Source organism: Oryx dammah, unplaced genomic scaffold (genome assembly GCF_014754425.2).
Source record: "Oryx dammah isolate SB20612 unplaced genomic scaffold, SCBI_Odam_1.1 HiC_scaffold_21, whole genome shotgun sequence".
NCBI classification, from domain to species: Eukaryota; Metazoa; Chordata; class Mammalia; order Artiodactyla; family Bovidae; genus Oryx; species Oryx dammah.
Window position 1 is genome coordinate 36,265,857 of NW_024070205.1, and position 60,948 is coordinate 36,326,804.

The 60,948-nt window shown below is 50.2% G+C and overlaps 1 protein-coding gene across 2 annotated transcripts; it reads left to right on the forward strand.

The window, feature by feature from the left end:
* Positions 1–24,383: 24,383 nt before the first annotated feature.
* Positions 24,384–59,168, forward strand: H6PD (hexose-6-phosphate dehydrogenase/glucose 1-dehydrogenase). 2 transcript variants are annotated; one of them, XM_040263361.1, is made up of 5 exons: positions 24,384–24,802; positions 38,745–39,381; positions 40,873–40,990; positions 54,669–54,938; positions 56,149–59,168. In XM_040263361.1, the coding sequence occupies exons 1-5, from the start codon at positions 24,798–24,800 to the stop codon at positions 57,510–57,512; spliced, it is 2,394 nt and encodes a 797-aa protein (XP_040119295.1). In that variant the 5' UTR covers positions 24,384–24,797; the 3' UTR covers positions 57,513–59,168. The 2 variants fall into 2 exon arrangements, with proteins under 2 accessions (XP_040119295.1, XP_040119294.1); XM_040263360.1 differs by lacking the exon at positions 24,384–24,802 and adding an exon at positions 33,008–33,181.
* The last annotated feature ends 1,780 nt before the right edge of the window (positions 59,169–60,948 follow it).

The window sequence follows — 60,948 nt, forward strand, 5'->3', positions numbered from 1 at the left end:
TTCTATGGTCAGTCTCCCCTCCCTAGATGGTATGCAGACTTAGGCCAAGGAGTTTCAACTCTTTGGAAGTGGGAAAATTACCAAGTCATTTTCTCACTTTCAGAGGCAAGACCATACTTAAGGCCTAGGAACCAAAGCAAGGGTTTTTTCAGTCTTCTCTGATTTTGAGACCTACAGGGCCATCTGTGTTGTTCTAGGGCTACTGAAACAAAGTGCCACACATTTGGTGGCTTAAAACAACAGACACTGATCGTGTCATAGTTCTGGAGGCCAGAAGTCTAAAATCAAGATGTCAGCAGGGCAGTTCCCTCTGGAGAATTCATTCCATGCATCTCTCCTGGCTTCTGCTGGTTACTGGTGATGCTGGCTCTTCCTTGTTCAGTTCAGTTCAGTTCAGTCGCTCAGTTGTGTCCAGCTCTTTGCAACCCCATGTACTGCAGCACACTGGGCTTCCCTGTCCATCACCAACTCCTAGAGCTTCCTCAAACTAATGTCCATCCAGTTGGTGATGCCATCCAACCATCTCATCCTCTGTCATCCCCTTCTCCTGCCTTCAATCTTTCCCAGCATCCAGATCTTTTCCTTGTAGATGCATCCCTCCAACCCCTGCCTCTGTCTTTGAGTGGCATCTCCTCCATGTAACTTCTTCCCTTCTTGTTTGTCTCTTCTCTTATAGGGACACATGTTATTGGAATTAGGCCCCATTCTAATCCAGCATCATCTTGTCTTGAGATCCTTAATTACATCTTCAAACTCACTTTTCCCCTGTAAGGTCAACTTCAGAGGTTCTACATCTTTCAAGGGGGGAAGGGCCATGCTCCACTGCTCTGCACTGTCTGCTGAAAGTTTTCATGTGAGACCCAACAACAATGGAATATCACAGCGCTGATCCCACCGCAATTGCTGGAGGTGCCATAACACAGAGCCTTTCGGTTATAAGGCATCAATAAGAAGTTATGTGAAGTTAATCAACTTGGATGGACCTAGAGATTATCCTACTAAGTCAAGTAAGTTAGAGAAAGACAAATATCATTTGCTATCTCTTGTGTGTGAAATCTGAAAAATAGGATACAAATGAACTTATTTACAAAACAGACTTTGAAAACAAACTTATGGTTACCAAAGAGGAAGGGAGGGATGGATAAATTAGGAATCTGAGGTTAACATATGCACACTATCATTTATAAAATAGATAACCAGCCAAGGACCTATTGTATAGCACAGGGAACTATATTCAGTATGCTGTTATAACCTAATGGGAAAAGAATATGAAAAAGATTGGACAGATGTATATGTATAACTGAATCACTGTGCTATACACTTGAAACTGACCATAATATTTTAAATCAAGTATGCTGCAATATACATAAAAATTAAATTAAGAGACTTCCCTGACAGTCCAGTGGTTAAGAATCCGCCTTCGGATGCAAGAGGTATGGGTTCAATCCCTGGTGAGGGAGCTAAGATCCCACGTGATTTGCCAAAAAACCAAAACATAAAACAGAAACAGTATTGTAACAAGTTCAATAAAGACTTTAAAAATGGCCCGCATCGCATCAAAAAAATTTTTAATTAAATTTTTGATAAAAGAAGCTAAAAGCTATGTGTACAGAATGTTTGGCCTCTAAGTGTCAATTTGGTTAATTCTTTCAACAACCCTCTGCAGCAGATACTGTCATTATCACCCCATTTTGTGTGCTGTGCTAAGTCGCTTAGTTGTGTCTGACTCTTTGTGACCATATGGACCATAGTCCACCAGGCTCCTCTGTGCATGGGATTCTCCAGGCAAGAATACTGGAGTGGGTTGCCATTCCCTTCTCCAGGGCATTTTCCCAACTCAGGGATCGATCACCCCATTTCACTGTAAGGCAAACTAAGGCACAAAGAGGTTCGGGTCACACAAGCTACTGAGCAGCAGGATGGAGACCATCTGGCTTAGAACCCTTGCTCTTAATCATACTTCTGCTCCCTTGTGCTGGGGTTGCGCATACTCTTCTCTCTCTCAGCTTGACATCATTGATTTTCTGTCTAGGCCACATCTCCAATTGGTTTCTTTTACAGATATTTTCTGAGCATGTTTGGATGTGTGCTCTGTGCTGCTCCATCTTCTGGTCAATGTCTTTTGTCATCCCTACATCCCTATAGTCAAAGCTATGTTTTTTCCAAAAGTCATGTATGGATGTGAGAGTTGGACTGTGAAGAAGGCTGAGCAGCACCAAAGAAACGCTTTCAAACTGTGGTGTTGGAGAAGACTCTTGAGAATCCCTTGGACAACAAGCAGATGAAACCAGTCAATCCTAAAGGAAATCAACTCTGAATATTTGCTGGAAGGACTGATGCTGAAGCTGAAGCTCTAATACTTTGGCCACCTGATGTGGAGAGCTGACTCACTGGAAAAGACTTTAGTGGTGGGAAAGATTGAGGGCAGAAGAAGAGGGTGACAGAGGATGAGACTGGTTGGATGGCATCACCAGTTGGATGGTTCAATGAACATGAGTTTGAGCAAACTCCAGGAGATGGTGAAGGACAGGGAAACCTGGCGTGCTGCAGTCCGTGAGGTGGCAAAGAGGCAGATATGACTGAGCAATAACAACAACCAGGAACACCTCTGCAGCCTTTAGACACACTGGAGGGACTCAGGAACATTAACTATGTGGATAACCCCAAGGGGTCATCCTAAGAATGGAATGCACATCTCAAATTGTCACTCCTGATTAACAAAACAGCTCAGTAATTAACTGAGTCAGGTTAACTCACCTGACCTCAGTCAGGTCAGTAATTAACACAGAAACAAGCATCCACTTTCAAATCAACAAGAAAGAAGAAACTTGGTAAGAACAGTGGTCTTTGGGAGCTGCCACACTGTGGGTCCTTCCGTTGGGTCTTCTTTCTCAGGCTGTTTTAGTGAATTTAGTGAGCCTTTCCCTTTCTTCTAGAGTTCTAACCCCTGTTAGATTTCTTCTCAGACCTTAAGTCCTCATAGCTTTGACTATGACTTAGACCTTGAGAAATAACTGGGGCTGTCTAGTTCCTCTTTGGGTTTCCTACACTGGCATGGAGTGGTTTGCATGCACAGGGGTAGAAAGCAAATACAGTTCCAGTTTTATTCACTGGCTGCCTTACGTGGGGCTAATATGCAACAGTCCCACTGTCTCTTATGTGTTCAGTAGCAGTAATAGAAGTCTAGGTTCCAAATACTACTAAATACATTAGGTTCTAAATTAATACCCTAGATCATATCTTTCCCTTTTTTTATATAAATACGATTTTATTTGTATTTAATTTATTTATTTTGTCTGCACTAAGACAGTTCCCCAACTAGGGATCAAACCCATGCCCGCTGCAGTGGAAGCACAGAGTCTTAACCACTGGACTGCCAGGGAGGTCCCAGATCTTTCCCTTTTAAGGAGAAGGCAGAAACCTTGAAGGCCCAGAGCTGCCTGGAGATAAACTCTAGATGGCCATCTGACTCAGGAGATTCTCTGCCTCTTACATCATAAAAAGTCCCTTGACCTTTACATAGCAGAGCATCTGGGTTGGAACTAGAGAACGCTGTAGAGTGCATCACAGTGGCTTTTCTTTCCGGATGAGTAAAGCTTTCTGTGATGACTTCCATGTGCTTGGCCTTTTCTCTGTCAACACAAAACCACCATCACCAGGGAGGGGTCCAAGAGGGTGGCTTTTGTGTTCAGCGGAAGACAAAGTCTTTGCCTGCCTTGAATTTCTTACAGGTTTGGTAGCTGCGCTGAGCGCAGCTTGTTCTGCTCTGAGCAACGCCATGTGAGGGCACAGGGAGGGCACAGTCAAGTGCATTTTACGATTAGGAAGAACACTTCCACCCTACACGGTCACACTGTTCCTTCCTCCTGCTTCTTCACGGTCAGCTGGGGAACAGCAGTCTCCCACCCTCTTGATCTGCCTCTGAGTCTATTTAAATAAAACCATAAATGCTCAAATATCAGATCTGCCAGCTCACATACGCGTTTTGTGGGTTTTCTCAATTGTTCCTTTAAAAACTCTTGGTTGAGGGACTTCCTTGGTGGTCCAGTGGTTAAGACTCTGTGCTCCCACTGCAAGGAGTGAGAGTTCCATTCCTGGTTGGGGAATTAAGATCCCTCATGGCAGGAAAAAAAAAAAAGTGTTGATTGAGCACCTACTATGTGCAGAGTGATGGAGAGACACACATTTTGTCAACACTGGGCTGAAAGCGAGCTTGCGCTCCATAGATCATTAATGTATCTTTGCTGAGGCATCAGAGGTTCACAGCTTGAGCTGAGATTCTTCCCCAAGATGTCTGTGTTAACTGCCAAGTGATGATGGGGGCATCTTCAGGCCCCAGCTGCCTGATGACACATATTTCCAGTGCAAGGAAGCCTACCTGGGATCCTTGAAATGGCCACCTCAGCCATGAACATCTTTCACTGTGTCCATGGGATCTGCCTCTTTTGGCCTATGCCCAAATGCCCCCTTATCAGACTCACTCTCTTCTTCAAAACAGTACACCAGCACCACCTCCTCACTCTATTCCCTGCCTTGTGAGCAGGTATTTCAGCACTTGACATTGTCCACTTGTTTGTTAGTATCTGTCTCCCCACACTGGGAAGCCACCTCCCCCAAAGCAGAGAGGTTGGCTCTTTGGCTCATGGCTGTGTCCCCAGCACTAGGACAGAGCCTGGCAGGCAGGAGAGACTCCCTGTATTTTTGTAAATGAATGAATGGATGAGCAAACATACCCCCTTTCTTTTCTCTTTGCACCCAGTGGAATTCTTCAGTTTCGGGCAAACCTATAATCACCACCACATTGTTGTTGTTTGGTCGCTAAGTTGACTCTTTGCAACCCAATCGACTGCAGCACGCCAGGCTTCCCTGACCTTCATTATCTCCCGGTGCTTGCTCAAACTCATGTTCATTGAGTTGGTGATACCATCCAACCATCTCATCCTCTGCTGCCCCCTTTTCCTCCTTTTATTTAGTTTTTCCCAGCATCAGGGTCTTTTCCAATGAGTCGGCTTTGGAGCTTCAGCTTCAGCATCAGTCCTTCCAATGAATATTCAGGACTAATTTCCTTTAGGATTGACTGGTTTGATCTCCTTGCAGTCCAAGGGACTCTCAAGAGTCTTCTCCAGCATCACAGTTTGAAAGCATCTATTCTTCAGCACTCAGCCTTCTTTATGGTCCAATATTCAACATCTATACATGACCACTGGAAAAACTATAACTTTGACTCTATGGACCTTTGTCGGCACCCGGGGACTTCTAATTTTCCCCCATCAGTGAAACCTGGTTTTCCCCAAGCCCATAGGATGGCTCTGCACATCATGGCCCACGGAAGTACGGCTGTCCTTCCTGGAGACGCAGGCCAGGAGGAAGGGCTGGCAGAGCTGGCCATCTCTCTGTGATTGTACACCTCCTTGGATCTGCCTTCTCATCTTAAAATAAATTGCAAACACCCTACCAAGGCCCAGGAGATTGTGAAGTCCAGCCTTGACCCTTGCCTCCAGCCTCCTACCTCCTCTTGGCCTACCTCTCTCTCCTGCTCAACCCCAGCAGCCCCTGGCCTCCTTGTGGTCTTTCTGGAAAGCCCCCTGATGGCTCTTTCTTCTTCAGGTGTCAGCCCAGCTCCCCTCTTTGAACAGCCTCTTCTGATGGGCTTGCTGGAGCGGCTCTCAGCTCCATGCTTCCTCCCAGTCAGTCGCCTCAGCCTGGGGTCTGGCACCATCTGTGATTCTCTGGTTCTTCTGTTCTCTGAGAATGACAGCGTTCATCCCTGATTCTCCGTGCAGGAAAAATTCCTGGGTCAATACCACCACTGATGTCAACATCAACAAGAACATCCACTGAATCAAGGGCTGCATGACTGCTCCAGGCGCTTGCTGCCGTGTTCCTACAGACTTCTGTTTCCACACCTGTCTGAATTGGCCAAGGCCACCTTAACAGAACACCACAGACTGAGTGGCTTGCACAACAGCAATGTATTCCCTCAGTTCTGGAGGCTGGAAATCCAAGATCCACGTGTAGGCAGTTGATTTCTCCCGAGGCCTTTCTCCTTGGTGCTGGGTCCTCACTTGGTCTTCCCTCTGTGTGTGTCTGTGCCTTTTTTTTTTTTTTTAATTCGGACAACTTTTTAAGTCTTTACAATACTGCTTTTGCTGTTTATTTCTGTTTTTTTGGCTGAGAGGTACGTGGGATGTTAGCTCCTCATCCAGGGATCAAACCCACACCCCCTGCACTGGAAGGTGAAGTTTTAACAAGTCGACCACAGGGAAGTCCCCTGTGCCTGTGCCCCTAATCTTTTAAGGACACCAGTCAGATCAGGTCAGGGGCCCCTAAAGACTTCATGTTAATGTAGTTGCCTCTTTAAAGACCCCGTCTCTAAGTGCAGTCACACGCTGAGGTTCTGTGGGTTGGGATATCAGCACACAAATCTTGGGGGGGCGCCTATCAGCACACAGGCTATGCACCCCCTGCCCTGGCCCCCATCATCAGCTGCCCTGTGCGAGCTCTCCCACTCTCCTCTGACTTTGACCTTCGGCCTCCAGTCTCGCTCCCACCCCTCCTCTCGGTGACCTTAGCATCCCTGTTGCTCATGTTTTACTCATAGAAGGTTTCTCCTCAGATCCTGTTTCTCGGGCTTGGTTATCCGGTTGCTCAGCCCACCACACAGCAATTACTCCATTTGCTGAGTGCTTACTCAGGGCTGGGTGCTGCCCCAGCACTGCCCACGTTTAAGCCTCACATAATGCAGGAGGTGGCTCTGGCTACCCCCCATATTATAGGCAGGAACCAAGCTCACGCAGGTCAGTGAGCTGCCCCAGGTCATAGAATTGAAAGTAGGGGACCTGGAGTAGGATCCAGACTTCTGGCTCCATGTTCCAAATGCCGTGTTTGCCCACAGATTTCCAGAGCACGTCAGCCACGGGGAGAGGGGCTGAGACAGGCAGAGTCACTTAAGAGAGCAAATGACAGGGTGATCGCTAAGAAATGGGAACATTAGAAAGAGCAGAATGAGAATAAAATGCATGGGACTTCCATGGTGGCTCAGTGGTTAAGACTCTGCTCCCAAAGCAGGGGACCCGGGGTTCAGTCCCTGGTCAGGGAACTAGATGTCACACGCCTCAACTAAGAGTTCAAATGCCACAGCTTAAAAAAAACCCATCAGAACAAAAACAAAAAAAGATTCTTCATGCCACAATGAAGACCTGGTGCAGCCAAATAACTAACTAAATAAAAATATTTTAAAAAGGAATAAAAAGTGTGGCAATCTGGGTCTATTTCCACAATGCCTAAGAGCCTTCCACACCTCAGTAGGTCCCCAATGCATCACCACACACCTCATCATAGGTTAGGTAACAGCAAGAAAAGAGCCTGTTCAATTAGGACTGGCAGAGTCAGCAAATAAAAATACAGAACTCTCAATTAAATTTGAATTTCAGATGAACAGCTAACTATTTTTTAGTATAAGTATGTCCCATGTAATATTTGGGGCATGCTTTTAAGGGGGCAACAGAGGATGAGATGGCTGGATGGCATCACCGACTCGATGGATGTGAGTCTGAGTGAACTCCGGGGGTTGGTGATGGATAGGGAGGTCTGGCGTGCTGTGATTCATGGGGTCGCAAAGAATCGGACACAACTGAGCAACTGGACTGAACTGACTCAAAATCTATCTCTTGCTTGTCTGGAAGTCAAGTTGATTGGGTGTTCTGTATTTTATCTCTCAACTTTGTTCACTACATACACTACATGCTTGATTTTAAAAAGGAAGGGGGTATACAATATATCCTAGAGGAATTCCCTTCCAAAATGGATAAAATAAAATGATGGGTACTTAAGTGATTCTTTATAACAGATGCCACAGATAAGAACTATGTAAATGATGGAAGCCATAAATAAAGACTTAAAATAGAGTTTTATTTCCCTTTCATATAAGAAATTCCAGGTGTCAAAGGTCTACAGTGTCAGCTAGAATCTGGATTTTTCTTACCTTTCTCTTCTGCCATTTTTAGCATGTGACTTTCAGTCTTACTGTCACCTCATGAGCCAAGAGAGTTGCTGGAGCCCTAGCTATTACATCAGCATTCCAGGCAAGAAGCAAGGAGCAGGTGGAGGAAGAATATGAAAAAAGCATATGCCAACTGTCTATCCCCCTTTTCATAAATTCTACTTGGCAACTTCTACTTATATCTCGTTGGCCAGAACTTAATCACATGACCATATTTAGCAGCAAGAGAAGCTTGTAAATGTGTTAATAATTATATACATTGCCACATGATGAAAAATTAAGGATTTGTTAGTAGAAGAAGTGGAGAATGGATATTAGGTAGGCAAGTAGACCATAAAACACTATATCCTCTTTCCTTACATATCAGGGCAACTGGCCGTTCTGTAGGAGGACTTTAAGGGCCTACTTTTGAAAAATATAGGCAATTTTAACATGCTTGATATCTTGCTTTATAGACTTTACTCGTTATAATTCTAAAAGCCACCAAGGGTTACAATTTAATATAATAGAACAGTAATAAAATAAAGCAGCAGATTGATCTTTTTATATCTCAAATCTAATTAAAAAGAATTTTTAAAGGAGAAGAGTAAATTCCTTGAAGAATAAATTCCAGGTCTCTCTGGATCTCCCCACTTTATCCTTAGATTATGATTCAGTTCAGGCTTTGCCCAGATAGATCCTACTGTGCCCGGCATGGTGTAGGCCCAAGGGATAAAAGGAGACGGGAACGTTGCCCATCAATGGGTTACTTGCTCATGGAGGTTACATATGTGAATGAAATGGTCTGAGATGGTGCTTGGATTCCTTCCTGGTTGGATTATATGGGGAAATCACTCACATTCCTGACAAAACTCATCCAGTGTGTGAATTCTGGTCCACTCATGCTCCAGGTAGGCTGTAAAGATCTTCATTATCTACTGGAGTTCTTCCTAGTGACTCACATTTGGGGGCAATTTTCTTTTCCTTTTTTAAAATAATAATTTTATTTAATTATTTATTTTATTTAAATAATAATAATTTTATTTAATTATTATTTTTTGGCTGTGTTGGGTCTCTGTGGCTGCTGAAGCTTTTCTCTAGTTGCGGCGGGCGGGGGCTACGTCTCATCACTGTGCTGTCTTCTCACTGCGGCAGCTCTCTCATTGCAGAGCACAGGCTCTAGCTAGGGCATTCGGGCTTCAGTAGTTGTGGCTCCCGGGCTCTAGAGTACAGGTTCAGTGGTTGTTGCTCTTCAGCCTGTCGAATACTCCGGAATCAGGGGTCAAATCTGCGTCTCCTGCATTGGCACGTGGATTCTTCACCAGTGAGCTACCCGGGAAGCCCCTGGGGCAATTTTCTGTCTCCTGAAATCACTCGGATTTCTGTGAGTCTCTTGAATTCTGCTGAGAATATGTCCCCTTTAAGCTTTAGTAAGAAGTAAATCTCTTAAACGATGGGTGAGAGGTGGGGGAAGAAATCTCTGCTTTGCCCTCAGTCATTAAAAGAGTGTGTATTGAGATGTTCAAAAGGGACTCACGGGCTTGATTTCAGCCACGGGTCCAGCCCTGAGAGGCCAGAATTCCCAGCTCCGGGAGAGGTCACGCGACTGCTTTGCATCCATCAGCTCAACAACTACTTGGAGGAGACAAAAGATTGCAGAGAAGAAAGCTTTTCAGTGGTCGCTGTCCTGCGAGTATCGCCCCCACGTGGAGGATCGGGGAATTGCTTCCTCTTATCTCCAGGTAGCTGAAGGAATCTTTATGGAGACAACTCAGAGGACAACAAAGTACCCTAGTTGGTTTTTTTTTTTTTTTTTTCCAGTTGCTCAGTCGTGTCCGACTCTTTGCGACCCCATGGACGGCTTCCCTGTCCTTCACCGTATCGCGGTGCTTGCTCAAACTCATGTCTATCAAGTCGGTGATGCCATCCAATCATCTCCTCTGTCGTCCCCTTCTCCCGCCTTCAATCTTTCCCAGCATCAGAGTCTTTTCCAATGAGTCAGCTCTTCGAATCAGGTAGCCAAAGTACTGGAGCTTCAGCTTCTGCATCAGTCCTTCCAATGAATATTCAGGGTTGATTTTCTTTAGGATTGATAGGCTTGATCTCCTAGATGTCCCAGGGACTCTCAAGAATCTTCTCCACCACCATAGTACAAAAGCCTCAGTTCTTCGGCGTTCAGTCTTCTTTATGGTCCAACTCTCACATCCATACATGACTACTGGAAAAACCATAGCTTTGACTAGATGGACCTTTGTTGGCAAAGGTCCCCCACCTGACTCCCAAGGCCAGATGCAACTCCCATCTGAGAAATCTAAAGGTGGGGAGGGGGGCACCTGACTACAGCACCCCCTGGTGGTGACATTCTTTCCTCGCGAGCCAGTGCAAGGTGGGAGCTTCCGGGGACCACTGTGCATCTGGGAGAGTCTTAGATCCTCCCAAGGGATTGCCTGGAGCAGAAAGGAGCCCTCAGAGGGAGAGGTCTGATCTCTGGGGACTGAGGATGGAATTACAAATAACAGAACACCAGCCAGAGAAGGTGTTTTCACAGTAGTCAAAAAGAATAGCAGGTGTCAGAGAAGCTTTGAATATTCACTGAGCCCAGCAAGCAGCAAAGCCAGCGCCTGACCTCCCAGTCCAGGTAAACCTTGTCTGCCACCTTCTCCTGTCTTCTTCCTGCAGTTTTGGATCAGGGAGAGATCCTAGCTAGCAATTGCAGGGCTGCCCAAGTGGGAAAACAGGAGCTGGGGGTGGGAAGATGCTGTACCTTGGAAGGACTGATGCTGAACCTGAAGCTCCCATACGTTGGACACCTGGTGTGAAGAGCTGACTCATTGGAAAAGACCCTGATGCTGGGAAAGAGTGAAGGCAGGAGGAGAAGGGGATGACAGAGGATGAGATGGTTGGATGGTATTACCAAATTGATGGACATAAGTTTGAGCAAGCTCCAGGAGATAGTGAAGGACAGGGAAGCCTGGCATGCTGCAGTCCATGGGGTCGAAAAGAGTCAGACATGACTTAGCAACTGAACAGGACATTTAAAATCCTGGCTGGAGAGAGAGGCTGGGCAAGTCAGATTTCCATTTCAGATTTCATCCAAAGGTGGAGGAAACATTCCAGCAGATTTGAATCAACAGAGGGCAAGATGAAGTTTTGTCTTTTGCATCCAATGAGCCCCACTTGTTCAATGCAACTTTTGCTACACACAAAAGCTTTAAAAATATCCCAGGGTTAATCTCCTAGTTGCCAGAAAGCACAATAAGCAGTGCATTAACTAGGGCTCCATTTAACACTTCCTGTCTCACCTCTAAATACTTGTTTATGTGGCATTGGCTCTTCTAACAGCTGCCTCATTCGTGCTGTATTTGTAATTCGGATTTTCTTTAAGTACCTGGGAGCCATGCTCTAACATTTCCCAACTTTCTGGAACTTAATACAGAAAAACTCATTTGGGGTCTCATTCATCTGGCACTTAATTCTAGAGGAATTAGGAGGATGTTATTAGCGTGTTACTCAATTGTATGGGGGCTTCCCACATGGCTCAGTGGTAAAGAATCCTCCTGTCAACGCAGGAGAGGCAGGTTCAATGGATCTCTGGGTCAGGAAGATCCCATAGAGGAGGAAATGGCAACCTATTCCACTACTCTTGCCTGAAAATTTCCAAGGACAGAGGAGCCTGACTGGCTACAGTCCATGGGGTCGCAAAGAGTTGGACTGGACTGAGGGACTGGGCACACACACACCCCAATGCATGGGCTCTGAGAACAAAGTATTTCAGATACCTTGGCATATATATGAGTTTCATTTGCCTTTTATCTGGTAATAGGGACTCACATACTCAACATTCTCCCAAATTGGACTAGCCGTCAAAATGAAGTGTCTGATTTTAGCTAACACATAATTAACCTTTACAATAAGATTGCAGCCGGACAGTTGAGGAGGCATTGAAAGGGATACAGAAGTAAGAGAGAAGATCTGTGCCCTTGGAGAGGTTTTTGCTGTGTGAACATCAGCTACGGTCCCAGCTCTGACAAGTGTCAGCCTTGGGGATAAACTTCTGTGTATCCAGCACTCTCCATACAAGATCAAAAAGGATGACCGGGACTTCTCTGGTGGTAGAGTGAAGAATTCACTTTCACTTTCATGCATTGGAGAAGGAAATGGCAACCCACTCCAGTGTTCTTGCCTGGAGAATCCCAGGGATGGGGGAGCCTGGTGGGCTGCCGTCTATGGGGTCACACAGAGTCCGACACGACTGAAGTGACTTAGCAGCAGCAGCAGCAGAGTGAAGAATCCACCTGCCAATGCTGGGGACACAGGTTCCATCCTTGGTCTAGAAGGATCCATGTGCCTCAGAGTAGCTGAGCCTGAATGCCAAAACCACTGAAGCTTGCAAAAAGAGAGGCCACTGCAATGAGAAGCCCAGGCACTGGAACAAAGAGTAGCCCCCACTCGCAACTAGAAAAATCCCATGCACAGCAACAAAGACCCAACGCCACCAAAAATAAATTTAAAAAAGGATGACCAGCTTGTCCTAATCCTAGGACACAGGGGAGCCAGGCAGGCAGGGTATCTTGGCCTAACTGATACCATGCAAGTTAGACACTTCTCAGATCTTCATCCCCAGGAGGCTGCCCAATGTGATCTTTTTCGTGTGTGTGTGTGATTTTTAAAGTTGTGAAAAGTATACACAGCATAGGACTTCCCAGGTGGCACTAGTGGTAAAGAACCAGCCTGCCAATGCAAGAGACATAAGAGATGCAGGTTTGGTCCTTGGGTGGAGAAGATCCCCTGGAGGAGGGCATGGCAACCCCTTCCAGTATATTGGCTTGGAGAATCCCACGGACAGAGGAGCCTGGCAGATCCCTAGGGTCCCACAAGAGTCAGAAAGGACTGAGCGACTTTCACTTTCACTCAGTGGGTGTGAAGTGGTGGCTCATTGTGGTTCGACTTGAATTTCTCTAGTGACTAATGATGTTGAGCATCTTTTTATGTGCTTTTTGGTCATTTGTATATCTCCTTTAGAAAAATGTCTATTTAAATCCTTTGCCCATTTTTCAGCTGGGTTGTTTGGCTTTATTGTTGTTGAGTTGTGAGAGTTCTTTATATATTCTAAATACTATAAATATTTTCTCCTATTGTGTGGATTGTCTTTTCACTCACTAGCATCTTTTGATGCACAATCAGGTGGGACTTTTCACATACATTAAAAAAATGTTTGACCAGACAGAGATCTGCCAGCTGGCAGCTATGTTGCTGTGGTTGTTTAGTCATTAAGTCATGTCTGACTCTTTGTGACCCCATGGACTGGAGCCCACCAGGCATCTATGTAATATTAATTAATTCATTTATTTAACTAACAAGTATGTATTCAGGAGGACTTCCTCAGTGGCTCAGCAGTAATGAATCTGCCTGCAGTGCAGGAGCCAAAGGAAATTCTAGTTCAATCCCTGGGTCCAGAAGATTCCCTGGAGGAGGGGATAGCAACCCATACCAGTATTCTTGCCTGGAGAAACCCATGGACAGAACAGCCTGGAGGGCTACAGTCCACAAGGTTGCAAAGAGTCAGACATGACTGAAGTGACTTCACACGTATGCATGTGAAAAAGAGGTCCTTGTTCTGGGGTTTATATTTACAAGATATAGTAGCCACTGGGCAGCTCCTCATCAAAGTGTTTATAGCCTAGTTGACAAGACACTTCCCAGAGGCTGGAAAACAACAATGGATGTTTGCAGGTGACATATGATCGTTTCAAACGTGTGAATTCCACTCGGATGTGATGGGAGTGCTCCTGCAGCAAGGGAGGGTGGTCAGGGAAAGCCACGCGACTTCACATCACTTGCCTGGAAGCACACAATCACATTTCTCACCAGCAATCAATATTTCCATGCTCACAGTGGGTGATGGGTGACATCTAAACTAGCAAGAACTTGGGAACATTAACCTTAGGTGTTACAGCATCCCCAGCTTAGTCCCTAGCCAGGTCATGATGATTATATTCTGGGGCTAGAGCTTCTTTGTAGCTTTGCAATAGATATAAATACACCACCAGTCCCTCCTTTCATGGAGGCTACACCATCAAAATTGCAGAAACATGTTTTATTGAGTGCCTATTTTTATGTCATTTTGTTGTTGTTTAGTCGCTAAGTTGTGTCCAATTCTTTGCCACCCCATGGACATAGCCCTCCAGGCTCCTCTGACCATGGGATTTCCTAGGAAAGAACACTGGAATGGGTTGCCATTTCCTTCTCTAGGGGATCTTTCCAACCCAGGGACTGAACCCAAGTCTCCTGCATTGGCAGGCAGATTCTTTACCACTGAGTCATCAAGGAAGCCTGTTTTTATGTCACAAGCGCTCTCCTTTCTTTTTTTGGTTAGATCATTAAAAAAATTATTTATTTTTAATTGAAGGATGATTACAATATAGTGTTGATTTCTGCCACAGCGCAGCATGAATCAGCCATAGGTATACATATGTCCCCCCCATCTTGAACCTCCTGCCCACCTCCCACCCCATCCTACCCCTCTAAGTTGTCACAGAGCCCCTACTCATGCAGTAAATTCCCACTGGTTATCTATTTTATATTTGTTAGTGTATATGTTTCCATGCATGCTCTCTTTTCTTAGTCTTAATTTTAAAATAATCATAAAAGTTATTTATGGTTATATACCACTGAATTTAACAGAAGTAGATCTTACAAAACAAAAAAGTTAAAAGGCTGTTATTTATACAATCAAAAGAGCGTATATTTTTAAAAGCCTTCATCTTAAATTTTTATGAAGAGATTTTCTAAGGCAGATAAGTATACCTTGCCTTGAGTGACAAAAATGTTGCTGAAAAACAACATATAATTCAGGTACAGTATTCCCCTCATGTACTATATCTGAGTCATATGTTGTTTCTCAGTAACATTTGTTACTTAAGGCAAGGCATATTCTTACTTCAGGGAGCCGAATGCCACTGATTTGAAACCGTCCCTACTTGTAGCCTGGCTCCCCTATGAGAGTTTAAGCTTCTTGAAGGTAGCCGTGTCTCCTGAGCCTTCAGAGACTTTTTTGAGAGTGAGGGGACCCAATTGCCTAAGCCAAGGGGTCCCCAACTCCCAGGCCATGAACTGGGCCGCACAGCAGGAGGAGGTGAGCCCAGCCAAGCTTCATCTGTCTTTACAGCCACTCCCATTGCTTATGTTGCCGCCTGAGCTCCTGTCAGATCAGTGGTGGCATTAGAGTCTCATAGGAGCTTGAACCCTACTGCATGTGAATCATCCTGAAACCATCCCCTCTCCCAGCTCCCAGTCCGTGGGAAAATTGTCCCTGGTTCTAAAAAGGTTGGGGACCAGTGGCTTTAATCCAAACAGCCAGACAACATCCTTGATTCTTCCTCCTTCATCACCTACATCTAAAAACATCAGCAAATCCCATCAATTTCCTCTCCTCTCCAGAGCCTCTCTCCACAGAATACAGGTGTCCCTTGTGTGTCAACCATGTGTTTCTGATCCCTTGATGTCTGGGGCCTTGCTGACTGTGGAGGGATTGCCCCTCCCAAGGCTGGCCAGTTCCTAGATATAGTGACAGATTCTGGAGTGTGCCTTTCATATTTGAACAAATTGATCCAATCCCTAAGCCACAACCTCCTTCTCTATCAGGCTGTCACACCCTGGGCCACTATCTACCTGCCCCCATTACCCTGGACCAAAGACAGACAAGTAGGGGGCAGCCCCTATGCCCCAGAGCCTACTGATACTCTTCAAACTGGCCAATCCTAAGCCTGCTGACCCTGTCTCACCCATGCCTTCCCATGGAAACCACTACTGAGGCTCTTGGACACATTTTCCCTCACTCCCTCTGTCCCCTGGCTGACCCTGGTGCATCCTCATGACCCTGCATGGGTGGCAGGGCATGCCCACTCTTCTTGGGTACTGCAACCGACTGCCTTCTCAGCAGCAGTCCTCTTTTGATCTGTTTGCCTTGCCGTATCTGAACAGTAATTGCATCTACATTTTAATCCATCCTGGATTTGTGGCCCTGGGCTGTCTGGACTCTATAGTAACCCCCACCTACTCAATATGCTTCTCCTCCAGGCCTGCAGCCGTGAACCCAGGGACTTTTCAAAATGAAAACTGATTTTGTCAGTTCTCTTATTTAAAATTCCCCAGGGGCCTCCACTGAAAATTAGAATAAAATCCATGTTCCTTCCCCTGGCCTAGAAGGCCTCACGAGTCCCAGCTTCTACAACCTGTTCTCAGGGCCTCCCGCTGCTTGGTGCTCCAGCCACACTGGCCTCCTTTCAGACACGCCAAGCTATTTCCTGCCCCGGGGCCTTTGTACATGCTGTTCTCTCTGCCTGGAACACTCTTCTCCGTTTTGTGCAACTGGCCCTTTTCCCTCTAGTCTCAGTCCAATGGCACCCCTGGAGAGGCCTTTCTTGACCATACAGTCGGACATCCTATTCCATTATTCTGTTTTATTTTCTTCATCACAATTGTGATTCTGTAATTATTCTTTTGGGCTTCCCAGGTGGAGCTAGTGAAGAGCCTGCCTGCTGATGCAGGAGATGTAAGAGATGCAGGTTCAATCCCTGGGTCGGGAAGATCCCCTGGAGAAGGGTATGGTAATTCACTCCAGTGTTCTTGCTTGGAGAATCCCATGGACAGAGGAGCCTGGCGGGCTACAGTCCATGGAGTCGCACAGAGTCGGACATAACTGAGAGACTAAGCTCAACACAGCACAATTATTCTTTTGGGCTTCCTAGGCAGCGCTAGTGGTAGAGAGCCTGCCTGCCAACGCAGGAGACACAGAGACGCAGGTTCTATCCCAGGATTGGGAAGATCCTTTGGAGAAGTGTATGGCAACCCACGCCAGTATTCTTGCCTGGAGAATCCCATGGACAGAGGAGCCTGGCAGGCTACAGTCCCAGGGGTCACACAGAGTCAGACATGACTGAAGTGACTGAGAATGCACACAGTTATTCTTTTACTGGTTGATCTTCTGTCTCTCCACAACACACCCCGACTTGGAGTAGAATATAAGCTCCTTGAGAACAGGAGCCTTGTTCATGGCTACGTTCCCCGAGCCTAGACAGCCTGGCATGTTGTATTGGATGTGTGAATGAACAAGGGGTACCTTACCTGTGTGTCCAGGACTGGAGAGGGGATTGGAAGAGGCTGAGGAGTGAGTGATTGTCCCCTGATATGACCCTGCAGCCACTTGGGAGCTGCTGGTTCATCAGAGGCTCCCAGGCTCCTGGCTCCAGACCAGGCCACTGCAGAGTCAGGACTGGGAAAGGCAGACAGCATCTGCTTCCTGGAGAAGCCAACCGGAAGCTGGCCTCTGTCTCGTGAGGTTCTGCTGACCATCACATTTTCCCGGCAAGGGTGCCTTGTCCTTCCGCAGACCCCAGGTTCATCGGTCGCCCACTCCAGAGGCTTGGCTGTCCCCAGGCTGCGGCTCCACTTGGCCCAAAGGATCTCATGCGGCTTTTGCTGCTGCAGAGATGTCTGGGGTGGCTGCCAACACTTTTATCTTTTCATTTCATCTGCCAGCCAAGAGCTTTTTCCTGCTTTTGCCTCTTGAAGCTTAAGGCAAGGAATGCTGACCTTGAGTACAGGTGCTTCTTGATTCGTTACTCAAGGTTCCCTGCCCTGGTTCACATTCAAGCCAGCTGCTTCCCAATCTTCTCTTTCCCTTTCCCTTGGCCTCCCTGTTCCCTAGCAGCCTTGAAACGAACTTTGGGATGTTTTTTCCCCCGAGGTCTGTGTTTAGGCAGTAAGAGCCCTGCTAGTATGGCCCCTTGAGTTCCCTGGTGGCCTAATGGTTAGGATTTGGTGCTGTTACTGCATGGCCTGGTTGGGTAACTGGGATGCTGCAAGCTGTGCCACATGGTATGACTAAAGTTAACAAACAAAAAGACTCAGCTTAGTTTGCGTCCTTCACTCAAGGGTACCAAGGCACCTCTTTAGACTCTGGCCATGTGGCCACTGGGAGAAAATATTGCCAGAGTCACAGCTAAGTGCAGAGTGAAGGGGACTCCAACCCCTGAACATGGGGCTCTGATTCCCCACCTTCACCACATTCATCTGACAAACATGTTTTGAGGATCTCCTGCTGGCCAGGCATTGGTCCGCTGGAGTCTCGCTTACTGGACTGGGGAGGGACTTGGATCATGTCCATACCGTAGAGCGATCCAAGAAGATGTGTTTGGAACCCATCATGTGACAGTTCAGCAAAGCATTCTGGGACAGCTGGATAGCCACATGCCAAGGGATAAAATTGGACCTCCTTCCTCTCACATCATCTACAAAAATTGACCAAAAATGAATCAAAAGCCTAAACGTACAAGCTAAAACAAACTTTTAGAAGAACATGCAAGCATACATTTTCATGGTATTGGACTAGGCAAAGCCTTCTTAGACATGATTCCAGAAGCACAAGCAACAAACCAAAAAAAAAAAAAAATAGATAAGCTGGACATCAGAATAAAAAAAATCCTTATGCTGCAAAAGACATCATCAGCAAAGTGAAAATATAACCCACAGAATTGGAGAAAATTTTTGCAAATCTGGTAAGGGGCCTGTGTTGAGCATATATAAAGAATTCTAACAACCCAATGGTAAAAAAAAAAAAAAAAAAAAACACTTGAAAATGGGTGAAGAATATGACCAGATAGTTCTCTAATAAGAAATAGCCAATAGGCACACGGAAAGATGCTCAATGTCACGTGAAAGTGAAAGTCGCTCAGTTGTGTCTGACTCTTTGTGGACCCCATGGACTGTAGAGTCCATGGAATTCTCCAGGCCAGAATACTGGAGTCTGTTCCCTTCTCCAGGGGATCTTCCCAACCCAGGGATTGAACCCAGGTAGCCCACATTGCAGGCAGATTCTTTACCAGCTGAGCCACCAGGGAAGCCCCAAAGGCTGCATATTATATGATCCCATTTATATGAAATATACAGTGTAGGAGAATCCACAGGTACAGAAAGCAGATTTTGGCTCCCTAGGGCTGAGAGAATTGAGGGGAAGTAGGGAGTCAGTGCCAACAAGTACATCATTTCTTGTTGGGATGATTAAAATGTTCTTAATTGATGTGGTGATGGGTGCACAACTCTGTGGCTATATTAAAAAACAACGAATTGTACACTTTAAATGGATGAATTGTGTAGAATGCAAATTATATCACAGTAAAACTGTTACCAAAAAAATCATGTGATGAAAACCCTGGAAAATCAAAAGGGTTTGAGAATCTGTGAATTCATAACTTGTGGTAGGCAGAATTGTGACTCTCTAAAGCTGTCCAGGCCCCAATGTGTGGAGTCTGTGAATATGTCAACTTATATGGCAAAAAAGACTTTGCAGGTATGATTAGAGGTATGGACTCTGAGGTAGATAATCCTGGTTTACACAAATGGGCCGTCTAATCATATGAATTCTTAAAAGCAGAAGTCCAGTCCCAGATCCATCAGAGAAATGAACCTGACGGGAAGGATGAGAGATGCTAAGCACTTGACCTGCCGTTGCTGGCTGTGAAGACTAAGGAAAGGGGTCACAAGCTAGGGAATGTGCTAGTCTTCAGAAGCTAGGAATGGTCCTCAGCTGACAGTCACCAAGGCAACAGGAATCTCAGTCCTAAAACCACAAGGATCTGATTTCTGCACCCAAATGAACAAGGAAAGGGCTCCTCATAAAAGGAACACAGCACTGCAACTCTTTGGTTTTAGCCCAGTGAGATCCACGTCAGACTTCTGGCCTACAGACTGTAAGATAACATATTTGTTTTGTTTAAGCCACTAAATGGTAGTCAATTGTTATGGCCGCAATAGAAAACCAACATGTAGCTGTTACTTTATGTAGACTTTAATAAGCCAATATTTAAAACAAGGAGTGCTAGTCTTTCTCATGGCTGGGCAGGAAAAGGTATACTCGTGGCTAAAAATCCACAACACCTGTTCTTTCCTTCCTACCCCGTGCAAAGACTGAAGGAATAGAGCTCACTTAGTGACTGCTGCCCCAAAATAGCTTGCCTGGAAAATCCCATGGACGGAGGAGCCTGGTAGGCTGCAGTCCATGGGGTCCTCAAAGAGTTGAACATGACTGAGCGACTTCACTTTCACTTTTCACTTTCATGCGTTGGAGAAGGAAATGGCAACCCACTCCAGTGTTCTTGCCTGGAGAATCCCAGGGATGGGGGAGCCTGGTGGACTGCCGACTCTGGGTCGCAGAGTCGGACACGACTGAAGCAACTTAGCAGCAACAGCAGCCCCAATATAGAAACTGTAACATGATTTTATTTCTAACTCCTCTGCCCTCTCTGGTGAGTCATTCATCTCTCCAGGTCTCACTTTCCACATCTGGGAAGCAGGCCGAATTAACCCTGACTTCTGCCTACCCCACAGTTTAGAAAGAAAAAAAAAAAAAAGCTCAGCTTCAAACAGAGCTCCAGGGCGATCCTTGGCAGACACAGTTTGGGTCACAAGACACGATCCCCTCCATGGGATATCATTCCTTTATTTTGGCTTCCTTCAGAGCATTTTGGGCACACCTGGTCCCTCAGGATGTGGAGTACCTTGTCATGTGGCCTTGCAGCTGCTGTTAGCACAGAAGTGAGAAAAGCTTCAGGTATCCAAAGGTGCTGAAGCTCATCACAAAGTCCCATGGACAAAGTTTGAGATTTTTAGTTTGGGGGGAGCAATACTCACAGCTTGCTGTTGTTCAGTCACTAAGTCATGTCTGATTCTTTGTGACCCCACGGACTGCACCATGCCAGGCTTCCCTGTCCTTCACTACCATGTCCTTTGGACATGAGAACTCATGTCCATTGAGTTGGTGATCCCATCCAAACATCTCATCCTCTGTCACCCCCTTCTCCTCCTGCCCAATCTTTCCAAGCATCAGGGTCTTTTCCAGTGAGTTGGCTTTTTGTATCAGGTGGCCAAAGTATTCAACATCAGATTCAGAATCAGTCCTTCCAATGAATATGTAGGGTTGATTTCCTTTAGGATTGCCTGGTTTGATCTCCTTGCTGTCCAGGGGATTCTCAAGAGTCTTCTCCAGCACTACAGTTTGAAAGCATCATGGGACCAAATTGTTTTCATGATGGAAAGAAAGTAAAGTAATGGTTCAGATCAGACCAGGAGGAACAGAGTTAGGAGGAGACTGAGATAGGACTCCAAGACAGGGAGGAGGGCAGATAAATGAAAACATCTCAACTATGTGTGGGTGTGGAAGTACTTCTCTCATTAGGGAGAAGTGCTGTGATGCTCTAGACTCATTTCACGTTACTCCCCTGATCCACCCCACTGATTCCTATGTGGAGACAAGCATTTTCTTAATAAGCTGCTTATAGGTGACTTGGCTTTGGGATGTCTTCATTTATTTAAAGATTTTTAATTTTATTTAATGAATTTATTTATTATTGGCTGTGCTGGGTCTTCACTGCTGTGTGAAGGCTTTCTCTAGTTGCAGTGAGCAGAGCCTACTCCCTAGTTGCAGAGCTCAGGCTTTCCATTGTGGTGCCTTCTCTTGTTGCAGAGCTCGGGTTCTAGGTTGCATGGGCTCAGTTGCCCCGTTGCACGTGGGATCTTAGTTTCCCGATCAGGGATCAAACCCATGTCCCCTGCATTGACAGTTGGATTCTCAACCACTGGACCACCAGGGAAGTCCATGGAGTGTTTTTAAAGATGTTCTGGAGGTAACTGAAGATCACTCTCGTGAGGTCTGTACAGGGATCTGGGAAATGTCCCCTCCGTTCATCTCCGTCTCTGGGCACCTGCCTTCTTCTGTCTGTACCTCCTTTGGCTTGGGTTTACATGGTATGTGAGTGCACAGTGCACCCGGGGCCACGAACGTGGGAAGAGCTCTTGACTGAGTCCTGGCATTGTCCAATATTGTTTGGCTGGCCCCTTCCCTAGACCCTCCTACCCACTTCCAGCTGTGGAGGCAGTCTGGCAGGGACCTGGCTCCTTAACTCTCCCCGCAATTCCAAACCCAGCATGACCAAGTCTTTGCTGACATCCAGCAGCTCCCTGCAGGCCCCCAGATGGCCCCTTGCCCTGGTGACAGTGGAGCCCAGGCCCCCTTGGCTCCCCAGCCTTCCTGGAACCCTCTTGCCTAATATCCTGTGTGGTAATCATGCCTGTTGGCCCTTCTTAGTCCTGCTGGCCACTGCCAAGTTCCTTCTGCTAGTTCCTGACATTCCTACCTCTAGTGGAACCTTCATGAAATAAAAAGCTACTAAAAGTTTTTTCTTTCTGGTCAGAATGCCCCTTCTTGGGTGGTCCCATACTCCTCAGCATAGGTGACCAAGTGTTCTCCGGTGTCTGGGATGGGAGGAAGGTGGGTCTGAAGAAGAGAAAGAGCTAAGATGCTCAGGAATGGGCATGGGATGGGGGAGCTATGTCTGGGAGGTGGTCCTGGTGGTCGTGCGTTAATTCAAGGTCACCCAGGGTCAGCTGAAAAGTAGGAAGAAGCAGCTGCTTTTCTGATGGCCATGGCCCCAGTGGGGGCACTGGCAGCAGTGTAGAGCTGGGAGAAAAGTGATCACCAAGGTGAGGGTGAGGGTAGGCACCATGCGATCATGGCGAAGAATGGGGCAAAGGACTGGCATACCATCCACTGAGTGCTGAGAGGCAGCTCACTGGTCATCTCCTTTATCATCACTCCATCATCCTACAGATAAGGTCTTCTTCCCATCCACTGTCTTGCTAATAAAGCCCCAGAGGTGCAAGCTACCTCTTGCTGAGCACTTATCACAGGTAGATGGCTCAGCGGTAAAGAATATGCCTGAAATGCAGAAGCCGCAGAAGACACAGGTTCGATTCCTGGGTCGAGAAGACCCCCTGGAGGAGGGCATGGCAACCCAGTCCAGGGTTGCCAGTCCACTCTTGCCTGGAGAATCCCATGGACAGAGGAGCCTAGTGGGCTACAGTTCATAGGATTGCAAAGAGTTGACACGACTGAAGTGACTTCAAGGCTGTATATTGTCACCCTGCTTATTTAACTTATATGCAGAGTACATCATGAGAAACGCTGGGCTGGAAGAAGCACAAGCTAGAATCAAAAATGCTGGGAGAAATATCAAAAACCTCAGATATGCAGATGACACCACCCTTATGGCAGAAAGTGAAGAGGAACTAAAAACCCTCTTGATGAAAGTGAAAGAGGAGAGTGAAGAAGTTGGCTTAAAGCTCAACATTCAGAAAACGAAGATCATGGCATCTGGTCCCATCACTTTATAGGGAATAGATGGGGAAACAGTGGAAACAGTGTCAGACTTTATTTCTTTGGGCTCCAAAATCACTACAGATGGTGATTGCAGCCATGAAATTAAAAGACGCTTACTCCTTGGAAGGAAAGTTATGACCAACCTAGATAGCATATTCAAAAGCAGAGACATTACTTTGCCAACAAAGGTCCGTCTAGTCAAGGCTATGATTTTTCCAGTGGTCATGTATGGATGTGAAAGTTGGACTGTGAAGAAAGCTGAGTGCCGAAGAATTGATGCTTTTGAACTGTGTTGTTGGAGAAGACTCTTGAAAGACCCTTGCTTGGACTGCAAGGAGATCCAACCAGTCCATTCTAAAGGAGATCAGTCCTGGGTGTTCATTGGAAGGACTGATGCTAAAGCTGAAACTCCAATACTTTGGCCACCTCATGCAAAGAGTTGACTCATTGGAAAAGATTCTGATGCTGGGAGGGATTGGGGGCAGGAGAAGGGGACGACAGAGGATGAGATGGCTGGATGGTATCACCGACTCGATGCTCATGAGTTTGGGTGAACTCCGGGAGTTGGTGATGGACAGGGAGGCCTGGCATGCTGCAATTCATGGGTTGGCAGAGTCGGCCACGACTGAGCGACTGAACTGAACTTAACTGAAGTGACTTAGCACACAGAATTCAGTGTCTTCAAGGTCACACGAGCGTAGACAGACTTTTGAAGCTGTCTGGTGGAGACACGGCCATAGCCTGTTCTCTCACCCCTAAATCACTTCTTTTGGAAATTAAAAATTTGGGGCACCACGCCGCTCCTTCTACAGATGGAGAAATGCGAGGCCTAGGGAGGTCAAGTGATCAGTTCCAGGTCCCACGGCTTGTGCCAGAATCTGACGAGGAGCCAGCAACTCGGCTCCACGACACAACGACTTCCCTCGCCCCTCCCGTGTCCAAGAAGGCGGCCTGGCCTCTACGACGCACAAGAGATTCCAGAGACGCAGAAAAAAGCCCGCTCACTTCGCTCTTAAGACCAGCCCATCCACGCGAACCAGGGAAACGTTTGAGAGGGGCCCGCCCGCCAACCCCTAACAACCCGAGCTAGGGGGCGTGGTCTCGCCTGCGCCTCCTCCTCCGCCGCCAGCCCCGGCTCAGCCCCACTGCGCGCGCCCCTCGCCCGTCCTGCTGCGCGCGCGCGCGCGCGTCCTAGGCCCGGGGGCCCCGCTGCACGCGCCCCTGGCCCGGCCCTACTGCGCGCGCGCGTCCGAGGGCCGGGGCCTCACTGCGCGCGCGCCGAGGCCGCAGGGGTTTGACGCCCAGGCCCAGAGGGTCAGCCGCGCTTCCGGACACTGACGTTTCTCGGGTTGGGCCGGGACCGGGCGGTCCGGCCGGACTCGGCCTCGCCCCCCCCTCCCCCGCTTGCCGCCCCCGGCGTCGCTGGCGAAACCCGAGCGCGCGTTAGGCGCGGGGCCGCGTGACGCGCACCTGTCGGGGCTGGCCGGGCTGACGGAAGAGAATTCGCCGGGCCCCGACCTGGCCTGAGCCCGGCCAGCAGCACCGCGCGGCACGCGCCGCCCCCGACGTTTCCCGGAGAAGCTGCCGGCTCTGACGGGCGTGATGAAGTAAGCTGCCTCCCCCGCTTTCTCTCCGGCTTCTTGGGCCGCAGGAGTCTTTTACAGCCGGATGGCGGCTGCGCGCTTGTGCCCCTGCGAACCCGCCGGCCCCGGAGGCCAGCCTCGCGTCGCTGTAAAATCCTCGGGTGTTTGATTGGGAAGAGTCACCCCAGCTACCACCTACCCGCCCCAATTTCCTTCCCCGCGTTCCTTCCGCAAAATAAATTATTCACTTCCTGCGCCGCAGATGCTTTGGCGCGGCAGTGCTGCGTGGTGGCGGGTTGGCTGGAGGCAGCCAGGCCCCGTTGAGGCTGGTCCGGAGGGGCCAGCGGCGTCTCCTTTTCCTGGACTTTCTGGAATTCAGTTCAGTGAGAGGAGGAATCGGAGGCTCCCCCCAACCCACTCCCACTTCCCTTGGGAATCTGCTTAAGCTTTGGCACTAGCGCTCAGGTTTCCATCAGCGTTTCAAATCCATCCATCCAATGAATGGTTTTCCAGAAGCAGACCTGTCTGGGTCTCTGAAAATCAGCTCACTCAAACTTGAGTGTTTAAACGGAAGTGAGAACTTCTGGAGAAGTCATAACCTGAAATTCCTTGCCCACCCACCCCACTGTCCCCCAGGCAGGCCTGTGGCTCCTGAAAAGTAGTCAAAGCGGGAAACCTTCAAAGACTGGGTGTATTTTAAACTATGTTGTACACTAACTGGGGCTTCCCAGGTGGCTCAGCGGTGAAGAATCCGCCTGCCAATGCAGGAGACACAGGTTTGATCCCTGGGTAGGGAAGATCCCCTGAAGGTGGAAATGGCAACCCACTCCAGTATTCTTGCCTAGGAAGTCCCATGGACAGAGGAACCTAGTGGGCTACTGTCCATGCGGTCACAAAACAGTCAGACACATTAGTTAGTACATACTCTATAGTGATGGATAGAGTGTTTGAGTTTAGGGGGCTAATCTTCTGGCAAGTTTTAGGAGCACCTGAGAGGAAATGCTCAGTGTTTGGCATGAACAGAGCTGACTTTTAGGCAATGTTTTTTTTATGTAACCCTTTCTTTGAGGTACATAGCTGCTCAGCGGATAAACACTCCAGGAAGGCATTCAAGTTATTTTATTCGAAGACTAATAAAATTTACTATTGTGGGATGGTTTTAGGCCCTTTAAAGGGAAAACTGTCAAATCTGTGGGCAAAGGGAAACCAAGAGGCACCTTTGGTCATCTGTGGCCAATCCACTTCTCATTTTCTTAAAAAAATATTTGACTGCATCAAGTCTTAGTTGAAGCACGCTAGATCTTTAGTCATGGCATGTGGGATCTAGTTCCCTGACCAGAGATGGAACCGTGGCCTTCTGCATTGGGAGTATGGAGTCTTGGCCACTGGGCCACCGGGAAAGTCCCTGCCGACTTCTCATTTTATTGATGGAATTCGAACAAGGCAAAATGTCATTGCTTGTTGCCAGATTTCACTATGGATTCTGCCAGTCCCTAACCCACAGGCAGAGCAGGAAGTCTGGTTTTGCTTTCTGTTGCCCTGAACTGGGAGCTGGGTGGCTCTTTGTCTAGGAGACCTCTTACCATCTTTACCTCCCAAAGTATTTTCACAGCCATGATCTGGGTTTGTTTTGTTTTGTTTTTTTTCTTTTGGCCAGACATTAAAATGAGGTGAATGCTCCCCATCTTACAGCTGGAGAAAAGGCCCTGAGTAGTTAAGTGAAAGTCTCAGGGCAGCAGAGTTAGAGATTTACTCTACTGCTGTATTCTTTGGCCTGGATTATAAACCCCTTATGAGCTGGGGTGGAGACTTTTTTAACCATCTCAGGTTTATGCTGCTGTTGCTGTTTAGTTGCTAAGTCATGTCCAACTTATTGTGATCCCGTGGACTGTAGCCCACCAGGCTCCTCTGTCCATGGGATTTTCTAAGCAAGAATACTGGAGTGGGTTGCCATTTCCTTCTCCAGCGGATCTTCCTGACCCAAGGATTGAACCCTCGTCTCCTGCATTGGCAGGCAGATTCTTTACTGCTGAGCCACCTTGGGAAGCCCCCTAAGCTTTATAGCCCTTTGATTTTTCATCAGTATGACTAGAAGGTCATGAAGTTGTCAGTGAGCTGTTCCTTGGCATTTTTTCCTGCTGTGCGAAGTCAGTTGGTTTCCCAGCAGTTCCAAGAGACAAGCAAGAAATGCCACTTTATTCATGATACTCTTCTTGGTTTAATAATGACAGTGGCTGACAGTTTTTGGACGTTTACTATATGCCAAGCATTGTGCCAGGTGCTTTGTATGGATTGTCTCTTTTTGTGCTTCTTATCGACTTGTTTTCCCACTCTGTGGTTGAGGTTGGTTAGTTAGTTGTGTTCGACTCTGCAACCCCATGGGCTACAGCACGCCGTGCTTCCTTGTCCATCACCAACTCCCGGAGCTTGCTCAAACTCGTGTCCATCAAGTTGGTGATACCATCCAGCTGTCTCATCATCTGTCAATCTTTCTCAGCATCAGGGCCTTTTCCAGTGAGTCAGTTCTTCACATCAGGTGGCCAGAGTATTGGAGCTTCAGCTTCAGCATCAGTCCTTCCAATGAATATTCAAGACTTATTTCCTTTAGGATTGACTGGTTTGATCTCCTTGCAGCCCAAGGGACTCTCAAGAGTCTTCTGCAACACCACAGTTCAAAAGCATCAGTTCTTTGGCGCTCAGCTTTCTTTATGGTCCAACTCTCATATCCATGCATGACTACTGGAAAAACCATAGCTTTGACTAGATGGACCTTTGTTGGTAAAGTAATGTCTCTGCTTTTTAATCTGATATCTAGGTTGGTCATAGCTTTTCTTCCAAGGAACAAGCATCTTTTAATATCATAGCTGCAGTGATTTTGGAGCCCCAAAAAACAGAGTCTGTCACTGTTTTCCACTGTTTCCTCATCTGTTTGCAATGAAGTGATGGGACCGGATGCCATGATCTTAGTTTTTTGAATGTTGAGTTTTAAGCCAGCTTCTTCATTCTCTTTCACTTTCATCAAGAGGCTCTTCAGTTCCTCTTCACTTCTTGCCATAAGTGTGCTGTCATCTGCATATCTGAGGTTACTGATATTTCTCCCAGCAATCTTGATTCTAGCTTGTGCTTCATCCAGCCTGGCATTTCACATGATGTACTCTGCGTATAAGTTAAATAAGCATTGTGACAATATACAGCCTTGATGTATCCCCTTCCCAATTTGGAACTCATCCATTGTTCCATGTCCAGTTCTAACTGTTGCTTCTTGACCTGCGTACAGATTTCTCAGGAGGCAGGTAAGGTGGTCTGGTATTCCCATCTTTTGAAGAAGTTTCCACTGTTGTGTTCCACACAGTTAACGGCTTTGGTGTAGTCATTAAAGCAGAAGTAGATGTTTTTCTGGAACTCTCTTTTTTGATGAACCAGCAGATGTTGGCAATTTGATCTCTGGTTCCTCTGCCTTTTCTAAATCCAGTTTGAACATCTGGAAGTTCTTGGTTCACGTACTGTTCAAGCCTGGCTTGGAGAATTTTGAGCATTACTTTGCCAGCATGTGAGATGAGTGCAGTTGTGCGGTAGCTTGAACATTCTTTGGCATTGCCTTTCTTTGGGATTGGAATGAAAACTGACCTTTTGCAGTCCTGTGGCCACTGCTGAGTTTTCCAAATTTGCTGGCATATTGAGTACAGCACTTTCAGAGCATCATCTTTTAGGATTTGAAATAGCTCAGCTGGAATTCCATTACCCCCACTAGCTTTGTTCGTAGTGATGCTTCCTAAGGCCCACTTGACTTTGCATTCCAGGATCTCTGGCTCTGGTTGGTGAGTGATCACACCATCATGGTTATCTGGGTCATGAAGATCTTTTTAATATAATTCTTCTGTGTATTCTTGCCACCTCTTGTTAATATCTTCTGCTTCTGTTACGTCCATACTGTTTCTGTCCTTTATGGTCCCCATCTTTGCATGAAATGTTTCCTTGGTATCTGTAGTTTTCTTGAAGAGATCTCTAGTCTTTCCCATTCTGTTGTTTTCCTCTATTTTTTTTGCATTGATCACTGAGGATGGCTTTCTTATCTCTCCTTGCTATTCTTTGGAACTCTGCATTCAGATAGGTATATCTTTCCTTTTCTACTTTGCCTTTAGCTTCTCTTCTCCCATGCCTCTCACATGACTTGGGGAAGGGAGCCATGGCACCAGGACACCTCTGCAGAAGTCTCCCATGACACAGACACGGCCACAATCTGAAACAAGACAGATACCTAGCAGCACAAATGTTCCACTTGTGGATTGCACCAGGCTTTGCCATGCTTTAGTTCCTTTGGCCTAAGTATAATCTGTAGTTGAGGTTGGAAGAGGTTAAATAACTTATATAAGGTCTCACAGCTACTAAATAGCTAAGATCCCAGAAACTAGTGTCTCCCCCCTCCCCCAATAAGGGCCTTTCAGGTTTTAACAAAGCAACTCAGCCTTAAATACAGTGTCCTCGTGATGTCAGAAATAAGGTGAGTGAATCACTGTTAGAGTGGACATCAGAGGCCAAGGCCATTCACAGCAGTTCATTGTCAGGGCAACCTGACCTCAGGAAGCAGAGCTGCTGACCAGCTTGGGTCACTTATGGGAGCGTTTAGACCACTGGAATTCTGATCTTGGAAGGGAGCAGAATCTGTGTCCACTAAAACAGTGTTGTTATTGTTTTGTTTTTTTAGTCTTTTTGGAAAATGTGTATTTATATATTTATTTGACTACACTGGGTCTTCGTTGTAGCTCGCTGGATCTTCAGTCTTCATCACAGCCTCCGAACTCTTAGTTGCAGCGTGTAGGATCTAGTTTTCCTTCCAGGGGTGGAACCTGGGCCCCCTGCATTGGTAGTGTGGAGTCTTAGCCACTCCACCATGGAAGTTCCTCTAAAACAGTGTTTTAAGTTTGTCATTTGGGGTTGTAGTCACACATTTTTTTTTCTTACCACATTGCAGCAGGTTTAATAGTGGCCCCCAAAAGTGTGCCCAGTTTATAACCCCAGAACCTGCAAAGGTGATTTGATTTGGAAAAGTGATCTTTGCACATGTAATTGTGGATGTTTAGATGAGATCACCCTGGATTTAGGGTGGGCCCTTGTTTGTGTTCAGTCGTATCTGACTTTGTGACTCCATAGACTGTAGCCTGCCAGGCTCCTCTGTCCATAGAATTTTCCAGGCAAGACAACTGGAGTGGGTTGCTGTTTCCTACTGCATGTCTCACATTTTAGAGGTAGGTGGGAAGGTGCCGAAGCAGACTGCCTGTATTCAAGTGCTGTCGCCTGTAAGCCACCTGGCCCTCAGTGAGCTATTCTATCTCTCTGCCCCTTAGTTTCCTCTCTTCTCACTCTAGAAACTGGTATAGTGACAGTACACACCTCATGCTGCGCTGTGCTCAGTCACGTCTAGCTCTCGGCGACCTCGTTCGTGGACTGTAGTCCATCAGGTTCCTCTGTCTATGGAATTTGCCAGGCAAGAATACTGGAGTGGGTTGCTATTTCCTTCTCCAGGGAATCTTCCTAACCCAGGAATCGACCCCGCATCTCCTGTGTCTCCTGCATTGGGAGGTGGATTCTATACCACTGTGCCGCCAGGGAAGCCACCTACCTCATAAGCTGTGGCAAGAATTAAATGATGTGACACATGTGAAGCTCTTAGCCCAGTAGTTTGCATTTAGGTAAATGCTCTATAAATATCTCTTTTATTATTCATAGTATCATTTCAGATAGTGAGCTGCCGCTAATGTGTGCTGGGTCACAGTGCTTGAAGTGGCCATTAGAGAGTCATCTTCTACACAGGGCCGCCCATACATAGTCGACAGTGGTCTTGGGCGAATGAGGTTTATTTGTTCATTCAGCAATGTTTATTGCATACCTTCTGTGGGCCAGGCCCCGCTTTTTAAAAATATTAATTAACTGATTGATTTTGGCTGTGCTGTGTCTTCATTGCTGGGCGAGGGCCTTCTCTTCTTGCTGAGCACGAGCTCTAGAGAGAGAGGGCCCAGGAGTTGTGGAGCACATGCTTAGTTGCCCTGCGGGCATGTGGAATCTTCCCAGATCAGAGATTGAACCCTGTGTCCCCTGCTTCGGCAGGCAGATTCCTATCCACTGTCCCACTAGGGAAGCCCCAGGCCTTGTTTTGGATACTGGAGACAGGCAGTGAGCAAAACAGAACAACCCGTGTCCTCATAGGCACTTACTTGTAGGTTCTTGAGCGGAGGGGTGATAGATGATAAAATAAATCTGCTTATCATATGTAGGTATGTACTATGGGGAGACAGAAAGCAGAGGATGAGATGAGGGTTGGAGGTTTACAGTGTTACACAGAGTCAGCTGAGAAAGCCTCACTGAGGTGACATTTCAGCAAAGAATTGAAATTAGGGAGTGAGCCACATGGACATCTACAGGGAAAAGTAGGTCAGGCAGCGAGAACAGCAAGTACAAGGGCCCTGGGGCAGGAGGATGGGTGGCTGGAGCCCAGAGAGGGACAGAGTGTAGGAGAAAAGATCAAAGAGGTAAGAGGTGGAAGGCCAGAGTGTGTAGACCCTGCCGGCCACCGAACAGAAGGACAGGATCTGACCGATGCTGTGAACAGAGCACTCCAACTCCTGGGTTCAGGCAGAGATAGAAATGAGAGGCCAGGGAGGTGGTTTCACACAAGGGTGATGGTGGCTAGGACCAGACTGGAGAGATGGAAGGTGGTGAGAATGGTGAGTAGTTGTATTCTAGGTAAATGTTGGTGATAGAAACCATAGAACTTGCTGTCAGATCGAATGCCCCCAAAATCTCTGGCCTGAGCCCCTGGAAAGGGGGAGTTGCCATTTACTGAGGATGGGCGACCTGCGTTTGGAGCATTTGGGAGATAAGTCAGTTTTGTTTTAATGTGGTACGTCTTGTAGACATCCAGCTGTTGGTGTCAGAGTCACAGTTGACTGTGTGAGACGGGAGTTTAGGGGGAGAAAGTCCAGACTGGAAATAGCAGCTTGGTGTACAGGCAGTTGTGTATTGGTAAATGTTTAACAACCTCTGGAAGGGATGGAGGTTGGTGGCCAGGAGCCAGCTTGATAGCATTTGCCAACACCTGCCACATAAATAAATGTTCCCACACCGGCCAGTTTCAAGCACACCATTACCGAATATCTTCACCTTATAGATACCAGTCAATCCTAAAGGAAACAAACCCTGAATATTCATTGGAAGGACTGATGCTGAAGCTCCAATACTTTGGCTACCTGATGCGATGAGCTGACTCTTTGGAAAAGACCCTGATGCTGGGAAAGATTGAAGGCAAAGGGAGAAGGGGGCAGCAGAGGATGAGATGGTTAGATAGCGTCACTGACTCAGTGGACATGAATTTGAGCAAACTACGAGAGAGAGTGGAGGATGGAAGAGCCTGGTGTGCTGCAGTCCATGGGGTCACAAAGAGCTGGACACGACTTTGTGACTGAACAACAACAGATAGAATAGGTTAAATAATGTCAAGAGCAGAGATAATAATAATACGAAGTAAATCAATGAGGGAGTATTGAGTGTTTAATATCTTTGTTTTTTAATATAGCTTATTTGATTCTAAATTCGTGTAATTCGGTTTTAATAGGGGCCGTGTTTAACAACTGACTTGACAAATTCCTGAAAATTTAGGAATTGAATCTGTCATGCAGATATGTGATGACTCTCACACACCATTTGAATTGTAGGGACCAAATATTGACCCCCGAGGTGATGGTAATAAGAATTATATGAGTTTAGGGGGGGAAATGGTCTCAGAGCTGATCTTGGGATTCTGTCCCCTGTCTAGCCCCAAGGGGTTGAATGCAGGTCACAGTTGACAATGACGGGTTTGACTTGCCTCCACATGGGGGTGTCTGTGCAGAAGGCTCAGAGCACAGAGGAGAGTGTGGGAAACATACTGGAGCTGGCAAGTGTAGAAGGGACCAGCACATCCCTTTGTACTTCAGCGAAAACTCCTCTTCACTTTGAACTTTTGTTTCACTCCCACACGCTCTTGTAAAAAATACCAAGCTCATGAGCTGTGATTTGAAGAAAATTCCTCTTCCCCCTACCTGGCAAATAGAAGGCAGAGGTCAAAATGTGGATGTGGCACCAGGGAAGGGACAGAGTGCCAATAGCTGCTGGCGTCCACCTCCTGGCTCTTTTCTCCCGCCCCTTGCCTGCTGGGGCCAGAGGGTCAGGGCTGCTTCCTCACGTGGTTTCCCAGAACCAGCTCTGCCACCGAGTGCCTGTCCAGGGCGGGGCTGTGCTGAGACTGGTTCTGGGTGCGCCCCACGTCTGCCTCCCTCGCTTGGGAACCCCGCTTCTGGCCCATACCCTCTGGCTGGCCACGTCCATGCTCGCAGCTTTGGGGATGTCAGCAGAGCCTCACTTTAAAAGGTGAGTCTCCCAGGAGGCCCAGTAGGAACCCCTCACCCTGGAGCTGGGGGTAGCGAGTGCTGCCCTGGACTCTGGATGTGGGTGGCCCGTCCTGACTCTTGGATGAGCCTGTCACACCCTGGAAGAAGCCTCTGCCACACCTCACTTTGTAGCAAGGTGGGAGCTAGTGGTAAAGAACTCACCTGCATAAAGCAGGAGACGTAAGAGATGTGGGTTCGATCCCTGGGTTGGGAAGATCCCCTGGAGGAGGGCATGACAACCCTCTCCAGTATTCTTGCCTGGAGAATTCCTTGGGCAGAGGAGCCTGGCAGGGTCTGGTCCATAGGGTCAAAAAGAGTTGGACACAACTGAAGTGACTTAGCATGCACAAACGTGCATGCTGCTGGCAGGTATTTGGAATAATAATTGTAAATGAGATTGCATCCTCCACACACTGAAGCTAGAGCTTCAGGGAGCTTGGTCTTTTAACTTGTGAGTGACTCTCAGTTATCAGTTCCGTGCTTCCTACTTCAGTCCTCTATTTCCTGGCCTAAACTGCCTTCAGAAAGGTGATGGCCATCTCCCATGTAATAGAGAGGTTATCTCCTTTCCTTGGAAAACAGAGTTTACTGGGAGGAAAGTGCTGTCGAGCTCCTCTAGCTGCCTCTCTTCACAGGTGGGGAAACTGCAGTTCCCAGCAAGGAACATGCAAGTTCAAGGTTACAAGGTCTTGAGATACTTCCGTGTACTAATCACCAGGTGTTCCAGTCCACAGTTGAATACATTGTCCTCCTGTCCCAGAGTGGCTCATACATTGCACTCATGGTTTTCTTATTTATTAATTAAACACAGATGCAGTTCATAGCAGGATTGGCCATTGGAATGCCACTTCCGTGTTTTTTTGGCCAAGTTCAAGTATGTGATCTTTGGAGATGTATTTCATAGCCCATTGCTCTCAGAGGAGGCAAGGAAGCAGGAGAAAGTTTTTCAGAAAATCCTTCAGAAGGAGAGGCTTGCAGCTCGAGAGCGGTTTAGGCCACAGGTGGCCGTGGAGCCTCGATCCCTGTTACCTCTTCTCCAGGGGCTGGGAGCCTGGTCGTGACTTTGATGGAATTGGACTTCTCGGAGCCTGTTTATTCCTCTTGTCGGGGCAACAGAGAGGACATCTGTATACCTGTGTACCCTTCTTCTCAGGGTGTAAGGGCAAGCAGGGGGGTGTTACATAGACGTCTGGGCGTGTCCTGTACTGTCTGCAGCGGTGGGCTCTGGAGCTCCCGAGAGGAGGGGGCAGCACAGGTTTTCCTGGCAGCTGCAGCAGCCTGATGCCATGCTGGGCAGGGGCAGGGGCCACTGTACATTAATTAACTTGGCGTTTGTGTGTGTATGTGTATATGCAGTGTGTATGTGCACAGTCATGCCTGACTCTTTGCAACCCCATGGACTGTAGCCCACCAGGTTCCTCTGTCCATGAGATTTTTCAGGCAAGAATACTGGAGTGGGTTGCCATTTCCTCCTCCAGGAGATGTTTCCTACCCAGGGATCAAACTTGGGTCTCTTGCATTGGCAGTTGGATTCTTTACCACTGTGCCACCTGGGAAACTAATATATATATATATACATTTGGCTGTACTGGGTCTTCTGGAGAAGGGTATGGCAACCTACTCCAGTATTCTTGCCTAGAGAATTCCATGGACAGAGGAGCTGGCGAGCTACCGTCCATGGGGTCACACAGAGCCGGACAAGACTAAAGTGACTGAGCACGCACACACGCACTGGGTCTTAGTTGTGATGTGTGGGATCTAGTTCCCTGATCAGGGATCGAACCCAGGCCCCCTGCTTTGAGATCGAGGAGTCTTAGCCACTGGATCACTAGGGAAGTCCCTAATTTCGCATTTGTATAGGGTTTTTGTCACTGGTATCATCTCAGCTAGTCTTTGCAAACCTCCGTTTAGTTTAGGGGGTGTTAGCCCGTTTGACAGGTGAGGACTGACAAAGTGACTTGATTGGATCACACAGAGCTGACATGGCCTTAAGCCCAGGTCCTCTGACCCAAAGGGCCACCTTCCTCCATTCCACTCGGGGAGCCATTTCACACTGCGCCTGGGGCCTTGGGCTCTGGAACTGGACAGTGGACTTGGCCTGCTGTCTGCTAATCTGTGAAATGGGATCCTTGCAGGACTCCTTCCCAGCGCTGTGTGGAGGGAGGGTTGAGAACATGCATTTACGTCGTCTGGCATACGCTGACTGCTTGGTAGATGTCAGGTATTATTAGTCTCGAGGTCATTAGTAACCAGGTTTTGCAGGGGGATGGGTCCATCGCCAACATTCAGGGTGGCTTTGAAATGCCTGTGTGTGCACCTGCCCTGGGCCCACTGGGGTCCGAGGTTCACTACCCTGGTGAAGGCAGTAGGAGGCAGAAATGTGCATTTTGAAGGGACTTTCCTGGAGAATCTCCCTGCAGTGCCAGAGATTCAGGTTTGATTCCTGGGTCAGGGAAGATCCCCTGGAGGAGGGCATGGCAACCCACTCCAGTATTCTTGCCTGGAGAATCCCATGGACAGAGGAGCTTGGCAGGCTACAGTCCATGGGGTTGCAAAGAGTCAGACATTATGGAAGCTACTTAACACACATACACACACATGCATTTTGAACAACCTGCAGCCGAATCAAACCTGATGCTCTCCTCTGACAGTGGCCCTGACTCAGCTTCACCACTCAGCATTCCAGACCCTGCTTCTCATGGTGGGCTCTTGGCACTGTAGGCCCCATCCCCAGATCCTCTGCCCCAGAATCTGCATTTTTGAAAGAGTTCTCCAAGAGATTCGTAAGCACACTCATAAGCACACTGAAGTTTGAGAGACACTGTTAAGGTTAAAAGACATGGTAATAAGAAAACCAGACATTCAGGACTACTCCCCTCCTGACTCATTTAGGAAAGGGTTGTTCCCTGGTTGTTTAGCAACCACAGAGTAAGCGGCCGTGTTGCAATAACTGGTATTTCTGATGTGTATTTGTTTAAAGGAGGCTGGGGACATAAGCAAGAGATAAGGGCATCTAACCTGAGCTCTGGGAGCCCAGAGAGGGCTGGGCAGAGAAGACTGCAGCAGACTTCAGAGTCAGAACAGGGTTAAATGGAGGCCCGGGGGTTGGCTCAGGTTTTCTGCCGTCTCCTGGGATGGGGGTAGCAGTGCTGGTCCTCGGAGCTCCCTCACCTGCCACGACAGGCCCGTCCAGACCTCTGGCTGCCAGTGTCCGATCAGGAGCTCCGGGATGCGGCTGCCAGCTGGCTGCTGCTCCTTCTCCGGGCTGTTGCCTGGGCTTCAGATTTCTCGCTGCCTCTTTCCTGCACTGACCTTGCAGCTTTTCCTTCCCTCCAGACAGAAGCGGTTTGCCAGTTAAGAAGGAAGTGCTTGACGGGCCAGGGATAGGGATCGGAAAGCTGAATGGCCCTGTAGTCCGAATTTGGGCACGAGTGCCAGTAATGGACAGTGGAAGAGGAGGCTAGGGGTGCTGCGCGTGTGATCCCTTGGTCCTTCAGTTAGACCTCCCATGTTGGGAAGGTCTGGTGCCTGTAGACTCTGGTGCAGACACTGTTGCTGGGTCCTGTCTTAGTTTGGCCACTAACCCAGGCCATGTTGGAGATGAATCTCAAGAGAGGTGGGGAAAGAAGGAAAAGGCAGAGGGAGGGGAAGGGGTCTGATGTCAGAGTTGGGGGCAGATCTGGTCCCTCAATACAGTGGATGGTGTTGGGGTGAGGGGAGGTCTGCAGGGCCTTTTCAGAATTCCTTCTGTCTCTTTAAACCTCAGTTTCCCCATCTGTATAACCAGACCAGCACCTCATTGTTGAAGACTGTGTTAACCCTTTATTGGGAGAACACCTGCCATATAATTGTGCCAAGCCAGTTATCCTCGTTCCTTCTTCAGTCCTCCCACACCCCAGGCTGGGCCCCAGGCCCCTGACCTAGGTCTGAGAGCCATGTCACGTTCCTGCCCATTCCTTCTGTCTTTCCTTCAAAGCACTGGCCTTGGCAGGGATTTGGAGAATGGGAGAGCCAGGGAGTAAGAATTGAGCATATCCAGCCCTACAGCCTCAGTCTGAGCTGGGAATCAAACCCTCTGGTGCATCAGTGACAGGTTTGGGGCCTCACCTTTCCTGCATGTCAGCTGCTTCAGATGAGACTGAAAACTAGCCAAGAAGTTAGACTAACCTCAGGGAGACCGTAGTGTGTAATTCCTGCCCATCAGCTCTGGAGCCAAGAAGCCCGATGCCTGCCCAGCTTCCCCCACTTTCTCACCAGAGGACTTTCACCTGCCTGAGCCTCAGCTTGTCTATCTCTAGAAGTGGGGGACTGTGATAGTACTCCTTCACTGGTTCTTTTTTTTCTGTAATATTTCTTTATTTGGCTGCACTGGGTCTCAGCTGTGGCACATGCGATCTGCAATCTTCGATCTTCGTTGCAGCATGCAGGATTTTTAGTTGCAGCATGTGACCTCTTAGTTGCAGCGTATGGGATCTAGTGCCCTGATTAGGAATCGAACCTGGGCCTCCTGCAGTGGTAGCCCAGAGTCTTAGCCACTGGACCCCCCTCCACTGGTTCTTTGCAAGGCTCTTGTCTGGATTCAGGGAAATCTTATGCACAGAAGTATTTAGCTCAGTGTTTGGCACATGCCAGCATTCAGTGTTTGCTGCTATTAACATACACTATAATGTATGCTAACCCATTCTAGTCCCATAATGATAGCCACCACTTATCTAGTGCTTAATAGGTGGTAGGCATTGTGCAAGACCTTCTCAGCAGTCACTCGTTTTCTCCTTTTAACAGCCCTCTGGTGTAGGTACCATGAATACCGTCATTTCTGATGAGGAAACTGAGGTACAGAGAGGTTAAATAATTGTTCAAGGTCAGGGTTGAGCTGGGACTCAAACTCAGTTGGTTCCAGAATCCGAGTTTTTGATCACAGTGCTGCAGCAATGATTAGTGGTCATTTTGTGGACTTCCCTGGCAGTCTATGGCTAAGACTATGCTCCCAGTGCAGGGGGATGGGTTCTGTCCCTGGTCAGGGAAGATCCTGCATGCCGAGTGGCCAGAAAAAAAAAAATGTTAGTGGTCATTTTGTGCTTGGAGCCCAATAGATTTGGGAAGAGCAGACGGAGAAGTGAGGGGGCAACAATGTCCCCCCAGCTTCAGGTCGTCGTCTAAGACCATTGCCTGCTGCTCTGATGACCCCAGCCACCTGTGCTTATGGACGAGACTGGTGTTGGTCATAGAGTGGATGGCTCCAAGTGCACGACTACGCTGGGGCCTCCCTGGGGGCTGCCGCTCCTGCACAGAACGGCCCCCCTCCAGCAAGTTGCGTTATCTCTGCTTACAGGGCAGGCTCCCGGCCCACTGGCTGCTTGGCACAGAAGCCAGGCTGTGAGGAGGGAGAGGGAAGCTGTGCAACTGAAACATTTTCCTGCGAAACAGGTGGCTGTTCCTTGCCAGGCAGGAAATGTTTGATAATCTAGGAATGTGTTACCCCCCAACATCGCAGCCACCGAGCCATGCCTGATCCTTCCTTGTTGCTTCTCTGTCTTTCCTAGGCGCCCAGGTGTCTGGAAGATGCTCATGGCGGCCGTGTGCATGGCCCTGCTCAGCGGCTTGCAGGCCCAGGATCTCCCCGGACAGGTCTCCATCATCCTGCTGGGAGCCACTGGGGACCTGGCCAGAAAGTACCTGTGGCAGGGCCTGTTCCATCTGTACCTGGAGGAGGTGGGGAAGGGCCACCATTTTCGCTTCCACGGGACTGCTCTGACGAGCACCGAGCAGGGCCAGGAGGCCATCGCCAAGGTCCTGGAGTCCCTGTCCTGCCCTGGGGACATGGCCTCGGGTCACTGTGCTGAACTAAAGGCTCAGTTCAAGCAGCTGAGTGAGTACCGCCGGCTGAAGACGCCCAAGGACTACCTGGCCCTGAGCAAGGACATCAAGGCCCAGGTCGAGCATGAAGGCCTCCGGGAGACCGGCCGAATTTTCTACCTCTCGGTGCCGCCCTTTGCCTACGTGGACATCGCCCACAACATCAACAGCAGCTGCCGACCAGGCCCCGGCGCCTGGCTGCGCATCGTGCTGGAGAAACCCTTTGGCCATGACCTCCACTCTGCCCAACAGCTGGCCACAGAATTGGGGAGCTTCTTCCGGGAAGAGGAGATGTACCGGGTGGACCATTACCTAGGCAAGCAGGTGAGCCGAAGCCCGGAGCCTGCAGGGTGGAGGGAGCTGGGGTAGGTAAGACCCTGAACTCAGGGTGGCACCACTGACTGTGGGACTGGCCCCAAAGCCATCGTGAGATCTCGGCTCCCTTGGTCGTCTTGACTCTGGGCAGGAGGTGAGTGGCAACGGCAGGACTGCTTGGCCCTTGTCCATGCGTCCTGTTCTTTTGTGTATCATGGCTTCTGTTTGCCAGCCCGGCCCTGTGTTCTGTCCCGAGGGGTCCCTGAGACTCTCGGGTCTGGGCCCGGCTTTTGGGTGGGCATGCTCTGAGAATTAGAATTAACCACGTTACTCTGCACCCATCTGCCTTTTCTCAACACCTTTTTCTTTCCGGGTTCTGTTTTGAGCCAGAAGATGGTAACGAGATCTTAAAACAGGATAGGGACTCTTTGAGTCCTTGCTTCTCATCCAGGCCCTGTGGAGAAGCAAGGGGCTGGCCTCCTGGGTGAGGCTGGTCAGCTTGCCAGTTCAATCTGAACAGACCCTCAGGGCCCCTCAGGACACCTCTTCCTGGAAACCAGAGCAGAAAACACACAAGCACGTGTGTTCTCTGGCCCTGACCAGGCCACGGGCTCAGGGCCACATGGGGGTCACCACGGAGTCATCTGGGGTGGAGGCATCGCCTTGTGTCCAGCTCTCTTTGGAGCTGCAGTGTTCCAAAGATAAGCCCTTAGACCAGTGCCTGTCCTTTTCACTTGTTTAGGGGAAAATTAGAAAAAAAAATACTGGCTGGTATTCAATTTGAAACTTTTCTTGCTCCAATTTTAGTGTTAAAACACCTTTCTTTTATTAAAAATGGATGGTAACAGAAGATCAGCTCAGTTCAGTCTCTCAGTTGTGTCTCACTCTTTTTGATCCCGTGGAAGCACACCAGGCTCTTTTTGACCCCAGGGAAGCACACCAGGCTTCTCTGTCCTTCACTATCTGCTGGAGTTTGTTCAAACTCATGTCTATTGAGTTGGTGATGCCATCTAACCATCTCATCCTCTGTCATCCCCTTCTCCTCTTGCCTTCTATCTTTCCCAGCATCAGGGTCTTTTCCAGTGAGTCAGTTCTTCCCATCAGGTGGCCAAAGTATTGGAGTTTCAGCTTCAGCATCAGTCCTTCCAATGAATATTCAGGACGGGTTTCCTTTAAGATCAACTAGTTGGATCTCCTTGCAGTCCAAGGGACTCTCAAGAGTCTTCTCCAGCACCACAGTTCAGAAGCATCAATAGAAGGTGGAGAATCTTAAATGTTTTCTTTCTTGGCAAAGAAAAAAAGAGGGCTGCTAACCCTGTGGAGGTCACTGAGAGGTTCTCAAGTCCTTACTGGGCTGTGAAGGCCTGGCATCCGGGGACTGTTGCTCCCGAGAGTGTCTCCTCTGAGCGGGATAGAGAGGTTGCAGTCCCTTTCGTGGGGTCAGGATTCCCTGTTGATCCCAGAAGAAACCCATAGCTCCGCAGTCTTCCTCCCTGGCAGGTAGTGGCCCAGATCCTGCCTTTCCGAGACCAGAACCGTGCGGCCCTGGACGGCCTCTGGAACCGGCACCACGTGGAACGGGTGGAGATCGTCATGAAGGAGACATTGGACGCGGAAGGTACGTGAACGGTCCCCGCCCTGCATCAGTGGTTTGGCATCGGCCCACAGGGCTGGAGGGTCTGCCTGGCCCCCGCGCCGGGGCCAGCGCTGCGTGCGTGCGTGCATGCTCAGTCACTAAGTCGTGTCTAACTCTTTTGAGACCCCATGGACTGTAGCTGGCCAGACTCCTCTGTTCATCAGATTTTCCAGGCAAGAATACTGGAGTGGGTTGCCATTTTCCCCTCCAGTGCTTGCTTAGAAGATTTTGCTGGTGTGCAGTCTCCTTTCAGAGCCTGTGTGTGCCCAGTTCTGGGCCATGCTATACCCCAGGGTGCCCGCAGGCAAGCCCCGGATGGTGACAGCTGCCCTAAGGGAGCATGTAGTTGGGTTATGTAGACTTGGCCCAGGCACTGAAAACACTGGCTGGCAGTAAACCCTGGGAGGTAAGCTGGCTTCCTTGCTGAGTGTGGTGGAGACCATCAGGCTTCTGCTTACAGCAGAGGCCCCCTCTGCTTTCATCTCTTCTCTTCTGTTTACCTCCGGTCCTTCCCGTTCATTCGTTCTCAGCTCAGTGGTTGCAGTGTCGGGGAGGCCCTGCTGACTGTCCCGACAAGGTCCACTCCTGCTGCACACTCCAAGCGAACACACCTCCCTTTCCTGTCCCTCCATGGCCTCGTCTCATGCCCCCATCTGTCTGTCTGTCCCACTGGACTGGAGGCTTCAGGCCACCTCCTCGCTGGCACCTGGCACGCACCTGGGACATGCTGACCAAACACTGCAGGAATCAGCAGTATTGACCTGGGAGTCGGAATACTGCATGTCAGGCCCGTCTCTTCCCCCGAGTGGCCTCACTGCGTCCTGTCCCTCATCTGTGTGGCTTGTGTCAACCACAGCAGCTGCGGCCCCTTGAGCCCTGGCTTTCTGTGACTCCTATCACATCTCTTGAGCATTGGCTGTATGTGTTCAGAGCTTTGGTTCTTTTACCCCAATGATAAAAGCTAATTCTTACCGTGTCCTGAGGCCCTAGTAGCCAAATGAGAAGGGCGCTATTATTAGCCTCCACCTACGGATGAGGTTTGTTGATGAGCCCAAGGTCACGGCCGGATATGGTATAGCCAGGTCCTGTCCAAGCAGTCTGGCTCCAGCCCCGGGCTCTGCACCATTGCAGCCAGCTCATCCCCTAACTGCGTGCTGCAACCCTAGGCCACCATCCCACCCATCGGTGTGGGCCTGGGCAGAAAGGCGGGCCTCAGATCCCTTGGGCCTGGATGGGGCCCAGGAGGTCTGTGTCCCTTTTCTGCTCCGTTCCTCCCCTCGGCATTCTCCCCTTTCCCCTTTGAAGTGTGTTTAGTGCTACAAGTTCTGGGTGGGTGTGGGGCGGTTTCAGGGATGGGGACCCAGCTGCCTGCTATCCCCTGATGCCTCATGGGTTCACCTGGGGATATATATCAGGACAGACTCCAGAATGAATATTGCAGGTGGTGCTGTCAGGGCCAGGCGGGAGGAACAGTGGGCTAGGGTACCAGACAGGAGCCAGCCTCCAAGGGCCCTGCCATCCTAAAGAGAAGCTGGGCTTCTCTGTCTGGAACCTGTGTGAGAAAAGGGTGCCCTCCCCACTGCAGTGGGCCTTCATGGTTCTCCTCAGGCCTTCTGGATTTCCTCTCCTGTCCTCAGCAGGGCTCAGGCTGTGGGTTTCCACCTGAGACCTGTGTGTGCCTCCTGCCCTAGCAGGAGTGAGGGCTGGGCTGTGCCCTGGCTTCATCCGCAGAGAGATGACCTACAGATGACCTACAGATCTGGTGCCAAGCACCTGGCTGGGGGCGGGTGGGGGCCAGCCCCTCTCTGCCTGGATATGACACTGGGTCTCCTCTCCTCCCCCATTTCTGGCAGCTCCTTCCCCAGTCCTGCCCCATGATGTCTGGAGTCACCAGTTGGTGGTGTTGCTTCATATTTCCTCCACCCTGCCACATCATTCTTCTTGGTGGTGGTGGTTCAGTCACTAAGTCCTGTCCAACTCTCTGACCCCGTGGACTGCAGCACACCAGGCTTCTCTGTCCTTCACTATCGGCCAGAGTTAGTTCAAACTCATGTCCATTGAGTTGGTGATGCCATCCAACCATCTCATCCTCTGTCATCCCCTTCTCCGCCTGCCTTCGATCTTTCCCAGCATCAGGGTCTTTTCCTATGAGTCATCTCTTCGCATCAGGTGGCCAAAGTGTTTTAACCATCCTTCTTGATATTTGATGTCATTTGTAGAATCTATATGAAGCCAGGAGCTGGGCAAAGGCCCTTCCTTGCAAAGGTACCTTTGAGTGTCAAAGAAAGGAAAGCAGAAAGGAAGACAGAAAGGTAGGCCGAGGCCTGAGCAGATCTGTTAGCCGTGGCAAACCCATGGCAGGGAGAATCTTGGGTTTGACTGCTAGTATGACGGCTGAGGTTTAGAGCTAGGGTGGCCCGTGGCTCTGCCTTCAGGGCTGCTCTGTGGGACCAAAGCACCGGCCCGGTTGCCTTCGGGGTGTGGGTTCCAAGCAGTGGGTCTTATTTTTGCCAGCTCCAGAGTATATGCTGCTTCACTGGGCCCAGAGCAGGGCAGGCCTCGGGGACCCATCAGATGTGCGGGGCTCACAGCCAGGGCGGGGCTGGTTCAGACCGCTCTCCTTGTCAGAGGTGGCCAGTGGCACAGCAGCTGTCCTGGGTGCCGCATCTCCCTGGCCAGGTGTGTACACAGGCCTGATGGTGTAGGGTGGGATGACTTCCCGCCTCTGTGCTCATCCCTTCAGCCGGGGGCTGTGGACCTGGGTTCTCAGGAACAGCCAGAACTGGGGGTTCCCTTCCCTTTGCCTCTGTCTGTTTCTCTTTCTCCTTCCCTCTCTTTCTGTCTTGTCTCTCTCTCCTGGGCCTAGGGGACCCAGAAGGACAAGCAGTGTCTGCATCCCCAGGGAGGGGCCTTGTGCGTCCCCAGCACTGATCCTCTCTCTCCCCTCCCAATCTGCTTCAGGGCCCTGCTGGACTCAAGCTCAGGCTGGAGAGAAAGGACAGGAGCTGGGGACCCTGCAGTCACCCACCATGGCCAGTAACCCTGTGCCTAGCAGACCGTGGCCGTGGCTGTGCCTCCCCCGGGGGTTGGGGGTGGGAAGCCGCAGGAGGAAAGACTGCCCGCCCTGCTGGAGGTCACAGCGTCTTGCTGTCCTGTGAGCTCAGCCGGCGAGGTGCTGCAGTGAGGCTGAGTGCGGCCAGCAAGCATCCAGGCAGGAGTCCCAGCCCCGGGGTCTGACCGTTAAGCAGAAAGAGAGAGTGTGGGGGCTTTCTCCCCACCCCTGCCCCCCTCACTCACTCCTGTGCCAGGAAGCCCTGGAGGGACCCTGCTTCTAGACTGTGGCCTAAGTGCTGGAAGGGAGGGGGCTACGGGCCAGGCCTGGTCCCAGACAGACCCTGAGTGGGGGCTTCTGAGCAGCATGGGGGTTTGGATGTCTCCTCCACCCCCCGCCCCACCCCATCCCATCCCCTGGCTCCCTCTTTCCATGCCTCCCTCCCTGCTGTGAGAGGTTTTTTCTGCTCTCCTGCCGCAGCCTCTGGCCCAGAGGAGTTCTCTGCAGTCGAGGCTGCTGCAGAGATAGGAGCCGGGAATAAAGGAGGTGGGGGGAGGGGAGCGGTCCTCTTGCAGCCCCAGCTCCCTCTCACCCTTGTTTGGGCCACCCGTCTTGGAAGTCCCATCCTGAGAGTCACAGAAGCCTTGGCCAACCACTCCCTTGGGGGGTCTCCCAAGGCAGCCCTCTGGGCCATCCAGGGAGTGACCTTGTCTGGGCCACTAGCCCGTGTGTGGAGGTGACCCCCCACCCGCCCTCATCACGGCCATGGGGATGGGCTCTGCCGGAAGGGGGGCTGTCCTCATGGACTGAGGTTCAGTCAGGCTGGGCTGCCTTCCCCCCATCTAGAAGTGCAGGGAGGGGGTCCCAGGTCTGTAGCATCCCAGAACCCAGGCTCTTAACCACTATGCCCTCAGCTTTAGTCTGTCCAAGCCCTCAGCAGTTGGCCTTCCTGTCGGGACGTGCCCCAGGCGTCTCTCTCCCACCCCGGTTCCCCGCTGGCTGGAAGGCTCTCCTTTTTTTTGGCAAGAGGAAGGAGGGAGCTTTCCTAAGGACCGTGTGGCTGTCCCTGCTTTGGGGGCTCCCTGTTCTGACATTGGTCTCCCTGAGGGTTGGAGTGGCCGTACCACACCCCTCGCTGAGGCAGCCAGCATCTCCAGGTCCACTGCAGCTGTCCTGTTTCCTGGCCTGGCGTCTGGGGGTGGGGGGTGGAAGCGGCTGCTGGCAGCTTGCTCAGCAGGGCCAGCGCCCCACCCGGCGTCCGCAAGGTGAGCTCAGAGCCGCTGCTGGGCTTCCAGCCCGTGGGCCCGCTCTGTCCTCAGCCCTCTCCCCGTTTTTATTCTTAGCGGTCCCAGAACCTATTGGTAGAGATGGTAGCCAGCTTTTCATTTTGTTTTTGCTTTGCTGGGAAAGTCTAAATCTCCCACTGAGGGGAGGCAACTGGGAGGGGGTTCTGGCCTAAGATCTGAAGGCTGCATGTTGGGCAGCCTCTGCATAGTGATGGCCACCCCTGTTGCCTCTCCCTTGGGACTGTTTTAAGGATTAGGTCAGATAATGCGCGTGGCAACGCTCTACAAATGGAGACTGCTGTTCTCCTTCCAAGTGGGCTGGGAGGGGAAGCAGCAGCGTCTCCGTTTCTCTGGGCACCGGGTGACTTGTAGGTGACTTGTGTTGGGTTATATAAAGACGGTAATTGATCTCCAATTCTCTCTTATGTCCATTCTTTACCTAATATTTTCTCTCTCTCACACTTACACATGTACCAAAATTTCCATGTATTGACAGCCTGCATAATGTATCCCTTTCAGTCTCTGTGTGTTTCTGTTCAGTCCTGTTTATATCACAGAATATGAATTGTTCTATTATTAGGCATCTCAGTTGTTTCCACTCTTTGCTGTTTTAAATAGTACTTTGCAAGCTTTTAAGAAAATTAAGGTATTCACATACCGTAAAAGTTTCCCTTTTTTAAAGGGTGCTATTCAGTAGTTTTTACTATATTCACACAGTCACGCAACCATTATCTAATTATAGAACACTTACGAGCGTTCTAAGAAGTATTTTTTCTTTAAGTGTGCTTCTGAAGTGGAATGACCAGACCAGATGGGTCAACATGACCTTATGGCTGTTTTTACATCTTATTGGACTGTTTATCAGAAAATTCGCAACAGCTGCATCTGTCACTGGTGACATTCCTACTCTGTCCACATCGGGCCCCCGTCTTCCCTGTTCCTGCTCTTCTGGTGGGTTTGCAGCTGTTCTTCTCAGGGTACCTTGCATGGGGTGCTGCCCGGGAGGCTGTGAAGGTGAACATGACCCAGGAGTAGAGTGATGGGTCTCCCATACCTGCAGTCTTGTGACTCGGATGAGTTCAGTGTTTGAACAATTTAGGAGCCAAGTTGGTCTTTTCTCCCAGTTGTCCAATCTGGTGGTGCTTTGTTCCAGAGGTCCCCACCCTCTGGGATCTAATGCCTGATGATCTGAGGTGGAGCTAATGTAATAATAATAGAAATAAAATGCACAATAAATGTAATGTACATTTAATCATTCTGAAACCGTCTTCCCCCACCCCATGGAAAAATTGTCTTCCATGAAGCTGGTTGGTGGCGCTAGTGGTAAAGGACCCACCTGCCAATGCAGGAGATTTAAGGGAGGGGGTTTGATCCCTGGGTTGGGGAGATCCCTTGGAGGGGGGCACAGCAGCCCACTCCAGTATTCTTGCCTGGAAAATCCCAAGGACAGAGGAGCCTGGTGGGCTACAGTCCGTAGGGTCACAAAGAGTCAGACACAGCTGAAGCGACTTGGCACACACATGCACGCTTTATTCTATCCTTGTTCACGTATTTTCAAAAATCAATTTTTTTTGGTGGCGGTGGGTCTTTATTGCCGTGCTCAGGCTTTCTCTAGTGGTGAGCAGGGGCTGCTCTTGGTTGCGGTGTGTGGACTTCTTGTTGCGGTGGCTTCTCTTGTTGCAGAGCACAGGCGCTAGGGCACGGAAGCTTAGTAGTGGTGGCTCTCAGGCTTAGTTGTTCCTCGGCATGTGGGATCTTAGTTCCCCGACGAGGGATTGGACCCATGTCCCCTGCATTGGCAGGTGGATTCTTATCCACTATACCACCAGGGAAGTCCCCCTTGTTCACATACCAATGGGATTTTACCCTTCAATTTTCAACCTAGGAAATATACTAGGAGTCATATGTGTCACTTTCAGGAAAAGTCAGTCCACAATAACTGGTGGTAACCAGAAAAAAAATCACCTTGTTGGGTGCTGTCAGGAGGACCAGCCCCCACCTGGGCTTTACTGCCCTGCCTTTCCCCAGTGAGGTTCCAGCCATGGGCCTGATCACTCCATTTTAACTGGAAAGACCGCTCCTCAGGAAAGGATCTAAGTCCACAAATATATGGGCTGTACTGAACACAGGCTCACTTCCCCTCCCACCCCCAAGCTTGAAATTAAGGAATGAAGGAAGCTCTCTTTTACACAGCGGGTAGTAAACCTATGAATGCCTCCTCTCCAGGAGTGAGAGTGGATAAAAATAGGAAAAGGGCCACTTAGGGATTTGCTGAGCTAATGACTAGTAAGCAGATAACAGGACTCTTTAAGACTCTGCTGTGTTCTCTCCATCAAAAATTCATCTGCTCTCAAAGCTTTAACTGTCCTCTTTACGATCCTAAATCTACTCCAATTCATTGATTCCAAGATACACATTTTTATATATTCGAGCCTCTCTGAAGTTGGGTCTACTATGGATGGGGTGATAGAATTGACTTGGCAGCCTGTTTCCATCTTGTTGTTTCAGTCGCTTAGTTGTGTCCAACTCTTTGTGACCCCATGGATTGTATCCTGCCAGGTTCCTCTCTGTCCATGGGATTTCCCAGGGAAGAATACTGGAGTGGGTTGCCATTTCCTTCTCCAGGGGATCACTTGACTCAGGGATAGAACCCTTATCTCCTGCATTGGCAGGCGGATTCTTTACCACTGAGCCACCTGGGAAGCTAAAATGTGAACTCCTTCAAGCCAGACCTTAGTTTCTGTCTCATTTTTGATTTGATGGAATTTAGTGTATCTCCAGCATTCATTGCCTTTCCAAGCCCTGGTCTTATATATATAATCTCTAGTTGCCTCTGAGATACTAATATTTTCACTGGATGTATATCACCATGTCAGACCCAACAGATTTGGAACTTAAACCATCACTGCATTGTTCTCATGAAATACTGTCTGCCTTTTCTATTTTTTTTTTTTTTTGGCCATGGTGGGTCTTCGTTGCTGTGTGAGGCTTTCACTAGTTGCAGTGAACAGGGGCTTTTCCTCATTGCAGTGTGTAGGCTTCTCACTGCAGTGGCTTCTCTTTGCAGAGCACAGGCTCTAAGAGCGAGCAGGCTTCGGGAGTTTCAGGATGTGGGCTCTGTAGTTGAGACTCGAGGGCTGCAGAGGGCAGGCTCAGTAGTTGTGGCACACGGACTTAGTTGCTCCACAGCATGTGGGATCTTCCTGGACCAGGGATCAAACCTATGTCCCCTGGTGAATTCCTAACCACTGGGCCACCAGGAAAGCCCTCTAACTTCTTCATTTTCAAATAGTGGCTGTTCTCTGGGTTGTCAGTTATCTTTGATAGACCTTCTCTTGCAGCCCCTGTGATAATGAAAATGCTAGCCAGTGTGTGTCAGTGCTTTCTGCATGCCAGGTACTGCCCCATGCCCCATGTACATGTCAGCTCATTGATGTTCACAGCAGCCCCACAGAACAGGCACTGCGGCCAGTCCTCTTTTATCTGTGATGTGGAATCACTTGCCCGAAGTCACAGGGCTAAAAGAAGGCACAGCAGGTCCTTGAACCCACGCAGCCTGGTTGCACAGACTGCAGACCATAATCCTGCACGGCCTTTCATGGATCCAGCCAGTCATCATGCAGTTTTCCCTCATCCACTCAGTGTCTTTATGCTTCACTGTTTGCTGTAGCCCTTGTTACTTGTTACTTGTTTCAGTTGCAGCCAAAGCTGTTCATTGATTTCATTCCCACCTGTCCCCTCTCTGTTCATTTTGCAAATCGTAGATGGCTTAATCTTCTCATAGCACCTCTCTCAGGGTTCTACCTCCCTACTCTAATAAAAAAAGAGTTTTATTGAAAGATAATTCACATATCAATTTGTTGTTGTCTAGCCTCTGAGTTGTGTTGTGTCTGACTCCTTGCAACTCCATGGACGGTAGTTTACCAGGCTCCTCTGTCCGTGGGATTCTCCAGGCAGGAATACTGGAGCAGGTAGCCGTTCCCATCTCAGGGGATCTTCCCAACTCAGGGATCAACCCAAGTCTCTTGCACTGGCAGGTGGATTCTCTACTGCTGAGCCCCCATCATATAATTCACTTAAGTCTAGAGTTCAGTGGGCTTTGGTATATTCACAGAGCTGTGCATCCATCACTACAATCAGTTGTAGAACATTTTCATCAAAAGAAGGTCTGTATCCCCCCTACTCTGATTAGCTGCCACCCTCTGATTACGCCCCTCATCCTTCCAGCCCTGGAAACCATAAACTTACTCCCCATCTCTGTGGATTTGTCTATTCCAGACATTTCATGTAAATAATATGTGACTTTCTGGGTCTGGCTTCTCTCACTGAGCATAATGTTCTCAAGGTTCATCCACACTGTATAGCCTGTGTCAGTGCTTCATTTCTTTTTTTTATTAATTATTTTTAATGGGAGGATAATTGCTTTACAATATTGTGTTCATTTCTGCCACAGATCAACATGAATCAGTCACAAGTATACATATGTCCCCTCCCCCTGCCACCCCATGCCACCCCTCTAGGTCATCACAGAGCACCAGGTTGAACTCCTTCTGTTATACAGCAAATTCCCACTGGCTGTCTTTTTTATGCAGGGTGATGTATATGTTTCAGTGCTATCCACTTCATTTCTTTTTATTGCCAGATAACATTCTGCTGTGTGGATGGATTCACCACATTTTATTTATCCACTTATCAGTTAGTGGACATTTGAGTTCTTTATCCTTTTTGACTGTCATGAATAAGGCCACCGTGAACATTCGTGTACAAGTTTTTGTGTGGACATACGTTTTCTTTTCTCTCGGGTATCCACCTAGGATTGGAGCTGCTGGATCATGTAGTAACTCTGCTTAACTGGTAAGGTCGAGGACTTTTAATAGCTCCTCAAGGCCCTCAATCTCCTTTCCAAAGCCCTTTCCATCTGTTCTTGATCTCTGCTCTTCTGAATCACAGACTGGCCGCTTCTGCCAGACTAGCCAGGCTCACCCCCATCCATCATCTGACCTGTGTGTCGGGGCCTCCGCCCTCTGGCTTATGCTTCTCACCCCAACCAGGACCTGGCTCAGGGGCAGAGTCGGCCCCCCACATACAGTTCTTTGAGACACACAGCAATTTAAAAAATCTGAATTATTTGTACACTCGAGATTGTACTTAATGATCCAGTTTTTCATGTCCTCTGTATAAATGACAAGATTTGGTCACTGTGGGCCCACATACCTGTGAGGCACTCCCCGCCTGACTGCAGCCGAGGGACACGACCCTCCTTGTCCTCCTCACACCTTTCCTGGCCCATGAGGTGCTGAGCCGCTAACCCCTTGCGTCGACCCCCCACCCAACCAAAAAGCCCAGCTTGGTTTCCTGCTTCAGCCACCAGCCTCCACTTCTGAAAGCCACCAAGAGCCCGTGCTGCTCAGCCCCATGCCAGGCGCCCTGTTCTGCCGTGCGGCTGTTTGGGTGGGAAGTTACAGGGAGCCAGGGAGGTGGTGAGAATGGCAAGCTCTGGGACCTGCTTTGTTGCTGTTCAGTGGCTAAGTTGTTTCTGACTCTTTGCAACTCCGTGGACGTAGCCCACCAGGCTCCTCTGTCCATGGGATTTCCCAGGCAAGAGGATTGGAGTGGGTTGCCATTTCCTTCTACAGGGGCTCTTCCTGACCCAGGGATGGAACCTCTGTCTCCTGTGTCTCCTGCATTGCAGATGGATTCGTCATCTCTGAGCCACTGGGGAAGCCCCTGGGGCCAGCTGCCGAGGTTCAAATCTCATTTTTCCCCCTTTACCAGCTGTGCGACCTTGGGCAAGTTGCTTGACTTCTCTGAACCTCAGTTTCCTTACATTGTATTTATTTTTATATATTGAAATATGTATTTGTTTATTTGGCTGTGCCAGGTCTCCATTGTGGCAGGATCTTTAGTTGTGGCGTGTGAACTCTTCATTGTGGCATTCGGGATCTAGTTCCCCAACCAGGGATCAAACCTGGGCCCCATGCATTGGAGTGTAGAGTCTTAGCCACTGGACCACCAGGGAAGATCCTCTGTACATTTTAAAATGAGGGTAATAACAGTACCTCTGTACATGTTGTTACTGTGAGGGGTAAATGGACTGATACACATCTGCCATTATTGCTGTTATCTATTATCTTTTTCTTGATGTCTTCTCAGTGATATTGTGAGGACTTTGGAGACCAGACCCCCATGGGGCTGGGAGCTGAGCCTTGGTTTCCCAGCTGGGGGGCACTTGGGGTAGTTTGGCTGCAACAGCTAGGCTGGTTGTCCTGTGTGTCCCAGGTTCTGCCTCCTTGACCAGAGCTGCAAACTGACGCTCCACTCCCGAGGACCAGACACCTTCCCAGGAGCCGACTATGGGCCTCACTTCCTGCCCCGTGACACTGGCCCCACTGCCACGCCTGGCCTGTAGGGCTGAACTCAGGCCAGGTGGTCCCTGCTCACCGTCCAGCTGGCCCGAACCTGGCCAGGGCAGGTGGGCCAGGGGACATTTCTTTGTGTTGGTTTGAATTAAGTATTGATCGGATAAAAAAAAGAGTGATTACACAATGCCAGGTGGCGCTAGTGGTGAAGAATCCACCTGCCAACACAGGAGATGCAAGAGACCCGGGTTCGATCCCTGGGTCGGGAAGATCCCCTGGAGGAGGGCATGGCAACCCACTCCAGTATTCTTGCCTCGAGAATCCCATGGACAGAGGAGCCTGGCGGGCTACAGTCCATGGAATCACAGAGTCAGACATGACTGAGCAGGCACACGGACACACACACACAATCTAGGTAACATACAGAACTGATAGATACCAGTGAATTTGCCAACCTTGGGTCCCTCCGCTAGTCCTATCCCAATTCCTCTTCTCTATATTCCAGGTTTTAGGTGGACTTTCCCCTTGCTTCTTTATCGTTTCTGTGTGGATCCAGTTGCCGAAAACATGCTGTCTAATTTTGAAGAGTCATCATGCTATGTGTGTGTGTGTACGTGTGTGTGTTGAGTCTTTTCTGTCTCTTTAACCTGCATGCAGGATAATCTGCATGGATCTGTCTTCTAATAACTGACTTTTCTTTTCCCCCGACCTTTCGTAATCCATAAAACCTGTCTATGGAATTTCTTATTTCCTCTTGTATTTTTCATTGATTTGCAATTCTGTTTATCCTGGTCATATTATATTTTCAAAGCAGTTTATATATTTACATTACATCGTCAACTTTATTTCTCTGAACATGGAACCTCCTAGGTGAGTCCCTGGTGGCGTGTGTGTTCAGCTTCCCAACCACACAGTGTTCTGCGGAGTGACTGCAGTGCTGTATCTGATGCTTGAGATGCTGCAGGGAGCAGACAGATGCTGTCCTAACCTGATGGAGCATCAGGGTGGCAGGAAGAGCAAATAACAGGCAGCACCATGTTAGTCAGGGGAAGCAGCCAAAGACAGGGCCCTCCAGGAGGGCAGGCTGAAAGTTTGGTAGAATCTTCTGGAAGCCAAGACCTGAAAGACGAGCAGAAGCTGCTGGGTGACAGAGCTGATCCCATGTTATAGGTGACGCACGCAAACCTTCGATAAACAGCTGCTCTTCTGGTGGTGATGTCACCTTTCTCTGTACGTAAGGCTGTGAATTGGCCCGAGTCTCGGCAAGTCAGCAGAATGTGAGCCGTGCCATGTGAGGGGTTGTGGCATTTGACCACTGGCTTGTATGTATTTGAGTCACTGGTAGTCAGAGGTGGTTCTGAGCCCTGGAGGAGGAAGTGTGACGTGTGTCGTTAACCAGCTCCTGACTGCTCACCCCAGCCCTGGGCCTCTGACTTCTTCCTCTCGTGTAGACAGGGATGGTGGTGGACCCGCTGTGCCAGACCCTGTGGGTGTAACGGGAGGGGTGCCTGGCGTCTCCACGCTGTGCCAGGCGCTGTGAGCATTGATGTCACTGCCAAGCTCTGTGGTTGCTGTTCTTCCTATGTGTCTCCTCCTTTTACCTGCTCGGTAACCCCATCCACTGGCCACCTGCCATTTCCACCTGTATGTTTTAAGCTTAAATACACCTGGTTTCCCCTCCATCAACCCCTTCCTCTACCCAGTCCCCTCATCTCAGATAATGTCACCATGCCTGTTTTCTGCTCAGGCCTGAGCAGACACCTTCCCAGGAGCCAACTCCCCCTCCACCACCCTGAGTCCTTGAAGCTGGCTTTGGCTTCACCTTTTCACTGGTGCTCGCCCGCATGGGTCAGCTTGCATGCTAAGTTGTTTCAGTCATGTCCAGCTCTTTGTGACCCCATGGGTCATAGCCCACTAGGCTCCTCTGTCCATGGGATTCTCGAGGCAAGAATACTGGAGTGGGTAGCCGTTGCCTTCTCTGGGGGATCTTCCCAACCCAGGGATGGAACCCACCACATCTCTACATCTCCTGCACTGGGAGGCATGTTCTTTACCTCTAGTGCCACATGGGTCAGCAGGTCCAGTCAGTTCCGACTCCAGAAGCGCCATCCGCCCTCTCCAGCTGCTGCACTCCATCACTTTCGTCCCGGTCCAAGTATCACCACCCATCCAGGTCCCAGCATCACCACCCCCCCACCCCGCCTCTGGGACACCACACGGTCTCCTGCAGTCGCCCCCCAACAGCAGGCCGGGGAGTGACTGTGTGGAGGTCTTGCCTCTCCTGCTTCAGCCCCTGCACTGCTTCCCCTGAGCCTGGAGACAAGGCAGCCTCCACCCCTCATCCTACAAGCCCCGCCCTCCCAGCCTCGCCCTCCTGCTCCCCTTCTTCTGGCGCCTGGCAGCCAAGCTCGTCCAGCCTCAGGCTTTTCCTCTCTTAGCTCCCTTTGTCTCTGCCTGGCTTCTTGCAGGGCTGCCCCTGCACATCTCAGAGCGGACTCCTTATTACCCTCTGCCATGAACTCTGTCTATAATGTCTTCATTGGCTTTTCCTCCCTCCCATCTTCCCCCGCTTTCCCCAACTATAAGCCAAGGGCAAGGACCCAGCACCTGTGTGGGCTTGGTAGGGGGTGACAGAGAGCCCCCTTTGATGGCAGGATGTGAAGCAGAGACTTGGAAGTCAGGTGAGTCACCCAGGGTCACGCACCAGCAAGCTGCCCAGGCCCTCACCACGATGCTTAGCTTCCTGGGACCAGAACCTTCCCCAGGCAGAGGCCTGGAGAGGCCCACAGGGTCTGACACCTCCTGGTGGGGTGGGTCTCGTTGGCTCAGGGCCGCCCGCCCCCTTCCTGCCCTGTTCTGCTCTGGCACTCCAGACTAGGGAGTGTGGTTGTGGGCACAGGAAGCATAGGCAGAGGTCAGCCACGTGCCCAGTCCTTATGACTCCTCCCCCACCCCCCCGCCAGGCCGCATCAGCTTCTATGAGGAGTACGGCGTCATCCGCGACGTCCTGCAGAATCACCTAACGGAGGTCCTCACACTGGTGGCCATGGAGCTGCCCGTCAACATCAGCAGCCCGGAGGCCGTGCTGCAGCACAAGCTCCAGGTCTTCCAGGCACTGCGGGGCCTGCAGAGGCACAGCGCCGTGCTGGGCCAGTACCAGGCCTACAGCGGGCAGGTGCGCAGGGAGCTGCGGAAGCCAGACAACTTCCACAGCCTGACGCCGACCTTCGCAGGTGGGCCCCCGGGGCCAGGCACGGGCTGCTGGGCCGCCCCCCGCCCGCCCCCAGGTGGAAGCAGTCCTCCCAACACAGACCCCTTCGGGGTGGGTCGGGAGGGGCTGAAAGTGGGATTTTACCAAGGTGCTTAGAGGCGAGTAAGAGATGCCCCTGCCTCCCTGGCCTTCTGCCAGCCTAAAGCAGTGGGTCACCTGCTGGCTCCCTCTGGACAGAGGGACAGACACCTCAGTGGTGATCTCTGTTTAGTCCACGGATGTTTCCAGGGCTCCCCCAGCTGGGCTCAGACCTGGCTCTGCTCTTAAGGAGCTTATCCAGCCCCCAGAGAGGCTGCAGGCCGGGGGCACACCTGGCTGGCATGCAGCACGCCAGGCAGGCCGGTGCCCACTGGGGCACTTGCACAGGCTCAGACTGACATCACAACCCCCAGCACCAGAGCAGCAGCTGCTGGGCGGGCGCTGACTGCGTGTCCGGCACTGTATACACATCATCCCGTCTAACCCTCTCATGCAGACGCATCAGGCAGGTGTCGTCATCCTCACTTAAAGGTGAGGGGCTGTGAGGCTCAGTGAAGTTGCTAGAAACTTGCCCAAGGTCACACAGAGATAGGTTGTGGGAAAACCAGGTTTGCAGCTCAGTCTGAAGGGCGCTCTGTGTCTGACTCTCACCACCATGGCCCCCTGCAGGCCTCCTCAGCTGCACAGTGGTTCCCTGCAGGCCTGTGGCTGAGACGCCTGGCTCCCCCTCTCCTTCCCACCCCGCCATATCTGATGGCCTCAGCGCACCCTCAGCACTCTACAGACAGGAAGGAAGCACCTTTCCCTAGGAATACCTCTCCCCACCCCTATTCAGCATCAGTGCCACCTTGCACCCCCACCCCTGCCCCGTGAGACTTCTTACAGAATCTCCCAATTAGAGCCCCTCAGCCCAGCTCCCCTTTGGGGACAATGGCCCTGAGAGACCCCTCAAGGGCAGTGTGTGTCCGAGGTGGCCCATGAGGCTGCTTTTTGAGCACTGACTGGGAAGAGAAGATAATAGAAGAGGTGAGAGGTGGGGGTGAGGCTAGCATAGCAAGGCCAGAGGTTCCCAGAGGAGGAATCAGAGAAAAGGAGGCTGGCCAGCAGGAAGGAAAGGGGAAGGTGAGCCGGCTGGGAGGTCCGGGTCCTGTGCTGGAGCGTCACTCCCGCTGTCCCCCTGTCACCCATCCCAGGCATCCTCGTTCACATAGACAACCTCCGCTGGGAGGGCGTCCCGTTCATCCTGATGTCGGGCAAAGCCCTGGACGAGAGAGTGAGCTATGTGCGGATCTTGTTTAAGAACCAGGAGTTCTGTGTCCAGAGTGAGAAGCATTGGGTCGCTGCCCAGAGCCACTGCCTGCCCCGGCAGATCATCTTCTACATCGGCCACGGTGAGCTGGACAGCCCTGCCGTGCTGGTCAGTAGGAACCTCTTCTGGCCGGCCCTGCCCTCCACCAGCTGGAAGGAAATGGAGGGCCGGCCCGGGCTGCGCCTCTTCGGTCTCCCGCTCTCCGATTACTATGCCTACAGCCCTGTGCGGGAGCAGGATGCCTACTCCTTGCTCATCTCTCACATCTTCCACTGCCGGAAGGACTCCTTTGTCACTACGGAGAACCTGCTGGCCTCCTGGGTCTTCTGGACGCCCTTGCTGGACAGCCTGGCCCACGAGGTCCCACGCTTTTACCCGGGAGGAGCAGAGAACGGACAGCTGTTGGACTTCGAGTTTAGCGGCAGCCACCTGTCCTTCTCCCAGCTGCTGCCGGAGCAGCTGGTGCTGGGCCCAGACTCTGCTCCGCTGCCCAGCGACTTCCAGGTCCTCACGGCCAAGTACCGAGAGAGCCCGCTGATCTCGGCCTGGCCTGAGGAGCTGATCGCCAGGCTGGCGGGTGACATCGAGGCCGCCGCTGTGCGGGCCGTGCGGCGCTTTGGTGAGTTCCACCTGGCTCTCTCAGGTGGCTCGAGCCCGGTGGCCCTGTTCCAGCAGCTGGCCACAGAGCACTACAGCTTCCCCTGGGCCCACACGCACCTATGGCTGGTGGACGAGCGCTGCGTGCCGCTCTGGGACCCCGAGTCCAACTTCCAGGGCCTGCAGACGCACCTGCTGCAGCACGTGCGGGTCCCCCACTACAACGTCCACCCCATGCCCGTGCACCGGCGCCAGCGGCTCTGCGCCGAGGAGGACCAGGGTGCCCAGGCCTATGCCGAGGAGATCTCTGCCCTCGTGACCAACGGCAGCTTTGACCTGGTGCTGCTGGGCATGGGCACCGACGGGCACACGGCCTCCCTCTTCCCGCAGTCGCCCACTGGCCTGGATGGCGAGCAGCTGGTGGTGCTGACCACGAGCCCCTCCAGCCCACACCGGCGCATGAGCCTCAGCCTGCGCCTCATCAACCGTGCCCGGAAGGTGGTCGTGCTGGTCATGGGCAGGATGAAGCGTGAGATCGCCATGCTGGTCAGCCGCGTGGGCCACGAGCCCAAGAAGTGGCCCATCTCGGGCGTCCTGCCAGACTCTGGCCAGCTGGTGTGGTACATGGACTACGATGCATTTCTGGGGTGATGGAACCTTGGCCCTTTGCTCACCCCCGTGCTTTCCTTCATTCACCCTCTCTCTACCCTCTCTCTACCCTCTCAGTCCTGCCCCCTGCCCTTGCGTGCCCTCCTCTCTGGAATCTGGCATCTCATGGTCAGGCCCCTAGTAGGGAAGGATAAGACCTCGTCCCAATGCTGCACCAGTCCCTGTCTAGTGGTGGCAGGTCCCCATGGAACAAGGAAGAGATGCCAGCTCTGCTCTCGAAAGTCTACAGATCCAAGTCGGGAGAAACGTCCACTTTAAGAAAAGACCTGCAGCAGTTACATGTGGGCATCCACCAGCGCAAACAGGACCGTCTGAAAGCCAGAGCAGGAGTGCAGTCTGGGGGTGGTTAACGAGAAGGTACCTGTGGGCCAGGAGCCTTGGACTGCCTCCAGCAGAAAAGCAGAGTGTGGATGCTGGAGCCCAGGTGCCCACCTGGAGCCACGAGCGCCTGCTAGGACCTGCCGCCGCCTCCTCCGTCCTTTTTTTCTCCAGCCTCCAGCTCAGGCTTCTGTCCTGTCCCCTCCAGGGCCACCTCCACTTGCTCTGCGTCTCAGGTCCCGTCTTCCTAGACCTCCACCAGGGAGGTCTTCCTACCCCCTCTGCTTCTTTGCTGTCCCTCAGACACCCTAGCAACAAACGCTAGGATGTGGAAATGGATCCAGGAATCTTGCGACTGTGCTGTGGAGCTCCTTTTCTCAGTAGGTGGACTTTGCCAATGGCAGGAGGCGCCAGTTCCCCAGCTCCGTCAGAGAGGACCCCTGCCCCAGGCACGTGCCGCTGTCTCCAGCCTTGGCCCCGCTGGAGCCTATCTTTTCCGGGGGGGGGGGGTGCCAATAGCATGGACCTGCCACCACAGCCAGACAGCTCTGCGTGAAACACTGAAGCACACTGGACAGAGTTAGACCATTCCTGGGATCCACACCGAAGAGGATCCTTTTGTCTCAGGGGACTTCCCCAGTGAGTGTTTCCGCTCTCAGCGTCCCCTCTTGTTTTACCTGAAAAGATCCAGTTAAATCTTTCTCTTATGGTAACATCTAGGGGAAGTGAGATGTGACATCAGGGCACCCAGACCATCCAGGCGCTCCGACCCTCAACCAGCTGGAGCCAGGCCTCCCTGGCAGGGCGGCTGCAGCCCACGTCAGCAGTGGCAGTCCACCACCATCCCAGGGCCTTCGCTGGTTGTCAGTGCCAAGAAAGGGCGACTGCTGCCCACCCTTTCACACTACCTCGTGGAGGCAATGGCCTCTTGTGTGCCAGCCCTTCCTGCCACTGCTCACTTCACCACTAACACAGCGCTGAAGACTTGGGGGAGGCAGTCCCGGTCAAGCTCATTTAGAGTAAACAGGTGCTCCTGAGAAGCCCTGGGCCAATAACAGCTGTTTCTCTGAAACTCCCAAGTGGTGGGGAGCATCTACAAAATTCTTCTATAAAAAAGTGAAAATTCTCAAAATGCTTAATTTCAGCTTTCCACACAGCCCAAGTTACATCAGTGAAGAATAAAGCAGGGTTTTCTGTGGAACAGCTTCCCCATCTTATAGGCACAGTTTGTATCAGATCAGGCAGATACAAAGTGTCAAGGTCACACCAAGGGCTTTCCTGGGCAACAAGGAGCATCATGAAATGTGTCTTTCAACTTTTGATTGTTTGCACTTTCTTCAAGGCTGTTTACACTTCTTCAAGAATTTACAAGAATTCTTGCTTTGGAGATGTGTGCCTGTGAGGTGGGTGCTGGCAGAGGGCTCTGCACATAAGTTCAGTTCAGTTCAGTTGCTCATAAAGGCACCCATTAACATTTGGCTTCCCCCAGCCTCCAGAGACCCCATCCAGACAGGACATCAATATTAATGCCCAGAAGACTCACCTTGGCTGATCAGAGCACAGTGCCCAGGTGGGAAGGTTTCCTCCCTTTCTGAAAATCAGCGTTTTTAGCTTTGAGGCTCCTGATGGGAGGGGACTGCGGGAGTGGACACGTGGCTGCAGGTGTCACGTCTGGCCACATGGGGGCGCCCTCAGACCACCCCTGCTGTCTGGACCGCAGAGACGCTCATCTCTCCCTGCCCCCAGGCTCCTGAGCCTCCCTGGATCCCTAGCACTAAGGACCTCCCCCCCCAATCTGTTCCTTAGGAACTTCTGTGAGAAAGAAAGGGACCTGCACGTGCCCAAGTGTCGCTGCAGGATAAGGGGCCAGCAAACTTCTGATGTCCCCATTTCTGAGTAATAGCAAGTTACCATGGGCCTGAGCCAGGCATGTCCTGTTCTGAGAGGAGCACCTTGCCTCAAAATGCACCTTCATCTTTGGAGAGCGTGTGTAGGGGCCAGGCAGGGGCAGAAAGTGCCAGGGTTTCCTTCCCAGAATCAAGTGCTCTGGGGGTTTTTGTTGTTGTTTTTTTAATTGGGGTACAGTTGCTTTATAATGTTAGTTTCTGCCATACAACAAAATGAACCAGCTCTTTGTACACACACATCCCCTCCCTCTTGTGCTGCTTCCCTGGTGGCTCGGTGGTGAAGAATCCACCTGCCAGTATGGGAGATGTGGGTTCTATCCCTGGGTCGGGAAGATCTTCTGGAGAAGGAAATGGCAACCCACTGCAGTATTCTTGCCTGGAGAATTCCATGGACAGGGAGCCTGGCAGGCTACGGTCCATGGGGTTGCAGAGAGCACGCACACATGCACCTCCCTCTTGAACCTCCCTCGAAGCTCCCTCCCCACCCCCAATCCCACCCATCTAGGAAGCACTGTCCTAAAGTCACACCAGCGTAGTCCACTGGGAGCCCTTGTCATAGTCCCGCTTCCTCCCACTCCCCTTCCCCTTTTCTTTCTCCTATCCTGTGCTGGTGGTTTTCAGACTTTCTGGGTCATGATCCACAGCAAGAAACACACTTTACATCATGAGTCAGCGCTTGCACTCATGTATGAATCTGCATCTCAAGCCAAAGTTCCATAAATGAATTCTCATCCTGAGAATTCTGGATACCTTCTTCTTTTTTTTTTTTAATGCTGCTTATAATTCACTAAATCAAGCTGATCCCTAGTTTGAAACGTGTTGCTCTAATCTGACTACACTGTTGTGTAAACCGAGGCCCCAAGGGCTGGAAGGGAGCACGGGCACCCAGCTCACACAGGGATGCTCATGAGCACTCTGGAACTGGTACCCAGGCTTCCTGTTCCTGCAGCTTCATGCATCAGGCTGGTCTCAACTGATGCTGCTACAGCTTCTGTGGTGGGATGCTCACTGCTCCCATCACGAGGGAGGGGAGGAGTGGGTGATGGAAGACACATCAATTGGAGCCCCAGGGCTTCTGGAAGCGGTGATGATGTGTCCTATACAGAGGGTGGCAGGCTCAGTACTAAACGGTTTCTGCTGTATGGTCTTCTTTAGTCTTTACAACAACCCCGTGAGAAGGTGGAGGGATCCTG

Coding starts and splice junctions, on each gene's coding strand:
- H6PD (XM_040263360.1), top strand. CDS start 33,138: ATGCTCGCAGCTTTGGGGATGTCAGCAGAGCCTCACTTTAAAAG. Junction 40,991..54,668: donor GGAGACATTGGACGCGGAAG/GTACGTGAACGG, acceptor CCCCCCCGCCAG/GCCGCATCAGCTTCTATGAG. Junction 54,939..56,148: donor CCTGACGCCGACCTTCGCAG/GTGGGCCCCCGG, acceptor CACCCATCCCAG/GCATCCTCGTTCACATAGAC.